Source organism: Schistocerca serialis, unplaced genomic scaffold (genome assembly GCF_023864345.2).
Source record: "Schistocerca serialis cubense isolate TAMUIC-IGC-003099 unplaced genomic scaffold, iqSchSeri2.2 HiC_scaffold_849, whole genome shotgun sequence".
NCBI classification, from domain to species: domain Eukaryota; kingdom Metazoa; phylum Arthropoda; class Insecta; order Orthoptera; family Acrididae; genus Schistocerca; species Schistocerca serialis.
In genome coordinates, this window is record NW_026048462.1 from 15709153 (window position 1) to 15781241 (window position 72089).

Here is a 72089-nt window from a genome sequence, read left to right on the forward strand (position 1 = left end):
AAGGGTTAATCTGGAAATAAGCAGTAAAAAGCTAAGCCTGGAATAACATTGTTGCGTTCTGTCCCTCTGCCAACCAGATAAATTGTCATAAACCTGCAGGCCAACTGCGTGAGGAGTTGTGGTGGACAGATTTAATGCAAATGTCACAGAGGGGATGGGGTGGCAGAGGGTGTAACATAGGAGGTACAGGTACAGGTACAGAGCTAGGCATGGGAAAGGGCATTGTAGGGGTGGCTAGTACTGAGGAAAGAATTGTGAAACTTAAGTTAAGGGGAACTCCAAAATTTTCAAATTAGTGAAGCTGGTATGGGAGTAGAGGGGGCGAGAGGAGTATGAGATGGGTCTCGAGAATGCAGTACACAAGTTGTGAAGCCACCAACAAGTCAGCCACCTTGTACTCAGTAGCATGTTGTTACCATGTAGTCAATAACACTCTTGGCAGGTGGGGGATTGAGAGTAACTGTGGCACCCAGATGGGTCAGGCTATTTCACACATCAGTCAGGTGGCAAAATTCATTACTACTTATCGTAGTGTGCCTATTTGTAATGTTTGCTTAACATTACAATGACAAATTTCTAAATGTCAATTTGGTACTTAAAAATTTGTCTTTTTTCTCTTTGACCACATTTCCCTCACAATCTACCACAGTACACATTTTCAATGCAACTGCACATTTGTAACCAATCTTTCGTAGTTATAATAACACCACCAATTTTCAGTATGAATTATGTATGACATAATTAACATCCAGTGTTAAGTTATAGTATAGAGTTTTTAAAAACTGTTTCACAAAAATTATTTAGCACACCACCAATGGAATATTAATGTCAAAGAAAAAGATGAAAAATAAAGTACCACATAATAAAATATTAAAGTCGTAACTTTAATGTGTAATTAAGCTACTGAAGAAAGCAAATATCTCACCTGCCAACAGCTCCTCCATCCTCAACTTCTGCGGCATCTGCAAAAATATTAAGAAGCTGAATAACTTTACATCAACAGAATTTGAGTGTAAATCAAACATCTTGATATGTGGCAGTGGTTGTCTTCTCACTGCACATGCTCATTTTAATGTCAAGAAGTTGCTAAATTAAAATAGTGATGGAGATTAGGAATCAGGTGCTGTGGCAAGTACATACATGTGGAATTTTATAAAAGTGAGACTGATGAAAACTGCATAATGAACCAAGTGAAGAACCACAAAATATTTTAATTTTAATTGCCTGTATTCATTACAGTTGCCATATACAGCCACTGTCACAGAGAAGGACAAAGGTGCCCATCAAAAGCAAGGCAACATTGGTGTTTGGAGGCTGGTGTAAGGACACTGCCAGTGACCGAAATAATGGTACAGCTTAGTTTGCTGGAATGAACACCCCTCATAAAAGGGGAAAGGAATAACAGACCATTATAAAATTACAGACTGTCACAGTTAGGAGATAGAGAAATTATGTCATGTACAATTCTGATTGTGTCTCCATTGGATTTCAAGTTACTGAGAACCAGCAGATCCCAAAGTGTTGAGCCACAGCAGTTCACGTAGCACACGTCGCAAATGACATGCCATGTAGTGTAGCAGAGTTGTGGCAGCTTACAACTATGTGACTCACTTTCTTTTGTATTAGTAGTGTGATGTTGATAGGAAGCCATAAAGGCCACATGAATACAGAGAATCCTGATCGAAACACTTTAAACCATCTGCAAGTACTGTAATGACTGCATACCTACAAAACTGGAGGACACTGGCCTCAACAATACATTATGATTTTATGAGCTTTGTCTATTTAGGGGCGTACTAACCTGTTCCAGAGTGTTGTTGTGTTAGAGTAATTCTTCATCAAAGTTCATATTTTGGATTCCAAAATGCTAATAGCTGCCCCAGAGGTAAGGAGGTTTAATGTGTCGAGGGTATGCCCACAGATACTTAACATGCGTGGCCAGCACATAAGTTTTCATTTCAATTGAGTCACACTACCCTGTTAGGGAGCTTCTTACAGATGCAAGCAGTTTGTTCAAGGTACATTGTTGGTTAAGGTTTGGATAGTTATTTTCTATGTATTTTGTGTTGATTAGCACATGCTCAGTTAGCCCCCAAACTACACTGAATAGCTCTTGTAGTACACACTGCTACAGCAGACTGCAATGTGATTGAAATATAGCACTGTAGGCATCCAAATCACTATTGATGGCATTCTCCTGTAAAAATGCATCAGTGGCAACTGGCATCAGTGTATCAGCCTCACTGGTTTGTACCTGTACACACAGAACTAGTGAGACTTGTGTGTTTCATAGTGAATGACTAGTGGAAGCCACTTCATACTGTGGACAGTGTTAAGGTGATATGCAGAAAAGTATATCTAATTTACATAGAAGATAGTGTAGGTGTCTTGAAGTGTACTATGTGACATTGGTAGCAATGATATATGGCATCATAAATCACAAATACTGTAACAGCCTAGCACATGTTCATAGTAACACTGCAGAGAGCAACAATGACAGCATGAAGAACCAGCATAAAGGTGTGGGAGTTTAAACAATTGGAAAATTTTATATCCAGCAACTAAAGGAACTATATGCCAATTTGGATACACAGCTTAACCAACAAAACTATCATCAACAAGTGTGGTACTCAGTACTGATGACTTAACATCAGGCATTCCTGTCAGGGACTGCTGTTACAACTTTTACAAGAAACTAATGTAACATTTACACAAAATCCAACTGCAATGTAAATTTGGATTCCTTGACATGCATAAGGCAAGTCCTACATCACTTGGAGGGGAAAGGAAATTTCAAAACTGAAGTCTTTAAAGTAATCTGTAAGAGCACAGTTTGACAGAACTACAGGCAATGCATCATTATCCCATTTTGGTATATTCGAACATTTAATTGGGAAGCTGTTAGAGCAGTTGCTGTGGACAATTTTGAAGCAACTTTGTATTTTGGCCATGCATATCTCTGTGGTCATGGCCAACAGGGATGGAAGCTGATATTATGTCAGCAGCAACACAATGTGACTAATGTGAACACATCCAATAAAGAGGAAACTGCAAATAAGAATTTTTTGTCGAGTAGTGACTTGAGTAAGAGCATAATTGGACTGGGGCAGCCCAACAACTAGGGTCCCAAAGGCAGTCAAAACAAAGGAAATACAAGAAATTAAAATGGAAACAAAAAGTGGAAAAATAGGTAAAAACATCTGACTAAACACGTCCACAAATGTCCATAGCTCATTGAGGGGCTACAGCAGTGGTCTGGAATTAGTCCTCTGAAAGTGAACTAAGTGGATTTTGGTCCACTCAGCTTGTGTCAGTTGCTAACAGGATGCGGCTTAACTTCCAGCACTGCAGTACCTCATGAGAAACAAGTACTTTTATTCACTCTGTGAATGCAGTACAGAATTCTCTGACCAGTCATTTGCACAGAAGTTGCTGGTGGTGACTGCACTGAAGTCATTCCATGTGGTACTGTGTTACAATCATTACTGTATGCCTCCTACCAGATTTAAACACATGATAATGAATTTAATAATGGTTACAGAGAGCCAAGGATGCTTGCATAAGGTAGACCAGAGTGGAGAACTGCATCAAACCCCATTCGGACTGACAACAACAACAACAACAACAACAACTGCAGTCCATAAACTGAGTGAGTATGAGCCTAACACCAAGTGGTGCTTACTTTACAAACTGATTTTCTGCTACATCAGTTCCATACTGACTTCCCTCCTACCTCCCTCCCACCCACCCTACCTCCCTCCTTTCACACTGCAGTTCTGCAAGTATGAAATGTCTGAGATGAGTGGCAGTATAGTTACTTCCCACTAACCAAATCTATCACTCTTACTGAAGGGTGCAGTGATGTAAGACAGATTGTGATTTAGTAAGCAAATTGAGTGCACGGTCTTGCTATTGTTAGGTAGCACTGATTGGGACAAATGACCGACAGTCGAGATCAGATGGCCTCTAACAAAGCTGTGTTTAGTCAGGCTGTGGAGGATGCATGGGGAAATTACATGATGCAGTGTCCACAGTTGCATTTTTCCTCCATTACATGAAGGAAGAACAATCCGTGGACAAAGTTCATTGCTGTAGCCCAGGATTCAGACAAGAAATAAACACGTTTTGTCCAACAGAAATTAAATGTCATATTGTTTCTTATTCTACATACAGCATGAGGAAACACATGTACTCCATCAAATAAATGCAGCATACAGACCAATTTCTATATATAAACACCATTTAGAAACTACAAATTATCCTACTGCCCTGTTTTCTTATTTGGTCATGAGAGACTTTCCAATTTGTAATTTGCCTGTGTGTGTGTGTGTGTGTGTGTGTGTGTGTGTGTGTGTGTGTGTGTGTGTGTGTGAGTGAGTGAGTGAGTGAGTGAGTGAGAGAGAGAGAGAGAAGATGTATTTTGCACATTTTTGGCCGAGTCTGATAGGTGGCAATAGAGTGGGAGAGAGATGAATTTGACATAACAAAAAATAGCCCTAAAAAGGGGCACTCTTGATTTATTCATTTCATGTATGTAGGCAGAGAGCAAGTAAAGAGAATGTAATACTCAAAATATTAAATTAAAATAAATTTATTTCAGGTACAAGGATAATGCCAACTAGAACTAGCTCAAATTTCCTTCTCTCATCTTTGATATTTTTCCGTCACCAAGAGATTTTGTGCTGGCTCTCACTGGCAGAACACTGCACAGCAGAACAAGGAAAAAGTAAAATGTTCTCAGTCCATAACATTTTATCCAGAATGCCCCACTATTTCTGACTTCAGTCATTCACCCTGGCAATGAATCTGTGAGGCATTGGACCCATTTGACAGAAGAGGCAACCACACCGAGGCTTCAAAAAAAAGCAGTCCAAAAGAGCATCAGCCATAAATGGTGTGTTTCACAGCCAGTTCTCTGTGTGTTCCTGCTACTTACACACACATAATTTCCATTGTGTTCATGTGAGCAGTCTCTCACAGCAAGTCCATTACATTAATGTCTATCTTGGACAGCTCCAGTTGAATGAACATACCTATACACAAGTGAATATTCTTCCTGTAGCATGAGATCCCATCCACAATATAGCATTCACACTAAATGCAGCACCACTTTCTTCAAAATGTGGGCATACGGCCCTCTACTGAGGAAGCATTCATGCTCTTCTCGGGGGAAACCAACGCCCCCTGCGGGGGAAACCAACGCCCCCTGCGGGGGAAACCAACGCCCCCTGCGGGGGAAACCAACGCCCCCTGCGGGGGAAACCAACGCCCCCTGCGGGGGAAACCAACGCCCCCTGCGGGGGAAACCAACGCCCCCTGCGGGGGAAACCAACGCCCCCTGCGGGGGAAACCAACGCCCCCTGCGGGGGAAACCAACGCCCCCTGCGGGGGAAACCAACGCCCCCTGCGGGGGAAACCAACGCCCCCTGCGGGGGAAACCAACGCCCCCTGCGGGGGAAACCAACGCCCCCTGCGGGGGAAACCAACGCCCCCTGCGGGGGAAACCAACGCCCCCTGCGGGGGAAACCAACGCCCCCAGGAAACTGACAATCGGCTAGTACTACCTGTTGTCACCACTTATTTGCCATTATGTCTGGACCCTCGCGGCTGCTAAAGTACTGTTTGGTCTTGGTAAGACAACTTATCTGTGAAAAGTACATTTTTACACATTGCATTAAGATGGAGCTCTGTGGCTGCCAGCCAGTGTAACACATTTCCTCACCGAGTTCCTGTTTTATAGTGGATCATTGTGCGTGCAGTACAGCTTTCCTTGGCCCTCAACTAACTGCATCATTGGAACTGGGAAGTTGGTCACTCACTACAACTGCTTCGTATCTAGGGGAGGGATTAGTTGGCTCTTACAGGCAAGCTATGTGTTATCCTGCTGTGTGCTCAGTATCTTAAGCCAGGCATTCTGCTGATAGTGCCTCCTTCAACAAAATTCTTTAAAATTCTGTTTACAGTAGGGGTAGACTTCTGACATTCCAAAGATTCATCAATCACACAGGTTGATATTTTATCCAAAGTTCCCAATACTCAGTCAACTTCCATTCCCATAGTCACCCTTGGGGTGAATTTGTATAGCTTTAAAAATGCACGTTACTACCCGTTAATATTTGTCATGTCATCACAGGATACATAGAAATTCACGACTCTGCCAGATATGTGACAAGAATGGATGGAAAGCCAAATCATCTGCATACTGCAGACGTTTGCTGAACCCTGCACAGCTTACACTGAGGACAGGCCACATATTTGAACAAAATGTCCTTAAACATTTTTGCCATTTATCAGCATGACAAGAGAGGAATCAGCATTTGACTAATATGCCATTTCTGATGACTAACACCTCTGACAATACCTCAGTTACAGTCATCCACTCACAAGCAGCACCACAGGAACATCACAGTCAAGCAAACATTAATGGTTTGAGTTGGAGCCAGGGCATGGGTAACAACAACCAAAGGTGTATTCATTTATTTCTTATGTCTGTTACTTGTAATTAGGGTCTCAGTGATGTTCTAAGACCTTCCATGACAACTTCCACTGATCTGTGCTGGCTGGGCTGTTTTGAGGGAAGAGACCAAACTGCGAGGTCATCGGTCTCATCAGTTTAGGGAAGGATGGGGAAGGAAGTCGGCCGTGCCGTTTCATAGGAACCATCTCGTCATTTGCCTGGAGCGATTTAGGGAAATTGCGCTGATCTGTGCCCGCAACTATTGCAGCTATGATGGTCTAACACAAGACTGCAACTCACCTCGCCATCATCTTCCTTATCTTCCCCTTCTCCCCATTCCCTTTTTCGAGCACGATATGCAGTACACTAGGACTCCCATATAAGACAAACATTGTGTGATGAAAACCTGAATAGTATTGTAAACCCCGTGAAGAAATTTGATCTCTTTATGCTGTAGAAATGTTTGTGGAAGTGCACTTCACAATGTTGATATTGTGCTGGACTATATACAAGCACTGTAATGGAAAGTGAAGTTATACTTTGGCACATGTGACAGATGAGATCTGATGGAATATGATCAAATGTTTTGTTGCAACACTTTGCTTACCTAGGCCTGCAACTGGATGATACTGTGAATCATTAGTTTTACTGTTTCTATTCTTCGCCATGAGGTCTGGTTTGTGTTCAAATAGCTATATCAAACTTGGCACCCATTCTACATCTACATCAGTAAAGGCACATAAGTGAGTACTTAACATGCCAGCATCCAAGTTCAAATGCATCTGGAAGCTTTTAATTGTTGGCATTCTTCTTTCTGGTAGTTCATAATAGATCTAATAGATTATAGTTAATATTCTCTGACAAGTAGCTGACCCAGTAATGTTGATAACTAATTTGATAATGCTGCCTGCCCATTCATTAGAGCTTTAATGGCTGTATGTAGGTGCAAAAGTACATCATTATTTGTTCACACTTTGTCAAAGTACTCTGGGAAATTTTAACCACTGCTTTAAACATTTAAGGATGGTAAGTATTAAGTGTGGTTGTAGTAGTGTGTAACATTTCTTATCATGAACTGTTAAAGGTATCATGTTTCATTCTGTCTTTTAAGAAGAGCTCTTCAAATGTTGCTTTTGTTGTTGGTTATTTTCTCTATCATAAAACATTATAACTTTCATGACTTTAGCTACAGGTAGTTTAATAAATGTATCTGAAACAGAGTGAAGCCCATACGCAACAAGAGCAGCTATTTCATTACTCAGACACTCAATTCCATTATTTGCATAAATGTCCAAAAAATCTGTCTCTCTTTCTAGTGAATTTGCAAAAATAATTAAACAATGGAAATGTGTAACTTTGAACTCTGCACCTTCAAGTTACCATGCAATGCTTCTCTCATTTCACCATGGAGAATGGATTTGGGAAGAGCAGGTAATTTTGAGGCCTTAACCTTCATTCCAAAACATGCAGAGATATATTTTCAAGCTGCAAAATGAAGAATATGAGTGGCAGTGGAATACAAAAAACTTGTTGGTAAAACTGGTCTTCCATTCTTAGTTGCTTGAATGGTAGACAGTGAGCACTTAGAATCTGAATGCCAATAAATATACTAAGGCTAAGAGTGTGCTTATGTCAGTGATTTGAACCTTCCGAGAGTCAGGTCCATAACCTATGCAGTTAAGTAAGCGATCACTAGCATATGGGGCATACATGAATACTGAGTATCAGACACCTCACATTTACCACACCAATGACACTCATCTCCCCAAGATCAATCCCTGGTCTGGTTTTTACGGCACTATTGCCAAATGGTCTGATCTTTCCTGGCTTTTGTCTAATAAGGCACAATTGTTTGTTTGCTGATGAGTGTACACTGACCCATAACTCAGCACATCAATGCCTCCAGCCATCACAATTCTTCAGAAATGAATTTAACAATACCATGGAAGGCACAGAGGCATGACAAACAAAAAAAAAAAAAAAAAAAAACTGTAAGAAAGTGAGCTCTCAGTGAACAAGGCCTCTGTTATATATAGATAACATACACTCACATACTCACGCAAATGCAACTCTCACACACGTGATCACACTCTCTGGCAGCTGAAGCCAGGCTGCGAGCAGTTGCACATGGTGAGACAGGCAATCATGTGGGGGTAAGGAGGAGGCTGGGACAGGGTGTGTGACGGTAACAGGGTAGGGGTGGGCAACAGTAGACTGCTGGAGATGACCTGCAGGAGACAGGACATAATAAGGTTAAAGGCAATAGCAAAGAGGGTCACACTCAAAACAGTACCCTGAGGCACACCAACTTCCTGGTAAAGGTGTCTGACAAGGCAGTACCAACATTCCTTGAAAAATCAATACTTTAAAAATACCTGAAGGACATGGGGCATGTGGCCTCAGAAGTGCCACATGTAGAGAGATCAAGAATACCCATCCTTCAGAAGGTGTTTCAGGCTTTCTGCAAATTTAAAAACACTGGCAGTGTCTGATATATCCACAGAAAACCATTCGCGACACACGTTGACAAAGTGATGAGATGGTCAGCTGCAGGACGGCCTGATCAAAATCCGCACAGTACAGTGGTTAGTGAATTGCCACACTCTAGTCGCTATACCAGCCAGGCATGAATTACATGTTTCATCAGTTTGCAAACACAGCTTGTGGGAGAAATGGGGCAGTAACTAGAAAGAAGGTATTTTTCCTTACTGGGCTTGGGTATGCGTATGGGAATGAGTGACTTTATGCTGGCATCTGGCAAACGGCGCCCTCTGCCCAGATGCAGTTGTACATAAGAAAGAGCAAGTGCTTGCCCACAAAAGAAAGGCTTAGCAACATCTGAATGCAAACATCGTCCAGCACTGTGTTGGAGGATCGATAGGAAGTGAGAGCAAGTTATCGCCCCCTCATACTAAAGGCAGCTTGTAGCACTCGCTAATCTGCCAAAATAAGGGTACTACCCAAGCCTCCTCCACTTGTTTCTGGTGGAGGAAGGCAGAATGATAGTGGGTGGAGCTTGAAATCTCCGCAGAATAGCAGCCCAATGGATCTTGGTCCTGCAGGGCCCATACAACAGATGAGGTAGTGGAACTGTTAGAAGAAGTAGTTAAGGAAATCTAGCTAGATTTTTGCTATCCTGAAGGGTGCAACGACACTGTGCATGCAACTGTTCATAATGAATGCAGTTTGCCATCATAGAATGATGGTTAAAAACATGGAGAACACATCTCTGCATGTGAGTTGAGTCACAACACAGCTCAGTCAATCAAGGCACTGGGACATGGCACAGTAAAGATGAAGGGCGAGAATGGAATATTGTGTGGTGGTAATGATGGCATTTGTAAGATATTCTACCTGGCCATCACAACTGGAGAAATTATGTTACTCAAAGGGTGCCAGGGAACAGTAAATCTCGAGTCATCCCTAGAAAGTTGCCATTTGGGTGTGCATATATGTGGGGTAGGAGTCAGAAAATGGATAGCAAATGGTAAATGGTTGCTCGAGTACGTACTAGAGACAGTGATGAGATGATGGGCAAATTGGGCAGTGCAGGAGATTTCCAGATATGGGTAGGAGTGCATGTAGTATAAAAGGAAGAGGGGTACTCCCACGATAAGGCAAATGAGGTTAAGGTGACTGAGAAGTTCAGCCTAGAGGGCACCTCTCTGTCAGGTTCTGGGAGATTTCCAAAGGGAATGGTGTGCATTACAGTCAACGAGCAGCAGAAAGGGGTGAGGGAGTTGGCCAGTAAGCTGGATGAAGAGTGTCCATGACACCGAATGACTGAGGGATGTAAACAGTACATATGGAAAAGATCAGGAGAGGAAGTAAAATGCGGACAGGAATAGCTTCAAGCTGGGTAGTCAGAGAGAAATGTTGACTTTGAACGTCCTTCCATATGAGCAGCATGACTCCCCTCTCCCTCCTACGATATGGAATGCCATCTTTGGAGAGAGGGGTCAAAGCAGACTGGGAAGAAATACAAAAGCTCAAATCAGTCTGGAAGATGTAATTTTGTTTCCTGCAGGCAGAGAACTAGCAGAGGCTGCGATTCCAAGAGCAGCCGCAAGTCATCTTTTTGGATTGAAGGCCACTAATATTCCATTGGAATAATGTCATGATTAGGAAAGAGGAGGAGGAAAGAGATGGAGAGGTGGCACCTCAGCGGCCATTCCTGTGTTACATTCTTGATTGCATTTACATAAACTTATGGCTCCTCTTTTTTGGTTTCTTAAACATTTTATTTTATCTGACACATGCCTGACCTTTAAGATTTGTGCCACATATTGGTCCTAAACAACAAGATGTATGAAAAAGAAACCACTTACTGGATAAAGGACTGTTTGCCATGGTAATGGGAGCTGGAAGTAAGTCAATGCAAGATCTGAAAGATCACAAGAATGATCATTCAATTCTGTTTAATGTACCAGAGACCTATATTAATGTTACTGAAAGCAAATCCGTAACAACAAAAGTAACTAAACAGTTACTTTGAAATCACACTGCACAATTTGTGATGCACGTGCTCAAGTACACTAAGGTAGTTTTATTGAATTACTAATCAACATCTGTCAAACATAACAAACACTATGACAAGTATACCTCTCAAAGTAGTTCACTTGGTAGTTATTTCACAAGCAGGAAAGTATTTTCAGAAGAGTTTAGGAAGTTTGACAGGCCATGAATGTATGAAGGAGAATGAGTCTGATATCATTCTAGAAAGGTACTTTGAAATGTGTTTGCAATTGCGAGTACCTGTCATTTGTGTGTGTGATATTTGCTCAAAAATGGAGAAATCTCAGTTCCCAACTGCAATCAGTAAGCATTTTAGACAACAGTAAGTGGTAAGTGTCTATTTTAAGGAATATTTATTGTCATGTTTAATGAGTATCTACTATGGTGTAACACATCGCTTTAGTAAAGGTGTACATTTCACAATGTCTATAGTACCGATGAACAATGGTCACCACCACAAAGTGATATATATATTTTTTTTTTTAATTCAAATGATGGCTTTAAACTTTTATACCCTTCTCTGTTGTACATAATGTGGTGTCACCTCCAGACACCACACTTGCTAGGTGGTAGCATTTAAATCGGCCGCGGTCCGGTAGTATACGTCGGGCCCACGTGTCTCCACTATCAGTGATTGCAGACCGAGCGCCACCACACGGCAGGTCTAGAGAGACTTCCTAGCACTCGCCCCAACTGTACAACCGTCTTTGTTGTGATGGTTCACTGACAAAATATGCTCTCATTTGCCGAGACGATAGTTTAGCATAGCCTTCAGCTACTTCATTTGCTATGACCTAGCAAGGCGCCCATATCAGTTACTATTGATATTGTGAATCATGTAACATCAAGACAGACGTTCATCATTAATGGATTAAAGTTAAGTGTTCCACCAGCTAAGTCAGTTTTTCTAAATTCTAATTTCCTTGTCCTGTTCCAGACCTCACGCCAGCCTGCGCGAGTTAAAACGCATGCATTTTGGCCTCCTCTAGTAACACCTGCCAACCACAACACACAAAATCTAGTGGAGATTCATGCAGCATATCTGCAGGGTAGGATAACGATAATTAGTTTATCGTTCTTCACAGTTCATGATGAATTCAGTGTTTTATTCTATGATGATGATGATGATACCTGGTTAGGGGGCACTCAATGGCGTGGTTATCAGCATCCACACGAATCCCCAAATTTTACATGGTCCAGCCATGCCACTTTCACAAATGATGATGGCAACACAAACAACCAGTCCATGGGTTTATTCCTTGCTGTCTCATTCTTGTTCAGCAATGTGCCTTCCCCCTAGAACTGTCAGCATCATGACAACTGCCAGTACATCAGGAGAACGAAGATGAAGTCGAGCTGTCAGTAAGATCCTGTACACTAACCAATGACACATGACTTGACATTAATAATTAAAGAGAGTTACTTGTTTTAAATTAAGAGCCAGTATATGAGTGGTCTTTGAGATATTTTTTGGTTCATTTAGCAGGTAATTTAGACTTGAGATAGCATTTCAGTTAACAGTGCTAAAGAAGTTGCAAAGTTTGTGATGTCAGGAAACAGACTGCCATGGGAGATGCAATGAGACTGAAATGGAGATGAATAGGATATTAATAAAGGAGTTTATTTGATTAAGCAAGTTGGTAGTGTGCAGAGTAGCTCAGAATAGGAGGAAGTATTTTAACGGTTCAAAGCCCTGAGCTGATGAAATATGTCCTCACCCTGGGAGGAGGACAGGAAGCAGTGTGGGGTTCATTACATGCCACAGAACCTAACTTTATATGCTACTGGTGAAAATCACACTTGCTCTGCCAGTCTCATACGTGCATCCACTACTTTCACTCACCTGAGCGATGGGACGCGTGCCTTCCTCCTCAGCAGGGCCTGATTGACAAAAAAAGAATTTGCGTGTTAATATAAAAAATACTTTATCTGCACAAGTAAAACAAACTAGTGATAAACTAAGTGTGTTTCAACACGACCTGATAAAGAACAGAATCAATTGTTTCTATCTTTTAGAAAAAGTACGGATCAGTGTATAATTGAGCATCTAATCTACTCAATTATAAACAACCATCAATATTACCGAGTTCCAGAAAGCCAGAACTTTATTCCGGTTGCACGCTTGCTATCTGAAGACTGGCAGGGACAAATAAATGTTTGTCATCATTTCACATAATTATTGATCAAATTTTAAAATCTGCTTAATAAAACATACAATCTTATGTTACACAGTTGACACAGTGTCACGTTTAACATTTAGGAACTGTGTGTAAGCTTGTTTATGCGCCTTCACTAATTGCATTCATGTACCGACATTATATTCATCCAGTATTTGGCAATGAGAGCACTTGGTGTTTTGCAGAAAACTTCACCAATAATTTTAAATTATGATGAATTTCTCTCACAGATACCCCACAGAAAGTAATAGCAAAAATGTTTATCACTTACCACATTTTTGCTGTTTGTGCAGTAATAATGCCACATCAAACACATTCAATGTAACACTCCTTTCTTTACTTACAGATGGGTACAAGTAGTGAGGAGAATGAGTGTCAGGTGAGGCAGATTATTTCTCAGGTGGATTTTTTGTAGAGGTGAGACAGAAAGAAAATCTGATGCGTATGGGAACAGGATGGATTAGGAGACATAATAGGAATGAGGTGGAAGTGGGTTGTGTAGCATCTGGCTGGTGCTTTACAATCATGCCTTATGCCACACAACAGAGGTATGTCAGTTGCTGGCATCTTAACAGGCTTGAAACTGAAACTCACCCTCAGTGCAGCGGATCTTGCCAATGACAGCCACTGCACGGTTTCCACCCTGGAGCCATGCGACACTGGACAACTTAACAGTATTTCTCCGCTACATAGCCTTTGTACGGGAATGTACAGTGGCTCACCAGCCAACCCAAGTTCCAGACTCGACATCAACTATCTACTTTGGAATGCATGACTATATTAATAAGAATGCGGCCCACAATATTGGCATTGCCAGTGCAACCTACTGCAGTGTTTGTCAGTTGTTACAGATAGAGTGCTCAACTGGAAGCTTCAAGAATAGTTTTCATGTTAGTGGCAATCTTTTCATGCATCAGGGCATTCTCTTCCTTGCCTTCATCAGAAAGTTGTTTCATTTGCTTCATGTTGGCATGTACCATCTGTGCCACAATGAAACACTCTTCCTCTTGCCCACTCAGGAACATCTCTCTTCTTGTGCTTTTATAATTAACTTTTTGTCTCTGGAAGCTTTTTACCAGTGTCTTGTGATCCATTAGGTAGCCTTCATCTCTTTGTTCAAGTGCTTCTGCATAGTGTTTGAATGGTTTTGCTCCGTGTTCAAATGCCTTGTGCCACTTCTTTCTTTCATCCTGGTATCTTTCTGCCTGCACCATTCCACATCATCATCCCTCCTTACTGATGTCTTGGCCCAATTTCTGTATTTTTCTTCCAGGTGTGTGCCTCATGGATGACACTGCCATCTCCTCCATGGGGATGACAGTTCATACTTTTGGCTGCTGTTACAGTCAAAACTTTTCCTCTGAGCACAGCAACATTGGAATCTAGGACATCATCAGTGCAACTTGCAGTGCTCAGCTTAGCTCATATTAGTGACAACCTTACAGCATCTCAGGAGTATTTTTATGTGCTTGCACTAGGAAGCTGTTTCACTTGCCCAACATTATCATGTGCCTTCTGTGTTCCAATGAAGTTCTAATGTTCATGGCTACCTGAGTACATCTCTCTCCTTGTGCATGGATCATCCACATTAGGTGGGACATATGACCACGAGTGTGGGTGGCAGATGGGGCAAGGCAGCTCCCTGCTGGACTCCCTGTAGAGAGGTGAGGCAGAAAGACGAACAGATTGGTCTGGGATCAAACTGTAGTGAAAGTCTTGATGGGAAATATTTTAAGAACAAAGGTACTGGCACCAGAGACAAATCTAGTGAACAGGAAGTGATACTGTATTATCAGCCATTCTCTCCAAAAGCATTGACACATTCATCCCACATGCTTCAGTTGTTTTCACTCTACTATACACTCCCAGCACCTTCATTTCAGAGGTGATCAGCTTTCATATGTTATAAAGTAGATCATAGAAACCTTATTTCTGCTGACTGTATTCTTCATAACCACCCTCCCCGTAATTCAAAAGACAGCTCCATAAATAATTGTAAACAATTAATTCCAAGAAACTATTGAGACATTCAAGACAAAATAAGGAAAAGAAAACAAATGTCTCCAGTACACTATCTCATGAGAAAGAAGAAAAACAGTACATCAAAAGAACAGTATCTGTACATTTGTGGTGGTAGATTTCCAACTACAGTCACGATTTTGATATGATTTTCATTAATAAAGACATGCATTAATTTTAGTTACAAGGCACAGACATCAGGTTTCTTCAAGAATGAGTTATCAGTGAAAATATATGTCAAATAGTATATACCTAGCAAATAATGTAACAAAGATAAATAATATCTACACTGTCTTTGCCATCCACAATTAAGCCAAAGATAGGAAGCTCCTTCTACAAAACATACTGTACACACTTCTGTACCAACAAAGAAAAAAACACATTCTAGCATCACCTGTCAGCTTCTGGGTTCTAATTGTACATAAACTGAACAACAGATCACAGTACACAATGAAATGGGACATTCCTATGGTTGTGCAGATTCTGAAACAAACATTTTGGCAGGACCTTTATGTCTGATTGACCACAGAAAGGTTAAGGGAGCCCCTGAAAATGTTAGTATCAAATTATTTATGGTAGTGCTGAACGCATCAGCTATGACCATTTGTAAACTAGATTCACACCCCAATATTTCCATTTAAGTTACTACCCTAATAGGTTGTACAAAAATGTTCAGTTTTGAAATACAAATCATCCTCAGTTTCTTCTACTCACATCATTCATTCATTCATTCATTGGAGTCCCACTGTTTGAATAAGCCTCTTCCCTGGCTTCTCCTGGCATTCTGGTCTCAAGCTACAGGCATTGCAGCTTGTAGTCCATGTAGCCTGATATCCACTCAATGCCTCTCACCAGACTGTCACCTCAATGTTCCCCCCACTCACCTCTCTAGGATAGGAGCATGTAATTGTCTTATGCTATCTGTCACTCACTCCATCACTACATTTGTCACTCATCTCCACTACCTCCCCACTACGTCTCCTACTCCTGCCTGTTCCCTGTCCATTTTTCTGTTTCCTTTTCCCTCCCTGTAATTCTCAACACATATTTCCACAGCTATATAGGTAAACTTTGTATTTCTGTAAGTCAGTAAATACTCGCCCCAAATCAAAGTCCTCAATATTCAAAAACATAAATATTGTGATTTCTGGATTCTAATTCAATTGTGTATGGTGGACTGACTAAGGGGTTGCAGAAATCACATAGATAAGAACTATAAACCCACTATCCAATCAAAATACCTGGGCACCCTTATGTAATGGGCAACTGAGCATTTTAATTCAATGAGAGGTGGAGCTACTATTATAGGAAGTGAAATGATAATTAAATGGACACACTAGCTGCAAACAGGCAGTGATGTACTTCATTGGAGAAATGTTGAAAATGTGTGCCCCGACCGGGACTCGAACCCGGGATCTCCTGCTTACATGGCAGACGCTCCATCCATTTAATCATCATTTCATTTCTAGCAAAGCTGCATGGTTATCCATGGCAATTGTTCTTTCGGCAACAGATACTGCCGTCATATATATTATAGGAAGTGGCAGGTAATACTGTTTTGTAAGCAGAATTCTTCAGTCAGGGATCTGAGTACACTGAACATGGACTTTTCTTTGCATTACACCTGAATAATTAACACAGGGATGCATTTCAGCCCTTCCAAACTTGCCCAAGTCAGCTGTCAGCGATGTGACAGTTAAGTGAAAATGTGCAGGAACAACCAATGCTACATGAAGTCCAGGCACACACAGTATACTGATGGACAAGTGCTTCTATCATTGTGGTAGCAAATAGTAAAAACCAGCTTGCAGTTAGCTGCTGCAGTCACTCTTCAGTTTTGAAGTGCAGCTAGGAGCCCGCTAAGTAAATGGCTGTGTACAGGGAGTTAGAAAAACTGGTTACAGTGGCTGAGCAGCTTCTGGAAACAACATTTCTGTTCAACATAAAGTCACACTGACTGTAGCATAAAAACCCATGACTGCTGTTGAGTGGATGAGTGGAAACGAGATTTGGAGTGACCAACAGTGCTATACTCCGTGGGTATCTGACGGAAGAATTTGGATAGAGTGACTACTCAGTGAACATTATCTGCTATTAACTCTACTGCCAACAATGCAGTGCAGAGCAGGCAGTGTAACAATATGCAATCTCTCCTCTTTAACTTGTTCTCCCCTTATTGTACTTCAGGATATGATAAATGCAGAAGGTTAAGTACATATTTGACAGTATTGTGTACTATACACAGCAGAGGAACAGTTCACAGACAACGACCGATTTGATCAGCTCAACACTTGTACCTCTCATGGATCAGCATTGTTAGGCAAAGGCTTATAACCAGTGGCATTCCTGAAGAAGGCTTGCCTGCCGATGTTCCAACCTGAAAGCAATGGATCGTCTTAGGGATTAGTTATAAATGGCATTTTCACTCCATACCCTGTGTCCAATATTTCTACCTTGTCTGGTATCAGCTATCAAGGAAGAATGGGCTGGCATCCACCCACAGATATTTCGAAATGTCAAAGTGTCCCCAGAAGAGTTCAAGTCCTCATAAAGGAGAACACAAAATCTTAATGTCCACCAATAGGTGTCCAGATACATTTGATTCTCTAGTGTACAGAGCAGGAATGTAAGCCTGCCACAGTGGGCTCTTACTCTTACTCACCAGGTGACTTCGCTGCACCTGCAGTACTGGGTCCAGCCTCTGGTGACCGTAGCTGCTGCTGTTCTGCACTGCCTACTATTGTACACACAGAGAGTAAAACATCTTTCAAGTACTTTATGTTCACTTTAGTGACATGCTCTTAAATTATGGCTGCAATTGAGGGCCTCAATAATGTTTCACTCCGAAGACATTCAATGTGTCTATAATGCTTGACTACATCCAGTAATGTCTTCTCATGTATGTGTAAATAATCCTGCAGAGCAGGAATTTAAGCCTGCCACAGTGGGCTCTTACTCTTACTCACCAGGTGACTTCACTGCACCTGCAGTACTGGGTCCAGCCTCTGGTGACCGTAGCCGCCACTGTTCTGCACTGGATACTATTGTACACACAGAGAGGAAAACATCTTTCAAGTACTTTATGTTCACTTTAGTGACATGCTCTTAAATTATGGCTGCAATTGAGGGTAAATTTGCGTATTTTATCATGGACAATGATGTACTGAGGCTATAACCAATCTCAGAAGCCATAGTTACAAAAAGAAATCCACATTCATGGCATATAGGAAAAAAAATTTAAAAAACTTTGGACTGTGTTCACTGGGCACCATGTTCACAGACTGTGCTTGTATGTACCACTCCAGATGAGAGATGCACATATCAATGACTTCTTATCAATGAATGCCATTTTGAAAGAAGTTTTGTGTACACATTATGAAAAGAGCAATAGAAAACAACATGTCAAACATAAACGTACAGATATTGTTCATTAGTGTTATTTCTATTTTGTGTGTGGTGACTTACACCAGGGGACAATATGCACCTTCAGCACTGTACAGCTATCGCAGCAGCTTTGGGTGCCAAACTACATGTGTGAAAATAAGTATTCTGTAGGGTCACCACACTGTCCTGTAAAGCAATAGGCTGCCAAAGGAGTTATTTCAACAACTGATGTATGTTGTGAGACACAGAAGAGGAACCTTCAAAATTATTGTGAGTGTCTCTTTTATACTGAATGAAGGTGATCTTTTAGTGTAGTTCATGAGTGTGATGATGAAGGGAATAAATAATTTGTTAAGTCAAAAGTGACATAGTAAGTTATTTATATAAATGTGATGCGTCAAAGGCATCAATTTTGAATTTTAAAGTAATTATAACAGAGTTTGAGAAGAAGTATAGAAGATAAGGTACAGAATATAATACATCATTGTATTAAATAGTTACACCACATGACACCTGACTACAGTGTTAGGAGACAAACAACATGAAAGGGAAGCTGTGTTGACAGAGGAGTGAGACAAGTGTCAGAGTCCTGCACAACTGAGTAAGCGAGCACAAAATGTGAGATCAGGAGACCACAGCCTAACTTGATAGGGTGCCCACACCACCTGTCATAGACATGCACAGAAGTTGTGACTGAGCCTTATACAATGTACAGATATAGTTTAAGTCCTTTTGGTCACACATATTATAAACTTGCCAGTCAGTACTATAGGCAAAATGTCAAAGGTGGTGGTGTATGCATTTATCTAAATTCCAAGCTTAAATTTAAGTTAAGATATGAGGCTAAACCATTAATCATAGAAAAGAAAGTAATTGTTGCAGCTATTTGCAGATCATCATCTGGAGATACTGAAGTCTCTCTTAAGAATTTGGAAGAAATGCTCGACATTTTTCTCAAATGAGAACTCTGCCATAATTCTTTGTGGTGACTTTAATATTAATCTATTGGTCCAGAGTTCAGTAAAATACAAGTTTTTAGACATACTAAAAGCTTCAACTTGTTTCCCCACGTATCAGCTCCCACTAGAACAACAGATTCCAGTGAAAGCCTAATAAATAACATCTTCTCAAATGTGGTCACACATGAAGTTGCAGTTACAAATGTGAATATAGGATTATCAGATCATAATGCACTAACCTTTAATCTCACTGCAACTCCCAAGGAGGGGAAAATAAAAAGGAGTACAAACGATTTTTCTCTACTGAAAATTGTAATCAGTTCAAAAATAATGTTAAAAATGCAGTTTGGCCAGAGGTTTTGGCACAAACAAACACAAATGATTCTTACAAAACATTTGCTTCCACTTTTATGGCATACTTTGAAATGTGCTTCCCAAAAAAGCTTTTGAGTTACAGATCATCTGGATCCAAAGGGACCTGGAGTACACCCGGAATTAAAACGTCAAGTGAAACCATGATATTACTAAGTTTAAAGTTAAAAACATGTCATGATCAGCAGTTTGTTGAGTATGTGAGAACATACAAACAGACTTACCGCAAAGTAATATCAAAAGCAAAATTATTAAGTAATGATAGATTAATAAGGCAGGCTAGTATCAAGTCCAGAATGATGAGGTAAAAAAAAAAAAGAAGAAAAAAAAATTTGAGTCAAACTAAAGAACAGGAAATCTATTTTAAAAATAATGAAAATATCCCCATGGAAAAAACGCCATGGCAAACAATGTAAACAATTATTTTGTTAATATTCCCCTTAGTTTAAGCAACAATTAACAGTGATGTCTCCAATGGTAAATACCAGCATGATGGCAATCCCATCAGATGAGCATCAAGTTCTAAAAGTCATTAAATGCTTGAAATCCAAATTGTCCTCTGGTTTGGATGATGCACCTGTATCAATAATTAAAAAATTGCTCCACGTGTTGTCGAACCTATAGTGCACATAGCAAACTTGTCCCTTAGTGAAGAGATATTTCCGGATAAACTAAAAATCTCTAAAGTGATACCTCTACACAAAAATGGTGACAGACATAAAATAGAAAATTACCAACCTATATCTCTCCTCCCATACTTCTCCAAAATACTTGAGGAATTTATGAAAATCAGGGTTACAAAATATCTAGAAAAACAAACTAATAAATAACAGTCAGCATGGCGCAGTACAGAAACAGCCATATTGCACAGAAATAGTAAGAAATTTTGAGTCAAACAGGTTGTTGGATTTAATCTAGATTTAGCCAAAGCCTTCAATACTGTGAACAATGTAATATTACTAGGGAAACTTGAAGCAATATGCATCAGGGGTACCGTTAAAAATTGGTTTGAATCCTATCTGCAAAACAGGTCACAAGTTGTTGAGCTGAGGTCATCCAAGAATCTTCACAATTTTAAACCCATATCTGAACCAAAACAAATTTAAATAGTTGTTTCTCAGGGCAGCATTCTGGGCCCATTGTTATTTCTAGTTTATATCAATGACATACAGGCTCCAGACAGCCCAGCGAAAATTCTACTATTTGCAGATGACACGAGTATCATAATTAGTGATAAAAAAGAATCACTGTGTACTACAGCAGAAAAAATGCTCTCATACATACAGTCTTGGTTTTATTCAAAAAGGGCTATCATGCTCCAATGTATTTACATCAGAGACGAAAATGGTAAAATAGGTCTAAGCAATAACCACACATGTAAATTACTAAGAAAGTACTTTGATCAGGTCTTGAACTGTAGATAACTGAATTGTTAGCTAGAATTTCCAGATATTTGATGAAAACATGCAAGCAGATCTACCACCTACAGCAAACAAACAAACAAACAAAAACCCTGAAAAACAACAAAGCCAGTGGAGAAGAAATAAAATCATCTCAACCATAACTGGTGTCAAGCAGAAATGACAACTAACCTTCAGATTATGTCTGAAGAAATATGGGAAACTGAAAAGATTCCCCGAAGACTGGAAAGTGGCTCCTATCCATCCTGTGCACAAAAAAGTCATAGGCATTATCTAAATAATTGCACAGGTATATATCTGTTGCCAGTGGGCTGTGTTATATTTTTAACAATATTACTAAACAAGGTAGAAGTAACACTTGACAGCCATTTGGGAGAATATCAGAGTGGATTTAGAAAGATCGAATCTGGCTCAGAACAGAATTTTAACTTTTAGTCCATACGAATTGTAAGACATAGTTTTAACATTTACAGGTTTTAGAAAAGCATTTGATTGACAGGTAAACAGTGGGTAAAGTGACTCGAGAACTTGGCATTACACTAAACTAGCAAACCTTATTCGTGAAACACCCACACACTGAAGCATAAATAAAGTTATGGTGTGAAACACCTGAGGCACTCAAAATAACAGGTGAAATGCAGGGTGACATGTTTCCACGCCACCTCAACTGCATCTTAGAGGAAATAGTAAGATAATTGAAACAAAAGGCAAAGAACACAAGCTGTCACAATGAGACTGGAGACTTCAGGAAAAAGAGATACTGAAATTCAGTGTCTAGTATTTGCAAATGATTATGCCATTCTTTATAAAAATATAACAAATTCAGAAATACAATTCAACCTCTTAGAAGGAATACCTAACAAAGCAGCTTTAAAAGTTTCTGTAGAAAAAATTTTATAGGGCAAACATAAAAAAATGACCCAGAAATCCTAGTAACAGGTAATGAACTGATAAAGAGGGTTTATAAATTTAAATATTTGGGAGGAAAGATTCAAGGCAATGGCTTCAAAAATATTTGCTGTAGACAAAATAGTATGTAAAATGGAGAAAGCATATGATATAAACATGAACATTTACAACAAGATGTGTGTGTCTAAAAATTTGAAAATACAGCACTACAGCACAGTAGTAAAACCAGAATGTCTCTATGCAAGTGAATGTTTAATGTTGAATAATGAGTTATACAAACTTCAAGTCCTAGAATTAAGAATCATTTGAAAAATACTCAGGCTGCTAGGAAATCCATGAGTATGAATATTAAGAAGTAATGAAGTATATTGCAGCATAGGAAAAACAATTGAAATGCTGCAGAAGAGCTGACTATTATTTTTTGGACATTTATACAGAGTGAACAGCAACAGGTTAACCAAACAGATTGTTAAGCATCTTTGGGACAAGATGTCAACAACAGGACAGATTCAAGTAGTTAGGAAAGATTTGGAAAGAAATACAAGAAAAAGACCCAGCAGAATGATAGGATTTCAAGAAGAAAGTGTTGCAAATGGAAGCATTCCAAGGCAGGAAGAAGAAGAGGAAGACAGGGTCAGAATGGTCTGAGGAAGAAAAAAGGATAGATAGTGAAGACGAAGGAAACCTGGAAGAAGAACAAAGGAGGAAGCATTGAAATTAGTATGTGGTCATTAGATACCCCAAACAGAAAAACAAAAAGAAGAAGAATGTCTGTGATGTCATTAATATAAAACATCAATATCAAGGGCCCCACACACTTCCTTGGAGCACATCTACAGTTACATCTACAATGTTCCATACAGTTCTATGCAGTGTCCTATGTACTGATATATCTTCAGCCTTGTCATGAAGCTCATTTCATTTGTACATATTTTTTATTTAAACCACCCACCATCAATGCATTATGATGTTGGTACATCATTAGAACATTAAATGTTGGGAGCAAAAACAGAGAGACGTCTTAAGTGAACACTGTGCACTGTGTTATTGTTACTTATGCAGCCGATACCAATAATGTAAGAGTGGGCACACAATGTATGCTTTAAGTCAGCCTTTCCCATCATTGTGTTTTGTGTTGTTGGGGGCATTACATGTGATCTAAGACAAGTTCATATGCCTAGGGATCAAAGGATACAGTTGTCTTTTCCACCATTTTTACGAAGTACATTACCTTGTTCTCACTTAATGTGGACACATTCTTTTAGGTAAATTGTCATTCTATGAATATTATGTTGACACAAAGCACTGCTACATTTTAATTTAAAATGGCTAAGACGGCAAAATGAGAACAGTGGAGTTTATGAATATGTGGTTTCAATGGTAACGTTTTCACCATGTATGGGGATAATGCCATGGGACAGAGCATGGCAAGGAAAGATATTCTAATTTAAAGGATGATTGTTTTGACATTATTGACCCTCCATTTTCAGAAAGACCTTCAGCATTTGATGAAGATCATCTCGATGCATTAATCCATGATGATGCACATCATTGCACTCAAGAACCAGAAAATGTGATGAAGTATGGCCATTCCGTCACTGTGCAGCATTTGAATACAAAGGAGAAAGTTCAACAATAAATCATACGGGTACCACATGCCAAACCATATAAATCAGTGGTTGGCCGTATGTACATTACCCTCTTGCTTGTTCTTGATTAGTGGGTGAATACCACTGACCATTTCTAAACTGTATTGTTACTGATGACTAGAAATTTTGTTTTTATGCTAATGTAAGAGAAAGAACGGAAAAGAATGCTTTAGTCCAAACAGAGCAGCAGTGCCACATAGACATTTGAGCATCCACACAAGATAATGTTATGGATATTGTGCAGAGGTCCGGTGTTAGAATATTGCTGCGGGGTGTGGGAGCCTTACCAGGTGGGATTGATGGAGGACATCAAAAGGGTGCAAAAAAGGGCAGCTCGTTTTGTATTATCACGTAATAGGGGAGAGAGTATAGCAGATATGATATGCGAGTTGGGATGGAAGTCATTAAAACAAAGACGTTTTTCATTGCGGCGAGATCTATTTATGAATTTTCAATCACCAACTTTCTCTTCTGAAAGCGAAAATATTTTGTTGAGACCAATCTACATAGGTAGGAATGATCATCAAAATAAAATAAGAGAAATCAGAGCTCCAATAGAAAGGTTTAGGTGTTCGTTTTTGCCATGCGCTGTTCAGTAGTGGAATGGTAGAGAGATAGTATGATTGTGGTTGGATGAACCCTTTGCCAAGCACTTAAATGTGAATTGCAAAGTAATCATGTAGATGTAGATGTAGGTGACCATGTGGTGTACTATGAGTTGCTTGCATGATGTGTAACTTTCCTGTTGGTATTTATTGTCAACAACAGACATCTTGCAGATATAGTCCCAGAAAAACATCCAGGAAGACTGTGTGAAGTGGTGCTATTCCACAGTAACAGTCACCAGCATTCTGCTAGACTGGCAACAAACACTATAGAACAACTGGGTTGAGAAGTCATTTTGCACCCACCATTTTTCATCTGATCTTGCACCCTCAGATTTCATCTTCTCTGCTCTCTGTTCAATGATCTTGACATACTTCCTTTGGGGTGAAAATACACTTTGAACATGGCTCTTTGCTACAAAACCACATGATTTCTACAGTTGTGGATCCAGAAAGTTATCCCAACAGACTGAAGTGAACAGCGAAACAAATTATGTTATTTATGATGATTTAAGTCTCCAGTATGTATAGTCTGAGTTTTTTAACTTGTAGGAAACACTACAGTGTTATGCATCAGCCTAAGACGTTCGATTGGCCATGAAAGAGTTAATCTGGAAATAAGCAGTAAAAGGCTAAGCCTGGAATAACATTGTTGCGTTCTGTCTCTCTGCCAACCAGATAAATTGTCATAAACCTGCAGGCCAACTGCGTGAGGAGTTGTGGTGGACAGATTTAATGCAAATGTCATAGAGGGGATGGGGTGGCAGAGGGTGAAACATAGGAGGTACAGGTACAGGTACAGGTACAGGTACAGGTACAGGTACAGGTACAGGTACAGGTACAGGTACAGGTACAGGTACAGGTACAGGTACAGGTACAGGTACAGAGCTAGGCATGGGAAAGGGCATTGTAGGGGTGGCTAGTACTGAGGGAAGAATTGTGAAACTTAAGTTAAGGGGAACTCCAAAATTTTCAAATTAGTGAAGCTGGTATGGGAGTAGAGGGGGCGAGAGGAGTATGAGATGGGTCTCGAGAATGCAGTACACAAGTTGTGAAGCCACCAACATGTCAGCCACCTTGTACTCAGTAGCATGTTGTCACCGGGTAGTCAATAACACTCTTGGCAGGCGGGGGATTGAGAGTAACTGTGGCACCCAGATGGGTCAGGCTATTTCACACATCAGTCAGGTGGCAAAATTCATTACTACTTATCGTAGTGTGCCTATTTGTAATGTTTGCTTAACATTACAATGACAAATTTCTAAATGTCAATTTGGTACATAAAAATTTGTCTTTTTTCTCTTTGACCACATTTCCCTCACAATCTACCACAGTACACATTTTCAATGCAGCTGCACATTTGTAACCAATCTTTCGTAGTTACAATAACACCACCAATTTTCAGTATGAATTATGTATGACATAATTAACATCCAGTGTTAAGTTATAGTATAGAGTTTTTAAAAACTGTTTCACAAAAATTATTTAGCACACCACCAATGGAATATTAATGTCAAAGAAAAAGATGAAAAATAAAGTACCACATAATAAAATATTAAAGTCGTAACTTTAATGTGTAATTAAGCTACTGAAGAAAGCAAATATCTCACCTGCCAACAGCTCCTCCATCCTCAACTTCTGCGGCATCTGCAAAAATATTAAGAAGCTGAATAACTTTACATCAACAGAATTTGAGTGTAAATCAAACATCTTGATATGTGGCAGTGGTTGTCTTCTCACTGCACTTGCTCATTTTAATGTCAAGAAGTTGCTAAATTAAAATAGTGATGGAGATTAGGAATCAGGTGCTGTGGCAAGTACATACATGTGGAATTTTATAAAAGTGAGATTGATGAAAACTGCATAATGATCCAAGTGAAGAACCACAAAATATTTTAATTTTAATTGTCTGAATTCATTACAGCTGCCATATACAACCACTGTCACAGAGAAGGACAAAGGTGCCCATCAAAAGCAAGGCAACATTGGTGTTTGGAGGCTGGTGTAAGGACACTGCCAGTGACCGAAATAATGGTACAGCTTAGTTTGCTGGAATGAACACCCCTCATAAAAGGGGAAAGGAATAACAGACCATTATAAAATTACAGACTGTCACAGTTAGGAGATAGAGAAATTATGTCATGTACAATTCTGATTGTGTCTCCATTGGATTTCAAGTTACTGAGAACCAGCAGATCCCAAAGTGTTGAGCCACAGCAGTTCACGTAGCACACGTCGCAAATGACATGCCATGTAGTGTAGCAGAGTTGTGGCAGCTTACAACTATGTGACTCACTTTCTTTTGTATTAGTAGTGTGATGTTGATAGGAAGCCATAAAGGCCACATGAATACAGAGAATCCTGATCGAAACACTTTAAACCATCTGCAAGTACTGTAATGACTGCATACCTACAAAACTGGAGGACACTGGCCTCAACAATACATTATGATTTTATGAGCTTTGTCTATTTAGGGGCGTACTAACCTGTTCCAGAGTGTTGTTGTGTTAGAGTAATTCTTCATCAAAGTTCATATTTTGGATTCCAAAATGCTAATAGCTGCCCCAGAGGTAAGGAGGTTTAATGTGTCGAGGGTATGCCCACAGATACTTAACATGCGTGGCCAGCACATAAGTTTTCATTTCAATTGAGTCACACTACCCTGTTAGGGAGCTTCTTACAGATGCAAGCAGTTTGTTCAAGGTACATTGTTGGTTAAGGTTTGGATAGTTATTTTCTATGTATTTTGTGTTGATTAGCACATGCTCAGTTAGCCCCCAAACTACACTGAATAGCTCTTGTTGTACACACTGCTACAGCAGACTGCAATGTGATTGAAATATAGCACTGTAGGCATCCAAATCGCTATTGATGGCATTCTCCTGTAAAAATGCATCAGTGGCAACTGGCATCAGTGTATCAGCCTCACTGATTTGTACCTGTACACACAGAACAAGTGAGACTTGTGTGTTTCATAGTGAATGACTAGTGGAAGCCACTTCATACTGTGGACAGTGTTAAGGTGATATGCAGAAAAGTATATCTAATTTACATAGAAGATAGTGTGGGTGTCTTGAAGTGTACTATGTGACATTGGTAGCAATGATATATGGCATCATAAATCACAAATACTGTAACAGCCTAGCACATGTTCATAGTAACACTGCAGAGAGCAACAATGACAGCATGAAGAACCAGCATAAAGGTGTGGGAGTTTAAACAATTGGAAAATTTTATATCCAGCAACTAAAGGAACTATATGCCAATTTGGATACACAGCTTAACCAACAAAAATATCATCAACAAGTGTGGTACTCAGTACTGATGACTTAACATCAGGCATTCCTGTCAGGGACTGCTTTTACAACTTTTACAAGAAACTAATGTAACATTTACACAAAATCCAACTGCAGTGTAAATTTGGATTCCTTGACATGCATAAGGCAAGTCCTACATCACTTGGAGGGGAAAGGAAATTTCAAAACTGAAGTCTTTAAAGTAATCTGTAAGAGCACAGTTTGACAGAACTACAGGCAATGCATCATTATCCCATTTTGGTATATTCGAACATTTAATTGGGAAGCTGTTAGAGCAGTTGCTATGGACAATTTTGAAGCAACTTTGTATTTTGGCCATGCATATCTCTGTGGTCATGGCCAACAGGGATGGAAGCTGATATTATGTCAGCAGCAACACAATGTGACTAATGTGAACACATCCAATAAAGAGGAAACTGCAAATAAGAATTTTTTGTCGAGTAGTGACTTGAGTAAGAGCATAATTGGACTGGGGCAGCCCAACAACTAGGGTCCCAAAGGCAGTCAAAACAAAGGAAATACAAGAAATTAAAATGGAAACAAAAAGTGGAAAAATAGGTAAAAACATCTGACTAAACACGTCCACAAATGTCCATAGCTCATTGAGGGGCTACAGCAGTGGTCTGGAATTAGTCCTCTGAAAGTGAACTAAGTGGATTTTGGTCCACTCAGCTTGTGTCAGTTGCTAACAGGATGCGGCTTAACTTCCAGCACTGCAGTACCTCATGAGAAACAAGTACTTTTATTCACTCTGTGAATGCAGTACAGAATTCTCTGACCAGTCATTTGCACAGAAGTTGCTGGTGGTGACTGCACTGAAGTCATTCCATGTGGTACTGTGTTACAATCATTACTGTATGCCTCCTACCAGATTTAAACACATGATAATGAATTTAATAATGGTTACAGAGAGCCAAGGATGCTTGCACAAGGTAGACCAGAGTGGTGAACTGCATCAAACCCCATTCGGACTGACAGTAACAACAACAAGAACAACTGCAGTCCATAAACTGGCTGAGTATGAGCCTAACACCAAGTGGTGCTTACTTTACAAACTGATTTTCTGCTACATCAGTTCCATACTGACTTCCCTCCTACCTCCCTCCCGCCCACCCTACCTCCCTCCTTTCGCACTGCAGTTCTGCAAGTATGAAATGTCTGAGATGAGTGGCAGTATAGTTACTTCCCACTCACCAAATCTATCACTCTTACTGAAAGGTGCAGTGATGTAAGACAGATTGTGATTTAGTAAGCAAATTGAGTGCACGGTCTTGCTATTGTTAGGTAGCACTGATTGGGACAAATGACCGACAGTCGAGATCAGATGGCCTCTAACAAAGCTGTGTTTAGTCAGGCTGTGGAGGATTCATGGGGAAATTACATGATGCAGTGTCCACAGTTGCATTTTTCCTCCATTACATGAAGGAAGAACAATCTGTGGACAAAGTTCATTGCTGTAGCCCAGGATTCAGACAAGAAATAAACACGTTTTGTCCAACAGAAATTAAATGTCATATTGTTTCTTATTCTACATACAGCATGAGGAAACACATGTACTCCATCAAATAAATGCAGCATACAGACCAATTTCTATATATAAACACCATTTAGAAACTACAAATTATCCTACTGCCCTGTTTTCTTATTTGGTCATGAGAGACTTTCCAATTTGTAATTTGCCTGTGTGTGTGTGTGTGTGTGTGTGTGTGTGTGTGTGTGTGTGTGTGTGTGTGTGTGAGTGAGTGAGTGAGTGAGTGAGTGAGTGAGAGAGAGACAGATGTATTTTTCACATTTTTGGCCCAGTCTGATGGGTGGCAATAGAGTGGGAGAGAGATGAATTTGACGTATCAAAAAATAGCCCTAAAAAGGGGCACTCTTGATTTATTCATTTCATGTATGTAGGCAGAGAGCAAGTAAAGAGAATGTAATACTCAAAATATTAAATTAAAATCAATTTATTTCAGGTACAAGGATAATGCCAACTAGAACTAGCTCAAATTTCCTTCTCTCATCTTTGATATTTTTCCGTTACCAAGAGATTTTGTGCTGGCTCTCACTGGCAGAACACTGCACAGCAGAACAAGGAAAGAAAGTAAAATGTTCTCAGTCCATAAGATTTTCTCCAGAATGCCCCATTATTTCTGACTTCAGTCATGCACCCTGGCACTGAATCTGTGAGGCATTGGACCCATTTGTCAGAAGAAACAACCCCACCGAGGCTTCAAAAAAAGCAGTCCAAAAGAGCATCAGCTATAAATGGTGTGTTTCACAGCCAGTTCTCTGTGTGTTCGTGCTACTTACACACACATAATTTCCATTGTGTTCAAGTGAGCAGTCTCTCACACCCAGTCCATTACATTAATGTCTATCTTGGACAGTTGCAGTTGAATGAGCAGACCTATACACTAGTGAATATTCCTCCTGTAGCATGAATTCCCCTCCACAATATAGCATTCACACTAAATGCAGCACCACTTTCTTCAAAATGTGGACATACAGCCTGCTACTGAGGAAGCATTCCCGCTCTTCTCACAGGAGACCGACGCCCCCGGCGGGGAGACCGACGCCCCCGGCGGGGAGACCGACGCCCCCGGCGGGGAGACCGACGCCCCCGGCGGGGAGACCGACGCCCCCGGCGGGGAGACCGACGCCCCCGGCGGGGAGACCGACGCCCCCGGCGGGGAGACCGACGCCCCCGCCGGGGAGACCGACGCCCCCGCCGGGGAGACCGACGCCCCCGCCGGGGAGACCGACGCCCCCGCCGGGGAGACCGACGCCCCCGCCGGGGAGACCGACGCCCCCGCCGGGGAGACCGACGCCCCCGGCGGGGAGACCGACGCCCCCGGCGGGGAGACCGACGCCCCCGGCGGGGAGACCGACGCCCCCGGCGGGGAGACCGACGCCCCCGGCGGGGAGACCGACGCCCCCGGCGGGGAGACCGACGCCCCCGGCGGGGAGACCGACGCCCCCGGCGGGGAGACCGACGCCCCCGGCGGGGAGACCGACGCCCCCGGCGGGGAGACCGACGCCCCCGGCGGGGAGACCGACGCCCCCGGCGGGGAGACCGACGCCCCCGGCGGGGAGACCGACGCCCCCGGCGGGGAGACCGACGCCCCCGGCGGGGAGACCGACGCCCCCGGCGGGGAGACCGACGCCCCCGGCGGGGAGACCGACGCCCCCGGCGGGGAGACCGACGCCCCCGGCGGGGAGACCGACGCCCCCGGCGGGGAGACCGACGCCCCCGGCGGGGAGACCGACGCCCCCGGCGGGGAGACCGACGCCCCCGGCGGGGAGACCGACGCCCCCGGCGGGGAGACCGACGCCCCCGGCGGGGAGACCGACGCCCCCGGCGGGGAGACCGACGCCCCCGGCGGGGAGACCGACGCCCCCGGCGGGGAGACCGACGCCCCCGGCGGGGAGACCGACGCCCCCGGCGGGGAGACCGACGCCCCCGGCGGGGAGACCGACGCCCCCGGCGGGGAGACCGACGCCCCCGGCGGGGAGACCGACGCCCCCGGCGGGGAGACCGACGCCCCCGGCGGGGAGACCGACGCCCCCGGCGGGGAGACCGACGCCCCCGGCGGGGAGACCGACGCCCCCGGCGGGGAGACCGACGCCCCCGGCGGGGAGACCGACGCCCCCGGCGGGGAGACCGACGCCCCCGGCGGGGAGACCGACGCCCCCGGCGGGGAGACCGACGCCCCCGGCGGGGAGACCGACGCCCCCGGCGGGGAGACCGACGCCCCCGGCGGGGAGACCGACGCCCCCGGCGGGGAGACCGACGCCCCCGGCGGGGAGACCGACGCCCCCGGCGGGGAGACCGACGCCCCCGGCGGGGAGACCGACGCCCCCGGCGGGGAGACCGACGCCCCCGGCGGGGAGACCGACGCCCCCGGCGGGGAGACCGACGCCCCCGGCGGGGAGACCGACGCCCCCGGCGGGGAGACCGACGCCCCCGGCGGGGAGACCGACGCCCCCGGCGGGGAGACCGACGCCCCCGGCGGGGAGACCGACGCCCCCGGCGGGGAGACCGACGCCCCCGGCGGGGAGACCGACGCCCCCGGCGGGGAGACCGACGCCCCCGGCGGGGAGACCGACGCCCCCGGCGGGGAGACCGACGCCCCCGGCGGGGAGACCGACGCCCCCGGCGGGGAGACCGACGCCCCCGGCGGGGAGACCGACGCCCCCGGCGGGGAGACCGACGCCCCCGGCGGGGAGACCGACGCCCCCGGCGGGGAGACCGACGCCCCCGGCGGGGAGACCGACGCCCCCGGCGGGGAGACCGACGCCCCCGGCGGGGAGACCGACGCCCCCGGCGGGGAGACCGACGCCCCCGGCGGGGAGACCGACGCCCCCGGCGGGGAGACCGACGCCCCCGGCGGGGAGACCGACGCCCCCGGCGGGGAGACCGACGCCCCCGGCGGGGAGACCGACGCCCCCGGCGGGGAGACCGACGCCCCCGGCGGGGAGACCGACGCCCCCGGCGGGGAGACCGACGCCCCCGGCGGGGAGACCGACGCCCCCGGCGGGGAGACCGACGCCCCCGGCGGGGAGACCGACGCCCCCGGCGGGGAGACCGACGCCCCCGGCGGGGAGACCGACGCCCCCGGCGGGGAGACCGACGCCCCCGGCGGGGAGACCGACGCCCCCGGCGGGGAGACCGACGCCCCCGGCGGGGAGACCGACGCCCCCGGCGGGGAGACCGACGCCCCCGGCGGGGAGACCGACGCCCCCGGCGGGGAGACCGACGCCCCCGGCGGGGAGACCGACGCCCCCGGCGGGGAGACCGACGCCCCCGGCGGGGAGACCGACGCCCCCGGCGGGGAGACCGACGCCCCCGGCGGGGAGACCGACGCCCCCGGCGGGGAGACCGACGCCCCCGGCGGGGAGACCGACGCCCCCGGCGGGGAGACCGACGCCCCCGGCGGGGAGACCGACGCCCCCGGCGGGGAGACCGACGCCCCCGGCGGGGAGACCGACGCCCCCGGCGGGGAGACCGACGCCCCCGGCGGGGAGACCGACGCCCCCGGCGGGGAGACCGACGCCCCCGGCGGGGAGACCGACGCCCCCGGCGGGGAGACCGACGCCCCCGGCGGGGAGACCGACGCCCCCGGCGGGGAGACCGACAATCGGCTAGTACTACCTGTTGTCACCACTTATTCGCCATTATGTCTGGACCCTCGCGGCTGCTAAACTACTGTTTGGTCTTGGTAAGACAACTTATCTGTGAAAAAATACATTTTTCCTCATTGCATTCAGATGTAGCTCTGTGGCTGCCAGCCAGTGTAACATTTCCTCACTGAGTTCCTGTTTTATAGTGGATCATTGTGCATGCAGTACAGCTTTCCTTGGCCCTCAACTAACTGCATCATTGGAACTGGGAAGTTGGTCACTCACTACAACTGCTTCGTATCTAGGGGAGGGATTAGTTGGCTCTTGCAGGCAAGCTATGTGTTATCCTGCTGTGTGCTCAGTATCTTGAGCCAGGCATTCTGCTGATAGTGCCTCCTTCAACAAAATTCTTTAAAATTCTGTTTACAGTAGGGGTAGACTTCTGACATTCCAAAGATTCATCAATCACACAGGTTGATATTTTATTCAAAGTTCCCAATACTCAGGCAACTTCCACTCCCATAGTCACCCTTGGGGTGAATTTGTATAGCTTTAAAAATGCACGTTACTACCCCTTAATATTTGTCATGTCAACACAGGATACATAGAAATTCACGACTCTGCCAGATATGTGACAAGCATGGATGGAAAGCCAAATCATCTGCATACTGCATATGTTTGCTTATCCTTGCACAGCTTACACAGAGGACAGGCCACATATTTAAACAAAATGTCCTTAAACATTTTTGCCATTTATCAGCATGACAAGAGAGAAATCAGCATTGAACTAATATGCCATTTCTGATGACTAACACCTCTGACAATACCTCAGTTACAGTCATCCACTCACAAGCAGCACCACAGGAATATCACAGTCAAGCAAACATTAATGGTTTGAGTTGAAGCCAGGGCATGGGTAACGACAACCAAAGGTGTATTCATTTATTTCTTATGTCTGTTACTTGTAATTAGGGTCTCAGTGATGTTCTAAGGCCTTGCATGACATCTTCCACTGATCTGTGCCCGCAACTATTGTTGCTATGATGGTCTAACACAAGACTGCAACTCACCTCGCCATCATCTTCCTTATCTTCCCCTTCTCCCTGTTCCCTTTTTTCAAGCACAATATGCAGTACACTAGGACTCCCATACAAGACAAACATTGTGTGGTGAAAACCTGAATAGTATTGTAAACCCCATGAAGAAATTTGATCTCTTTTTGCTGTAGAAATGTTTGTGGAAGCGCACATCACAATGTTGATATTGCGCTGGACTATACACAAGCACTGTAATGGAAAGTGAAGTTATAGTTTGGCACATGTGACAGATGAGATCTGATGGAATATGATCAAATGTTTTGTTGCAACACTTGGCTTACCTAGGCCTGCAACTATATGATACTGTGAATCATTAGTTTTACTGTTTCTATTCTTTGCCATGAGGTCTGGTTTGTGTTCAAATAGCTATATCAAACTTGGCACCCATTCTACATCTACATCTACATCAGTAAAGGCACATAAGTGAGTACTTAACATGCCAGCATCCAAGTTCAAATGCATCTGGAAGCTTTTAATTGTTGGCATTCTTCTTTCTAGTAGTTCATAATAGATCTAATAGATTATAGTTAATATTCTATGACAAGTAGCTGACCCAGTAATGTTGATAACTAATTTGATAATGCTGCCTGCCCATTCATTAGAGCTTTAATGGCTGTACATAGGTGCAAAAGTACATCATTATTTGTTCACACTTTGTCAAAGTACTCTGGGAAATTTTAACCACTGCTTTAAACATTTAAGGATGGTAAGTATTAAGTGTGGTTGTAGTAGTGTGTAACATTTCTTATCATGAACTGTTAAAGGTATCATGTTTCATTCTGTCTTTTAAGAAGAGCTCTTCAAATGTTGCTTTTGTTGTTGGTTATTTTCTCTATCATAAAACATTATAACTTTCATGACTTTAGCTACAGGTAGTTTAATAAATGTATCTGAAACAGAGTGAAGCCCATACGCAACAAGAGCAGCTATTTCATTACTCAGACACACAATTCCATTATTTGCATAAATGTCCAAAAAATCTGTCTCTCTTTCTAGTGAATTTGCAAAAACAATTAAACAATGGAAATGTGTAACTTTGAACTCTGCACCTTCAAGTTACCATGCAATGCTTCTCTCATTTCACCATGGAGAATGGATTTGGGAAGAGCAGGTAATTTTGAGGCCTTAACCTTCATTCCAAAACATGCAGAGATATATTTTCAAGCTGCAAAATGAAGAATATGAGTGGCAGTGGAATACAAAAAAAACTTGTTGGTAAAACTGGTCTTCCATTCTTAGTTGCTTGAATGGTAGACAGTGAGCACTTAGAATCTGAATGCCAATAAATATACTAAGGCTAAGAGTGTGCTTATGTCAGTGATTTGAACCTTCCGAGAGTGAGGTCCATAACCTATGCAGTTAAGTAAGCGAACACTAGCATGAATACTGAGTTAGTATCAGACACCTCACATTTACCACACCAATGACACTCATCTCCCCGAGATCAATCCCTGGTCTGGTTTTTACGGCACTATTGCCAAATGGTCTGATCTTTCCAGGCTTTTGTCTAATAAGGCACAATTGTTTGTTTGCTGATGAGTGTACACTGACCCCTAACTCAGCACATCAATGCCTCCAGCCATCACAATTCTTCAGAAATGAATTTAACAATACCATGGAAGGCACAGAGGCATGACAAAAAAAAAAAAAAAAAAAAAACAAAAAAAAAAAAAAAAAAAAATCTGTAAGAAAGTGAGCTCTCAGTGAACAAGGCCTCTGTTATATATAGATAACATACACTCACATACTCACGCAAATGCAACTCTCACACACGTGATCACACTCTCTGGCAGCTGAAGCCAGGCTGCGAGCAGTTGCACATGATGAGACAGGCAATCATGTGGGGGTAAGGAGGAGGCTGGGACAGGGTGTGGGACGGTAACAGGGTAGGGGTGGGCAACAGTAGACTGCTGGAGATGACCTGCAGGAGACAGGACATAATAAGGTTAAAGGCAATAGCAAAGAGGGTCACACTCAAAACAGTACCCTGAGGCACACCAACTTCCTGGTAAAGGTGTCTGACAAGGCAGTACCAACATTCCTTGAAAAATCAATACTTTAAAAATACCTGAAGGACATGGGGCATGTGGCCTCAGAAGTGCCACATGTAGAGAGATCAAGAATACCCATCCTTCAGAAGGTGTTTCAGGCTTTCTGCAAATTTAAAAACACTGGCAGTGTCTGATATATCCACAGAAAACCATTCGCGACACACGTTGACAAAGTGATGAGATGGTCAGCTGCAGGACGGCCTGATCAAAATCCGCACAGTACAGTGGTTAGTGAATTGCCACACTCTAGTCGCTATACCAGCCAGGCATGAATTACATGTTTCATCAGTTTGCAAACACAGCTTGTGGGAGAAATGGGGCAGTAACTAGAAGGAAGGTATTTTTCCTTACTGGGCTTGGGGATGGGTATGGGAATGACAGTGTCTATATGCTGGCATCTGGCAAACGGCGCCCTCTGCCCAGATGCAGTTGTACATAAGAAAGAGCAAGTGCTTGCCCACAAAAGAAAGGCTTAGCAACATCTGAATGCAAACATCGTCCAGCACTGTGTTGGAGGATCGATAGGAAGTGAGAGCAAGTTCTCGCTCACTCATACTAAAGGCAGCTTGTAGCACTCGCTAATCTGCCAAAATAAAGGTACTACCCAAGCCTCCTCCACTTGTTTCTGGTGGAGGAAGGCAGAATGATAGTGGGTGGAGCTTGAAATCTCCGCAGAATAGCAGCCCAATGGATCTTGGTCCTGCAGGGCCCATACAACAGATGAGGTAGTGGAACTGTTAGAAGAAGTAGTTAAGGAAATCTAGCTAGATTTTTGCTATCCTGAAGGGTGCAACGACACTGTGCATGCAACTGTTCATAATGAATGCAGTTTGCCATCATAGAATGATGGTTAAAAACATGGAGAACACATCTCTGCATGTGAGTTGAGTCACAACACAGCTCAGTCAATCAAGGCACTGGGACATGGCACAGTAAAGATGAAGGGCGAGAATGGAATATTGTGTGGTGGTAATGATGGCATTTGTAAGATATTCTACCTGGCCATCACAACTGGAGAAATTATGTTACTCAAAGGGTGCCAGGGAACAGTAAATCTCGAGTCATCCCTAGAAAGTTGCCATTTGGGTGTGCATATATGTGGGGTAGGAGTCAGAAAATGGATAGCAAATGGTAAATGTTTGCTCGAGTAGGTACTAGAGACAGTGATGAGATGATGGGCAAATTGGGCAGTGCAGGAGATTTCCAGATATGGGTAGGAGTGCATGTAGTATAAAAGGAAGAGGGGTACTCCCACGATAAGGCAAATGAGGTTAAGGTGACTGAGAAGTTCAGCCTAGAGGGCACCTCTCTGTCAGGTTCTGGGAGATTTCCAAAGGGAATGGTGTGCATTACAGTCAACGAGCAGCAGAAAGGGGTGAGGGAGTTGGCCAGTAAGCTGGATGAAGAGTGTCCATGACACCGAATGACTGAGGGATGTAAACAGTACATATGGAAAAGATCAGGAGAGGAAGTAAAATGCGGACAGGAATAGCTTCAAGCTGGGTAGTCAGGGAGAAAGGTTGACTTTGAACGTCCTTCCAAATGAGCAGCATGACTCCCCTCTCTCCTCCTACAATATGGAATGCCATCTTTGGAGAGAGGGAGTCAAAGCAGACTGGGAAGAAATACAAAAGCTCAAATCAGTCTGGAGGATGCAATTTTGTTTCCTACAGGCAGAGAACTAGCAGAGGCTGCGATAACAAGAGCAGCCGCAAGTCATCTTTTTGGATTGAAGGCCACTAATATTCCATTGGAATAATGTCATGATTAGGAAAGAGGAGGAGGAAAGAGGTGGAGAGGTGGCACCTCAGCGGCCATTCCTGTGTTACATTCTTGACTGCATTTACATTAACTTATGGCTCCTCTTTTTTGGTTTCTTAAACATTTTATTTTATCTGACACATGCCTGACCTTTAAGATTTGTGCCACATATTGGTCCTAAACAACAAGATGTATGAAAAAGAAACCACTTACTGGATAAATGACTGTTTGCCATGGTCATGGGAGCTGGCAAGTAAGTCAATGCAAGATCTGAAAGATCACAAGAATGATCATTCAATTCTGTTTAATATACCAGAGACCTATATTAATGTTACTGAAAGCAAATCCCTAACGACAAAAGTAACTAACCAGTTACTTTGAAATCACACTGCACAATTTGTGATGCACGTGCTTAAGTACACTAAGGTAGTTTTATTGAATTACTAATCAACACGTGTCAAACATAACAAACACTATGGCAAGTATACCTCTCAAAGTAGTTTACTTGGTAGTTATTTCACAAGCAGGAAAGTATTTTCAGAAGAGTTTAGGAAGTTTGACAGGCCATGAATGTATGAAGGAGAATGAGTCTGATATCATTCTAGAAAGGTACTTTGAAATGTGTTTGCAATTGCGAGTACCTGTCATTTGTGTGTGTGATATTTGCTCAAAAATGGAGAAATCTCAGTTCCCAACTGCAATCAGTAAGCATTTTAGACAACAGAAAGTGGTAAGTGTCGATTTTAAGGAATATTTATTGTCATGTTTAATGAGGATCAACTATGGTGTAACACATCGCTTTAGTAAAGGTGTACATCCCACAATGTCTATAGTACCGATGAACAATGGTCACCACCACAAAGTGATATATATATTTTTTTTTTTAATTCAAATGATGGCTTTAAACTTTTATACCCTTCTCTGTTGTGCATAATGTGGTGTCACCGACAGACACCACACTTGCTAGGTGGTAGCCTTTAAATCGTCCGCGGTCCGGTAGTATACGTCGGACCCGCGTGTCGCCACTATCAGTGATTGCAGACCGAGCGCCACCACACGCAGGTCTAGAGAGACTTCCTAGCACTCGCCCCAGCTGTACAACCGTCTTTGTAGTGGTGGTTCACTGACAAAATACGCTCTCATTTGCCGAGACGATAGTTTAGCATAGCCTTCAGCTACCTCATTTGCTACGACCTAGCAAGGGGCCCATATCAGTTACTATTGATATTGTGAATCATGTACCATCAAGACAGATGTTCATCATTAATAGATTAAAGTTACGTATTCCACCAGTTAAGTCAGTTTTTCTAAATTCTAATTTCCTCGTCCTGTTCCAGACCTCACGCCAGCCGGCGTGAGTTAAAATGCATGCATTTTGGCCTCCTCTAGTAACACCTGCCAACCACAACACACAAAATCTAGTGGAGATTGATGCAGCATATCTGCAGGGTGGGATAACGATAATTAGTTTATCGTTCTTCACCGTTCATGATGAATTCAGTGTTTTATTCTATGATGATGATGATGATACCTGGTTAGGGGGCACTCAATGGCGTGGTTATCAGCATCCACACGAATCCCCAAATTTTACATGGTCCAGCCATGCCGCTTTCACAAATGATGATGGCAACACAAACAACCAGTCCATGGGTTTATTCCTTGCTGTCTCATTCTTGTTCAGCAATGTGCCTTCCCCCTAGAACTGTCAGCATCATGACAACTGCCATTACATCAGGAGAACGAAGATGAAGTCGAGCTGTCAGTAAGATTCTGTACACTAACCAATGACGTGACTTGACATTAATAATTAAAGAGAGTTACTTGTTTTAAATTAAGAGCCAGTATATGAGTGGTCTTTGAGATATTTTTTGGTTCATTTAGCAGGTAATTTAGACTTGAGATAGCATTTCAGTTAACAGTGCTAAAGAAGTTGCAAAGTTTGTGATGTCAGGAAACAGACTGCCATGGGAGATGCAATGAGACTGAAATGGAGATGAGTAGGATATTAATAAAGGAGTTTATTTGATTAAGCAAGTTGGTAGTGTGCAGAGTAGCTCAGAATAGGAGGAAGTATTTTAACGGTTCAAAGCCCTGAGCTGATGAAATATGTCCTCACCCTGGGAGGAGGACAGGAAGCAGTGTGGGGTTCATTACATGCCACAGAACCAAACTTTATATGCTACTGGTGAAAATCACACTTGCTCTGCCAGTCTCATACGTGCATCCACTACTTTCACTCACCTGAGCGATGGGACGTGTGCCTTCCTCCTCAGCAGGGCCTGATTGACAAAAAAAGAATTTGCGTGTTAATATAAAAAATACTTTATCTGCACAAGTAAAACAAACTAGTGATAAACTAAGTGTGTTTCAACACGACCTGATAAAGAACAGAATCAATTGTTTCTATCTTTTAGAAAAAGTACGGATCAGTGTATAATTGAGCATCTAATCTACTCAATTATAAACAACGATCAATATTACCGAGTTCCAGAAAGCCAGAACTTTTTTCCGGTTGCACGCTTGCTATCTGAAGACTGGCAGGGACAAATAAATGTTTATTGTCATCATTTCACATAATTATTGATCAAATTTTAAAATCTGCTTAATAAAACATACAATCTTACGTTACACAGTTTACACAGTGTCACGTTTAACATTTAGGAACTGTGTGTAAGCTTGTTTATGCACCTTCACTAATTGCATTCATGTACCGACATTATATTTATCCAGTATTTGGCAATGAGAGCACTTGGTGTTTTGCAGGATACTTCACCAATAATTTTAAATTATGATGAATTTCTCTCACAGATACCCCACAGAAAGTAATAGCAAAAATGTTTATCACTTACCACATTTTTGCTGTTTGTGCAGTAATAATGCCACATCAAACACATTCAATGTAACACTCGTTTCTTTACTTACAGATGTGTACAAGTAGTGAGGAGAATGAGTGTCAGGTGAGGCAGATTATTTCTCAGGTGGATTTGTTGTAGAGGTGAGACAGAAAGAAAATCTGATGTGTATGGGAACAGGATGGATTAGGAGACATAATAGGAATGAGGTGGAAGTGGGTTGTGTAGCATCTGGCTGGTGCTTTACAATCATGCCTTATGCCACACAACAGAGGTATGTCAGTTGCTGGCATCTTAACAGTCTTGAAACTGAAACTCACCCTCAGTGCAGCGGATCTTGCAAATGACAGCCACTGCACGGTTTCCACCCTGGAGCCATGCGACACTGGACAACTTAACAGTATTTCTCCGCTACATAGCCTTTGTAGGGGAATGTACAGTGGCTCACCAGCCAACCCAAGTTCCAGACTCGACATCAACTATCTACTTTGGAATGCATGACTATATTAATAAGAATGCAGCCAACAATATTGGCATTGCCAGTGCAACCTACAGCAATGTTTGTCAGTTGTTACAGACAGAGTGCTCAACAGGAAGCTTCAAGAATAGTTTTCATATTAGTGGCAATCTTTTCATGCATCAGGGCATTCTCTTCCTTGCCTTCATCAGAAAGTTGTTTCATTTGCTTCATGTTGGCATGTACCATCTGTGCCGCAATGAAACACTCTTCGTCTTGCCCACTCAGGAACATCTCTCTTCTTGTGCTTTTATAATTAACTTTTTGTCTCTGGAGGCTTTTTACCAGTGTCTTGTGATCCATTAGGTAGCCTTCATCTCTGTGTTCAAGTGCTTCTGCATAGTGTTTGAATGGTTTTGCTCCGTGTTCAAATGCCTTGTGCCACTTCTTTCTTTCATCCGGGTATCTTTCTGCCTGCACCATTCCACATCATCATCCCTCCTTACTGATGTCTTGGCCCAATTTCTGTATTTTTCTTCCAGGTGTGTGCCTCATGGATGGCACTGCCATCTCCTCCATGGCGATGACAGTTCATACTTTTGGCTGCTGTTACAGTCAAAACTTTTCCTCTGAGCACAGCAACATTGGAATCTAGGACATCATCAGTGCAGCTTGCAGTGCTCAGCTTAGCTCATATTAGTGACAACCTTACAGCATATCAGGAGTGTTTTTATGTTGCTTGCACTAGGAAGCTGTTTCACGTGCCCAGCATTATCATGTGCCTTCTGTGTTGCAATGATGTTCTAATGTTCATGGCTACCTGAGCACATCTCTCTCCTTGTGCATGGATCATCCACATTAGGTGGGACATATGACCACGAGTGTGGGTGGCAGATGGGGCAAGGCAGCTCCCTGCTGGACTCCCTGTGGAGAGGTGAGGCAGAAAGACGAACAGATTGGTCTGGGATCAAACTGTAGTGAAAGTCTTGATGGGAAATACACAGTCGTGTGAAGTTAGCACCCCTTTTTCGAGAAATATACATTTTTTTCAGAGTTCTTGATAGATATGGCATAGTTCTAGAGTTCTTTGTACAAAATTTCAATAGTTCTGCAGAATTTAGCGAAGAAAACAACAATATTCGAAAAAATTTTCGTATCGAAAACGTTCTTTGGAAATTTCCGCAAAATGTAAATAAGTACAAGAGTTCTGAGCACAGTTCTGAACAGAGCTCCAAGAGTTCTTTCGAAAATCCAAGTAACGTTTTTTTGTGCAGCTAATAGTTTACGAGATAATTGCATTTTAATGAGAAAATCTTTTCACTTACTGTGAAGTTGGCACCCTTTTTTTCAGAAAGATATATTTTTTTTAGAGTTCTTGATAGATATGGCATAGTTCTAGAGTTCTTTGTAAAAATTTCAATACTTCTGCAGAATTTAGCGAAGAAAACAACAATACTCGAAAAAATTTTCGTATCGAAAACGTTCGTTGGCAATTTCCGCAAAATGTAAATAAGTACAACAGTTCTGAGCACAGTTCTGAACAGAACTCCAAGAGTTCTATCGAAAACCCTATTAACATTTTTTTGTGCAGCTAAAAGTTTACGAAATAATTGCAATTTAAGGAGAAAATCTTTTCATTTACTTGAAGTTGGCACCCTTTTCTTCAGAAATGTATATTTCTTTCACAGTTCTTGACAGGTATGCCATAGTTCTAGAGTTCTTTGTACAAAATTTCAATAGTTCTGCAGAATTTAGGGAAGAAAACAACAATACTCGAAAAAATTTTTCTATCGAAATCATTTTTTGTCAATTTTCGCAAAAATTAAACTGGTACAACAGTTCTGAGGACAGTTCTGAACAGAACCCCAAGAGCTCTATCGAAAATCCTAATAACATTTTTCTATGGCGATAATAGTTTGTGATAAATTGATTTAATGTGGGACACACTTTCTCTACAGAAAATATAAATATATTCGTACAACAGTTCTGATGACAGTTCTGGACACCACGTGAAGAGTTCTATCGAAATTCCTAGTAGAATTTTTTAGTGCAGGTAATAGTTTAAGAGGTAATCGCAACTTAATTAAGAACCCCATAAGAGCTCCTACTGTGAAGCTGGCACCCTTTTTTTCAGAAATATATATTTTTTTCAGAGTTCTTGATAGATAAGTCATAGTTATAGAGTTCTCGGTACAAAATTTCAATAGTTATGCAGAATTTAGCGAAGAAAACAACATTGTATAACAAAGCTGATTCAGGAACCCTTTCCTTTTGATACAATTCTTCCTGTTGCCACAATAAATCACTTGTGCATAGATTCCAACTGTACTGATCATTACAAAAATACAACCATTGACCAGCGGCGCACATTTCTTGCAGCGTTGTACAAAGCATTCGGCTTATCCGCTGTGAAAATATCACACTTAACGCTATTTTAAAATTTACGGTGGATGGCTTCCGTTTATCTACAATGTCAGCATCTATCGAATTATCTTCATGCAAACGTGATGCCTGGATCACTCACTTCCCCTTTTAGGTACGGAGGAAACTAGAGTTCAGTCTTGTGGAAGTCAAAAAAGGAAATGTGGGCAGCCCTTCTTTTACTGATAGCAAACTCTAGAGAAATCTCCACACTTGTTTTTCTTCATCATGCCAACAAAAGAAAAACTCTCCCTTCATAGCTCTATTATCATTCCAGTAGTAGTAAACCAGTTGTCCGCTTTCACATTTCGACCTGACTGATATGTAGGTTAACAGAACAACATCAAATTGTTTATTGCTCAGTTGGTAAATCCTTCTGGTTGCAACACAGCGTATATTTCCAAATTGTACAGGTACAATACTTAACAATCCACACTTAAGAATCCATACTCGTTTGTTTTGATTGATACATATTGGCGAAAACTGTACCTTCCACAGAATCCTTCCAGCTTCTTGCCTACTGTAACATTTTCTCCAAGGGTGTAAGATTTGTGGTAGTTGCGTACAAACACAGTAAATATTTCCCGAATAGCTGTTAGCTTGTCTAATTGTCTCCTTTCATCACGAATAGCTAGACTGTAAAATCTAAGGCTCTCCAGAATAAATTTGAAACGTTTTATGTTCGTTTGCGAGGTGAAATTTTTCAATGCCATCACCATCAGTTCCACACAGATCTTCCAGGCTTTATCTGTTACTTTTGTTAACAACAATTAAAAACAAGAGACTGATGAAGGCTTTCAATTCAATATCATCTATTGATTTTACCCCTCTCTCACGCTGAAATGAGGCTTTGATGCTCTCAAAATTCTGATTGGAATACAAAACTACAATAGACAAATATCGTCATCTATGAGGTAATTACAGCATCACAAATGCTGCTTTGGCTGCACCTATTGGTACAGGTAAATTTCGAATAATATTATGCTCTTCGAACAATATGCTTCGAATTTCTTCAACATTATCTAGTACTTCCCACTTAAAATAATAAAATTCCTATAAAATAACGCAACCAGGCGCAGTGTATTAATCTGATATTTGACGTTCAGACAGCGGACACTGACTATTAAACAGTTCAAACAGAATTTAAGTGCAGTTTACATTCTGGATTAGCTTTGTACTACTTACTACGTTGATAAACAAATAAACTAATCGCTGAAATGAAATACGAAAGGGCACAGTGGATAAAAACGAGCAATCGGCTCATATCTCATCAAGAGAGCATTAGCGTCGATACTGAATCATACATACAACAATGAAAGGCACACATGAAGTGTATATTTTTAGAATCAGGAAGAACCAGATGAATTTTATCACGTAAAACAGTAATTTTTTTGAACTCTCATGACATTCAGGACCCACTAACAGCTAAAAATATGCCCAGGACCCTCATGGATGAAAGTTATATTGCAACATCACCAGCCGCTAGGATACATAAAACATGTGCTGTGTGTAACGAATAAATTTGAAATTGATGTCGTTAATATTGTTGCAAACATTTGTTCTAGTTAGAAAGGAAGTGTGGAAGTTTGATGAGTTACACTACAGCGAGAGTTAAAAGCCTTTACAATGTATAGAAATGTAAGTATATTTACTGAATATATCGTACAAACGAACTAAGTAGTATGTTTAAATCCTAATTCAATACGTGACTAATAGAGGTGTTATAATGTTGAGGGGATACAGTATTAAAGTTAATAAGAAGTTCGAAATTTGTAAATAAGAACCTCGTTTATTTGGTCCTCAATAATCCGGATTTCCGGTTTATCCGGATTCATATTTTGTGTCCCTTGGTATTTTTCTCTTTTTTTTCTTATAACACGAAGATGTGTAGTCGGTGAGGTACATAGGCTGCTTATCACCAGGCCGGTAATTTAGTCTAGTACTGAGTGATAAGGAACTCGGAGTGTGTGAATGACATTGTTTCTCAAGTATGGTACATTAATATAACGGTGTATTGATGCCCATCAAGTAAGTTGCATAGTAACCACGCCAACAGCACTCCACCACAGCTCATTGTACCTCTGGTGCGATTCTCGACAGGTGTGACACCATCTGGTTAGTGGCGCGTGTGAATGTATCTGCTCTCTCAGCCATCTGTTTGTTTTGCACTGACGAGCCTTCTCTCCTTGAATCATCTAACCGTGCACATCCCACGCTTCCACCTACAGTTACTACAGTCAGTCTTAAGAAGGTGTACTGGCATTTGTATAGTGCTGGACATTTAGACTTTTTGTATTTAGTAGAATATACATCCGGTTTTCGATTTTCGGTTTTCCAAAATAAAAAGTGAGAATTTACGATCGTACTCATAGCTGTACTTCCAGCAGTACTTCATCTCCTGCGTTCCCAATTTCGTAGAAGTTGTCCTACGAAAATTGCAGAAGAAGCACTCCTGGACGAAAGGATATTGTGACGATATTCTTTGGTCACAGCCTCGGGTTAGAGACCCGGTCCGGCACACGGTTTTTATCTGCCAGTAAGTTTCACATCGGCGCACACCCACTGCAGAGTGAACACACAATCTATTTCATAATCTACTGGCACAATAAAAATGTTATGAGGATTTTTAAAAGAACTCTTTCGGTGCTATCCAGAACTGGTAGCAAAAGGGTTGTGCCAATTTATTATAATGTAGACCAAGTGGGTCTCTCGAAAATGCTATTATCTCATTAACTGTTATGCCCACAAAAAATGTTATTACAGTTGTCGGTAGAACTCCTAGGGTCGTATTAAGAAATGCCGTCAGATCTTTTGTACGAATTTATTACTTTTACATGACAAAAGTGAGTCCCACATTAATTATCTCATATAATGTCATCGTCACAAATAATGTTATTATAGTTTTTGGTAGAACTCTGTGGGTGATATTCAGAACTGTCATCAGAACTATTCTACGAATTTTGCTATATTAGATAAAGTGAGTATCAGATTAAAACAATTATTGTATAAACTATTATCGCCACAAAAATGTTCTTATTTTCATTGCAACTCTTCCGGTGCTATCCAGAACTGCCAACAGAACTGTTATACAAATTTATTTTTTCCAAACTGACAAATAATTTTTTACCATACCAAAATTTTGCCGTGTTATTGTTTTCTTCCCGAAATTCTGTAGAACTATTCGTGTTTTGAGCAGGGAAATCTAGAACTATTGCATATATATCAAGAACTGTGAAAAAAATTTATATTTATCGTAAAAGGGGTTCAAACTTCACGGGAAATGCTCATAAGCATTCCTTAATAATGGCAGTTACTACGTAAACAGTTACCTGCACAGAATATGTTACTAGTTTTCTCGATAGAACTCTTACAATGGCATCCAGAGCTGGCATCAGAGCATACGAACAGACATAATTTTTTTTTTTTTTGAGTAAGAGTGCCCCACAATTAATCAATTACCATACAAACTATTACAACCACAAAAAATGTTATTATGATTATAGATAGAAGTCTTGACGTGTTAACCAGAACTGTTCATCAAAACTGTTGAACGAATTTACTTTTTCTGTGGAGAAAGTGGGTCTAACATCAAAGCAGTTACCGTATAAACTATCATCGCCACAAAAAGATGTTATTAGGATTTTCGATAGAGCTCTTGGTGTTCTGTTCAGAACTGTTGTACGAATTTACTTTTTGCGAAAATTGACAAAGAATGTATTCGATACGAAAAATTTTTCGAGTATTGTTGTTTTTTTCGCTACATTATGCAGGACTATTCAAATTTTGTACAAATAACTCTAGAACTATGACATTTCTATCAAGAACTCTGAAAATATATATATATTTCTGAAGAAAAGGATTCCAACTTCACAGTAAGTGAAGAGGTTCCCTAATTAAATTGCAATTATATCGTAACGTGTTAGCTGCACAAAAAATTGTAATTAGGATATTCTATAGAACTATTGGGGTTCTGTTCAGAACTGCCCTCAGAACTGTTGTCCGAATTTACTTTTTGCGAAAATTAATAACGAATGTTTGCTATACGAAATTTTTTTCGAGTATTGTTGTTTTCTTCGTTAAATTCTGCAGAACTATTGAAATTTTGTACAAAGAACTCTAGAACTATGCCATATCTATCAAGAACTCTGAAAAAAATATATATTTCTAAAAAAAAGGGTGCCAACTTCACAGTAAGTGAAAAGATTTTCTCATTAAAATGCAATTATCTCGTAAACTATTAGCTGCACAAAAAAATGTTACTTGGCTTTTCGATAGAACTCTTAGAGTTCTGTTCAGAACTGTGCTCAGAACTGTTGTACTTATTTACAATTTGCGAAAATTGACGAAGAATGTTTTCGATACGAAAATTTTTTCGAATATTGTTTTCGTCGCTAAATTCTGCAGAACTATTGAAATTTTGTACAAAGAACTCTAGAACTATGGCATATCTATCAAGAAATCTGAAAAAAGTATACATTTCTGAAAAAAAAGGGTGCAGCTTCACAGTAGGAGCTCTTATGGAATTCTTAATTAAGTTGCAATTACCTCTTAAACTATTACCTGCACAAAAAAATTTCACTAGGATTGTCGATAGAACTCTTCACGTGGTGTCCAGAACTGTCATCAGAACTGTTGTACGAATATATTTATATTTTCCGTAAAGAAAGTGTGTCCCATATTAAATCAATTTATCTCAAACCATTATCGCCATAGAAAAATGTTGTTGGGACTTTCGATAGAGCTCTTGGGGTTCTGTTCACAACTGTCCTCAGAACTGTTGTACAAGTTTAATTTTTACGAAAATTGACAAAAAATGTTTTCGATACGAAAATTTTTTCGAATTTTGTTGTTTTCTTCGCTAATTCTGCAGAACTATTGAAATTTTGTACAAAGAACTCTAGAACTATGCCATATATATCAAGAACTCTGAAAAAAATATATCTTTCTGAAAAAAAGGGTGCCAACTTCACAGTAAGTAAAAAGATTTTCTCATTAAAATGCAATTATCTCGTAAACTATTAGCTGCACAAAAAAATGTTACTTGGATTTTCGAAAGAACTCTTGGAGCTCTATTCAGAACTGTGCTCAGAACTCTTGTACTTATTTACATTTTGCGGAAATTGCCAAAGAACGTTTTCGATACGAAAATTTTTTCGAATATTGTTGTTTTCTTCGCTAAATTCTGCAGAACTATTGAAATTTTGTACAGAGAACTCTAGAACTATGCCATATCTATCAAGAACTCTGAAAAAAATGTATATTTCTCGAAAAAGGGGTGCTAACTTCACACGACTGAAATACACTCCTGGAAATGGAAAAAAGAACACATTGACACCGATGTGTCAGACCCACCATACTTGCTCCGGACACTGCGAGAGGGCTGTACAAGCAATGATCACACGCACGGCACAGCGGACACTCCAGGAAACGCGGTGTTGGCCGTCGAATGTCGCTAGCTGCGCAGCATTTGTGCACCGCCGCCGTCAGTGTCAGCCAGTTTGCCGTGGCATACGGAGCTCCATCGCAGTCTTTAACACTGGTAGCATGCCGCGACAGTGTGGACGTGAGCCGTATGTGCAGTTGACGGACTTTGAACGAGGGCGTATAGTGGGCATGCGGGAGGCCGGGTGGACGTACCGCCGAATTGCTCAACACGTGGGGCATGAGATCTCCACAGTACATTGATGTTGTCGCCAGTGGTCGGCGGAAGATGCACGTGCCCGTCGACCTGGGACCGGACCGCAGCGACGCACGGATGCGCGCCAAGACCGTAGGATCCTATGCAGTGCCGTAGGGGACCGCACCGCCACTTCCCAGCAAATTAGGGACACTGTTGCTCCTGGGATATCAGAGAGGACCATTCGCAACCGTCTCCATGAAGCTGGGCTACGGTCCCGCACACCGTTAAGCCGTCTTCCGCTCATGCCCCAACATCGTGCAGCCCGCCTCCAGTGGTGTCGCGGCAGGCATGAATGGAGGGACGAATGGAGACGTGTCGTCTTCAGCGATGAGAGTCGCTTCTGCCTTGGTGCCAATGATGGTCGTATGCGTGCTTGGCGCCGTGCAGGTGAGCGCTACAATCAGGACTGCATACGACCGAGGCACACAGGGCCAACACCCGGCATCATGGTGTGGGGAGCAATCTCCTACACTGGCCGTACACGACTGTTGATCGTCGAGGGGACACTGAATAGTGCACGGTACATTCAAACCGTCATCGAACCCATCGTTCTACCATTCCTAGACCGGCAAGGGAATTTGCTGTTCCAACAGGACAATGCACGTCCGCATGTATCCCGTGCCACCCAACGTGCTCTAGAAGGTGTAAGTCAACTACCCTGGCCAGCAAGATCTCCGTATCTGTCCCCCATTGAGCATGTTTGGGACTGGATGAAGCGTCGTCTCACGCGGTCTGCACGTCCAGCACGAACGCGGGTCCAACAGAGGCGCCAGGTGGAAATGGCATGGCAAGCCGTTCCACAGGACTACATCCAGCATCTCTACAAACGTCTCCATGGGAGAGTAGCAGCCTGCATTGCTGCGAAAGGTGGATATACACTGTACTAGTGCCGACATTGTGCATGCTCTTTTGCCAGTGTCTATGTGCCTGTGGTTCTGTCAGTGTGATCATGTGATGTATCTGACACCAGGAATGTGTCAATAAAGTTTCCCCTTCCTGGGTTAATGAATTCACGGTGTTCTTATTTCAATTTCCAGGAGTGTATTTTATGAACAAAGGTACTGGCACCAGAGACAAATCTAGTGAACAGGAAGTGATACTGTATTATCAGCCATTCTCTCCAAAAGCATTGACACATTCATCCCACATGCTTCAGTTGTTTTCACTCTACTATACACTCCCAGCACCTTCATTTCAGAGGTGATCAGCTTTCATATGTTATAAAGTAGATCATAGAAACCTTATTTCTGCTGACTGTATTCTTCATAACCACCCTCCCCGTAATTCAAAAGACAGCTCCATAAATAATTGTAAACAATTAATTCCAAGAAACTATTGAGACATTCAAGACAAAATAAGGAAAAGAAAACAAATGTCTCCAGTACACTATCTCATGAGAAAGAAGAAAAACAGTACATCAAAAGAACAGTATCTGTGCATTTGTGGTGGTAGATTTCCAACTACAGTCACGATTTTGATATGATTTTCATTAATAAAGACATGCATTAATTTTAGTTACAAGGCACAGACATCAGGTTTCTTCAAGAATGAGTTATCAGTGAAAATATATGTCAAATAGTATATACCTAGCAAATAATGTAACAAAGATAAATAATATCTACACTGTCTTTGCCATCCACAACTAAGCCAAAGATAGGAAGCTCCTTCTACAAAACATACTGTACACACTTCTGTACCAACAAAGAAAAAAACACATTCTAGCATCACCTGTCAGCTTCTGGGTTCTAATTGTACATAAACTGAACAACAGATCACAGTACACAATGAAATGGGACATTCCTATGGTTGTGCAGATTCTGAAACAGACATTTTGGCAGGACCTTTATGTCTGATTGACCACAGAAAGGTTAAGGGAGCCCCTGAAAATGTTAGTATCAAATAACTTATGGTAGTGCTGAACGCATCAGCTATGACCATTTGTAAACTAGATTCACACCCCAATATTTCCATTTAAGTTACTACCCTAATAGGTTGTACAAAAATGTTCAGTTTTGAAATACAAATCATCCTCAGTTTCTTCTACTCACATCATTCATTCATTCATTCATTGGAGTCCCACTGTTTGATTAAGCCTCTTCCCTGGCTTCTCCTGGTATTCTGGTCTCAAGCTACAGGCATTGCAGCTTGTAGTCCATGTAGCCTGATATCCACTCAATGCCTCTCACCAGACTGTCACCTCAATGTTCCCCCCACTCACCTCTCTAGGATAGGAGCATGTAATTGTCTTATCCTATCTGTCACTCACTCCATCACTACATTTGTCACTCATCTCCACTACCTCCCCACTACGTCTCCTACTCCTGCCTGTTCCCTGTCCATTTTTCTGTTTCCTTTTCCCTCCCTGTAATTCTCAGCACACATATTTCCACAGCTGTATAGGTAAACTTTGTATTTCTGTAAGTCAGTAACTACTCGCCCCAAATCAAAGTCCTCAATATTCAAAAACATAAATATAATAAAATATATTGTGATTTCTGGATTCTAATTCAATTGTGTATGGTGGACTGACTAAGGGGTTGCAGAAATCACATACATAAGAACTATAAACCCGCTATCCAATCAAAATACCTGGGCACCCTAATGTAACAGGCAACTGAGCATTTTAATTCAATGAGAGGTGGTGCTACTATTATAGGAAGTGAAATGATAATTAAATTGACACCCTAGCTGCAAACAGGCGGTGATGTACTTCATTGGGGAAATGTTGAAAATGTGTGACCCGACCGGGACTCGAACCCGGGATCTTCCGCTCACATGGCAGATGCTCCATCCATTTAATTATCATTTCATTTCTAGCAAAGCTGCATGGTCATCCAGGGTAATTGTTCTTACAGGAACAGATACTGCCATCATGTATATTATAAGAAGTGGCAGGTAATACTGTTTTGTAAGCAGAATTCATCAGTCAGGGATCTGAGTACACTGAACATGGACTTTTCTTTGCATTACACCGGAATAATTAACACAGGGATGCATTTCAGCCCTTCCAAACTTGCCCAAGTCAGCTGTCAGCGATGTGACAGTTAAGTGAAAATGTTAAGGAACAACCAATGCTACATGAAGTCCAGGCACACACAGTATGCTGATGGACAAGTGCTTCTATCATTGTGGTAGGAAATAGTAAAAACCAGCTTGCAGTTAGCTGCTGCAGTTACTCTTCAGTTTTGAAGTGCAGCTAGGAGCCCGCTAAGGAAATGGCTGTGTACAGGGAGTTAGAAAAACTGGTTACAATGGCTGAGCAGCTTCTGGAAACAACATATTTCTGTTCAACATAAAGTCACACTGACTGTAGCATAAAAACCTATGACTGCTGGTGAGTGGATGAGTGGAAACGAGATTTGGAGTGACAAACACTGCTATACTCAGTGGGTGTCTGACGGAAGAATTTGGATGTGGTGACTACTAAGTGAACATTATCTGCCATTACCTCTACTGCCAACAATGCAGTGCAGAGCAGGCAGTGTAACAATATGCAATTTCTCCTCTTTAACTTGTTCTCCCCTTATTGTACTTCAGGATATGATAGATGCAGAAGGGTAAGTACATATTTGACAGTATTGTGTACTATACACAGGAGAGGAACAGTTCACAGACAACGACCGATTTGATCAGCTCAACACTTGTACCTCTCATGGATCAGCATTGTTAGGCAAAGGCTTATAACCAGTGGCATTCCTGAAGAAGGCTTGCCTGCCGATGTTCCAACCTGAAAGCAATGGATCGTCTTAGGGATTAGTTATAAATGGCATTTTCACTCCATACCCTGTGTCCAATATTTCTACCTTGTCTGGTATCAGCTATCAAGGAAGAATGGGCTGGCATCCACCCACAGAGATTTCGAAATGTGAAAGTGTCCCCAGAAGAGTTCATGTCCTCAAAGGAGAACACAAAATCTTAATGTCCACTAATAGGTGTCCAGATACATTTGATTCTCTAGTGTACAGAGCAGGAATGTAAGCCTGCCACAGTGGGCTCTTACTCTTACTCACCAGGTGACTTCGCTGCACCTGCAGTACTGGGTCCAGCCTCTGGTGACCGTAGCCGCCGCTGTTCTGCACTGGATACTATTGTACACACAGAGAGGAAAACATCTTTCAAGTACTTTATGTTCACTTTAGTGACATGCTCTTAAATTATGGCTGCAATTGAGGGCCTCAATAATGTTTCACTCCGAAGACATTCAATGTGTCTATAATGCTTGACTACATCCAGTAATGTCTTCTCATGTATGTGTAAATAATCCTGCAGAGCAGGAATTTAAGCCTGCCACAGTGGGCTCTTACTCTTACTCACCAGGTGACTTCACTGCACCTGCAGTACTGGGTCCAGCCTCTGGTGACCGTAGCCGCCACTGTTCTGCACTGGATACTATTGTACACACAGAGAGGAAAACATCTTTCAAGTACTTTATGTTCACTTTAGTGACATGCTCTTAAATTATGGCTGCAATTGAGGGTAAATTTGCGTATTTTATCGTGGACAATGATGTACTGAGGCTATAACCAATCTCAGAAGCCATAGTTACAAAAAGAAATCCACATTCATGGCATATAGGAAAAAAATTTAAAAAACTTTGGACTGTGTTCACTGGGCACCATGTTCACAGACTGTGCTTGTATGTACCACTCCAGATGAGAGATGCACATATCAATGACTTCTTATCAATGAATGCCATTTTGAAAGAAGTGTTGTGGACACATTATGAAAAGAGCAATAGAAAACAACATGTCAAACATAAACGTACAGATATTGTTCATTAGTGTTATTTCTATTTTGTGTGTGGTGACTTACATCAGGGGACAATATGCACCTTCAGCACTGTACAGCTATCGCAGCAGCTTTGGGTGCCAAACTACATGTGTGAAAATAAGTATTCTGTGGGGACACCACACGGTCCTATAAAGCAATAGGCTGCCAAAGGAGTTATTTCAACAACTGATGTGTGTTGTGAGACACACAAGAGGAACCTTCAAAATTATTGTGAGTGTCTCTTTTATACTGAATGAAGGTGATCTTTTAGTGTAGTTCACGAGTGTGATGATGAAGGGGATAAATAATTTGTTAAGTCAAAAGTGACATAGTAAGTTATTTATAAAAATGTGATGCATCAAAGGCATCAATTTTGAATTTTAAAGTAAACAGAGTTTGAGAAGAAGTATAGAAGATAAGGTACAGAATATAATACGTCATTGTATTAAATAGTTACACTACATGACAATTGACTACAGTGTTAGGAGACAAACAACATGAAAGGGAAGCTGTGTTGACAAAGGAGTGAGACAAGTGTCAGAGTCCTGCACAACTGAGTAAGCGAGCACAAAATGTGAGATCAGGAGACCACAGCCTAACTTGATAGGCTGCCCACACCACCTGTCATAGACATGCACAGAAGTTGTGACTGAGCCTTATACAATGTACAGATATAGTTTAAGTCCTTTTGGTCACACATATTATAAACTTGCCAGTCAGTACTATAGGCAAAATGTCAAAGGTGGTGGTGTATGCATTTATCTAAATCCCAAGCTTAAATTTAAGTTAAGATATGAGGCTAAACCATTAATCATAGAAAAGAAAGTAATTGTTGCAGCAATTTGCAGATCACCATCTGGAGATACTGAAGTCTCTCTTAAGAATTTGGAAGAAATGCTCGACATTTTTCTCAAATGAGAACTCTGCCATAATTCTTTGTGGTGACTTTAATATTAATCTATTGGTCCAGAGTTCAGTAAAATACAAGTTTTTAGACTACTAAAAGCTTCAACTTGTTTCCCCACGTATCAGCTCCCACTAGAACAACAGATTCCAGTGAAAGCCTAATAAATAACATCTTCTCAAATATGGTCACACATGAAGTTGCAGTTACTAATGTGAATATAGGATTATCAGATCATAATTCACTAACCTTTAATCTCACTGCAACTCCAAAGGAGGGGAAAATAAAAAGGAGTACAAACGATTTTTCTCTACTGAAAATTGTAATCAGTTCAAAAATAATGTTAAAGGTGCAGTTTGGCCAGAGGTCTTGGCACAAACAAACACAAATGATGCTTACAATACATTTGCTTCCACTTTATGGCATACTTTGAAATGTGCTTCCCAAAAAAGCTTTTGAGTTACAGATCATCTGGATCCAAAGGGACCTGGAGTACACCCGGAATTAAAACGTCAAGTGAAACCACGAAATTACTAAGTTTAAAGTTAAAAACATGTCATGATCAGCAGTTTGTTGAGTATGTGAGAACATACAAACAGACTTACCGCAAAGTAATATCAAAAGCAAAATTATTAAGTAATGATAGATTAATAAGGCAGGCTAGTAGTCCAGAATGATGTGGTAAAAAAGAAAAAAGAAAAAAATTTGAGTCAAACTAAAGAACAGGAAATCCATCTTAAAAATAATGAAAATATTCCCATAGAAAAAATGCCATGGCAAATAATGTAAACAATTATTTTGTTAATATTCCCCTTACTTTAAGCAACAATTAACAGTGATGTCTCCAATGGTAAATACCAGCATGATGGCAATCCCATCAGATGAGCATTAAGTTCTAAAAGTCATTAAATGCTTGAAATCCAAATTGTCCGCTGGTTTGGATGATTTACCTGTATCAATAATTAAGAAAATTGCTCCATGTGTTGTCAAACCTATAGTGCACATAGCAAACTTGTCCCTTAGTGAAGAGATATTTCCGGATAAACTAAAAGTCTCTGAAGTGATACCTCTATACAAAAATGGTGACAGACATAAAATAAAAATTACCAACCTATATCTCTCCTCCCATACTTCTTCAAAATACTTGAGGAATTTATGAAAACCAGGGTTACAAAATATCTAGAAAAACAAACTAATAAATAACAGTCAACATGGCACAGTACAGAAACAGCCATATTGCACAGAAATAGTAAGAAATTTTGAGTCAAATAAACAGGTTGTTGGAATTAATCTAGATTTAGCCAAAGCCTTCAATACTGTGAACAATGTAATATTACTAGGGAAACTTGAAGCAATATGCATCAGGGGTACCGTTAAAAATTGGTTTGAATCCTATCTGCAAAACAGGTCACAAGTTGTTGAGCTGAGGTCATCCAAGAATCTTCACAATTTTAAACCCATATCTGAACCAAAACAAATTTAAATAGTTGTTTCTCAGGGCAGCATTCTGGGCCCATTGTTATTTCTAGTTTATATCAATGATATGCAGGCTCCAGACAGTTCAGCCAAAATTCTACTATTTGCAGATGACACGAGTATCATAATTAGTGATAAAAAAGAATCACTGTGTACTACAGCAGAAAAAATGCTCATACATACAGTCATGGTTATATTAAAATAAGATGACATTAAATAGAAAGAAAACGAACTTTATACAGTAAGGGAGAAAGTGACAAGGGGAAAATATGTGCCTTACGCTGGATAGCAAAGAAATAGAAAAAATGTGCACCACGAAGTTTCTGGGAATGCGAATTGACGAAGATTTTAACTGGAATGAATACAGTTTTTATATTACTCAGGAACTTAGCTCAGGATGTTTTGCCTTAAGAATAATATCCAAGGTATGTAGCAAGGAATATATTAGAGCGGTGTACTTTAGTTATTTCCGATCAGTTGCTAGCTGTGGCACAAGCTTTTGGGGAGAAAACCAGGTCAAGACTAAATGACATTTTTATTATGCGAAAAAGAGCTATTCGTATCATGGCACACAGCCCACCACAAACTCACTGTAGACCCTTATTCAGACAACTGAAGATACTGACAATACCATTGATATATATCTTTAAATGCCTGGAAATGGTCAGTAAAAATAACTGCGATCTCCAAATCCACTCAAGCTACCATGATCACAATACAAGGCATTGTTAAGACTTCCACATTCCCTATGTAGCAAAAACTAGAAGTCAGAAACATGTTAGGCAATTAAAGAATTGAAAGGTAAAAATAATTTCAAGCATTAAGTAAAAAAAATACTTGATGGAAAAATGCTACTAGAGTAAGCAAAGACCTGTCTCAGACTGTGGATTGAAACCAGTACTTACTTTTTAAAAAATTTAAACTAATTTAATTGTGTTTTCAACTTCATAATTATGGTACTTATGAAAAATCTGTTAAGTATCTGTAATACGTTTTGTGTACAAGGCGTAGTTCATGGTCTGTAATTGTTTATCATGAGCACGTACTTTTGTTTTTGTGTAATAAGTTCTTGTACACTACTTATGTACTATGTGTATGTAATTTGTTTGGCTGTTTGTATATGTTCGTCCATTTATTTTGTGTATGTGTTGTTATGAGTTACGTGTAATCAAATGACAAATCCTATATCACGTGTGTGATCTATTGGATGCTAAATAAATAAATAAATTAATTAATTAATTAATAAATAGACATCCAAAGGAACAGACACCACACTTTTATAAATATTTATGCCTGATGTAATATTGGCCTTTCAGTCCAAATGCACCGCAATGTCAGATATCCCACAGAAATATAGTAGACCCGCAAGCAAAGAAGGCTAATATACAGGGTACACTACTGTGGAGATTTGGGTTATGAAGGAAACAGACTGATACCCAGAGTGCAAAAGAAATTTTCATCTGTCACTATTCAGTTGTTTCAATGTGCTATTGCAGTAGAAGTCAAATTTCTTTCATCAGGCCTCAATAATGTTTCACTCCGAAGACATTCAATATGTCTATAATGCTTGGCTACATCCAGTAATGTCTTCTCATGTATGTGTAAATAATCCTGCAACATGAGACAGCCAATGCAGTGAGCAGTAAGACTGGAATCAATGCATACACATTGAGGAAGTAAATAGGGGGGATCTAATCAGTGAAATATAGAGTACAATTTGAAAGTTAGCGATGGAAACATCACGTCTAATAGGTACGTATTCCACATATACAGCTTTGCTTTATTTTGTTTCCAGTCAGGAACCACTCATTTAAAGCAACACATTTGTGATAAAACCCACACTGACACAGCTCCTTCAGAGATAGTGGAAGTAATAAACAACAGTATATCACAGAAGTGTGTTGCAATGTGTGCCAAAGACATGAGTCCTCAAAGCTGTTTCTGATGAAGGTTGCAAAGAACTAGGCCAATGATTAACACATTTAGGTGCACAGTATATAGAATTCTGTAGTTCAGATGCCATACTGCATGCCATCTCTTGTGAACTTTGTTTTCTTTACACCTAAATTTCTGGATTTAGGAGCACACGAGTAAATGCTATGAAAATCAAAGGAGAGTAATGCTGTTTAGAACGTTTCACTGGACATGTTTCATAATTTTCTTACTGTCTCCAACCAGGATACCAGAACAATAAAACTTTTTGGAAAACTGCAAAAGGATTTTTTGTTTTGTTCTGATCTCTATGTTGTTTGTTATAATTGAAAATTGAAGTAATCACTGAATAAAACAGGATTCTCAGTCTTTTACATTTATTAACCTTCAAAATAAGCAAGGTGTTCCACCAAAATAGCAGGGTTCTCAGTGTTCCATAACCGCCATAAACCACTCTGAACTAGAATGATCACACCATTCCCCTCCCCACCCTTTCCCATGTGCTGAAATCACAATAATTTGTTTCAAGACAAAATTATCATAAACACTAAAAATCAGATAATGTGACTCATTTGTGGAACATCTGCAGTGCTTACCATAATCAGGGTCCCTGGCGAGCACACGAAGTATAATTGATTTCTTAAGCTGCTTTACTCGCATTTCCTTCTCATCTATCTCATTAATTTCAGAACAGCATGCTTCACAGAGCATTCCTTTTCTGTCAATTTCTACGTTCCTCATATGTATAATTTCAGCCAGCCTCTGGCTGAAGCTAATTCTGCTGGTGTTGGTGAGGGCAGTCATGGGAGTCCCTGTAATTCCCACCACTTCACGGCATAAAAAGCAGCTGCTTGCACTGGCTGGTAGATGTTCTTGGAACTGGAAGTAAAAACATACACAAACCTGTGTTAAGTATTTGTCAATATTCATTTGTGTTACATTGGACTACAGTACTGCATACCCTAAAAGGAGTGCCTGTAACTACTATAACCAGTTATATTTGTGACAGTCTTTTTGTTGTGCCTACCTCCAACTCAGCATCTCTGTTTAATGGTGAGTAGCAACTTTCCTTTCCAGGTCAACTTGGGGACAAACTACTTAATTTTAGGTGTATGTGTAATGCTGTGCTCTAATATGAAAAGTCACAGTGAACTACTTATCCAATTCTTTGACATGAGCTCTTCTATCCTACAGTGTTTTAACTACTCCATTGAAACTCCACATTTTGGAAGACACACCACAGTCCACCTCTAAGTTTACACTGGAGCAGTAGGTGACTATTTCATTCTTCTTGCAACAAAATTCAACCATATCAGGCTCATCACGTAAATATACATTTCACATGGCAATCTAGCACATAGTCAGTCAGCTTGAGCATCAATATGAACTGCATAAAAGAACATGTTTGACCTGCTGCTGGAAGGTATGTTGCTGCTCACAGTGTTCATCCTCACACAATAGCCACACTGAAGACAACCTTGGAAGAAAGTGGCACTGTCTCCCACTTTGGAGGTCAGTAAGACAACCCTGCAGTCGTCATATAGGCTAAATCAGTAAATATAAATGAAATATTGAAATCATCTTTAAAAATTCAGTCAATGCCAATGACAAATTGGGACAGGCAGTAGAAAGTTTTCATGATCTCAGATGAGAATCAGAATGCAGAAGAGAGACAGGAGGCCAAATGGAGGAGTAAAACAACAAACTGGTAGTGTGAGAGAGCTAACAAGAAAACAAGATCTAAATCCTGTCAAAGACACTGATTTTATATGATGGTACTTACTGTCTTTCAATGTCCTGCCTCTTCACTAAGTTTGAAAAGGAATTTCAATTTCTTGAGTCTTAGTTAGAGAAACATGACACCATTGAATGAATATATCCAAGCTTAACAACTTATATGAACTAAACACATTTTTGCAGTAAGAATTAATGTTTTGTGGATTTACTAATGTGCTAGTAATTCAAATCATCTGATATTATTCATTAAAAAGACAATATTCAGAATTAAAATCAGTTATATTGCTGCAAGTCCAATTGTGATGAAGAAGTAAGATGGATCAGCATAGATCTGCTTGGTTTTCCTGAAAGTCTGTAAGAGGGGTGGCCCGGAGGCAGATGGCTTACAATCTAATGCCATGCAACTGTCACTTACAGTGCAATTCTGATTTATAATAAACTTAGTCTTCAGTGCATGTGTCAAGAGTAACTGTTATGCAGAGAATTCAAGGCTGTTCAGCAATACTGTCGTTGTTAAAAGGCAAAGGACTGGTAATTAAATATTTATTGCAAAATATATTCCAATTTGCTCAATTTTACCACTACAATGTAATAGAACAAATATCTTATTGCAGTTTATGAACTATTTTACTTTTAAATTATCTATGTATGTCCTTTAGCCAAGTACATTATTCACATATTTTTTCCTTTACTCTTCCCCTAAAAAATGGTTATAGTAAAAGGATTTGAAGCCATAAGTTATGGCCACAAAGTGGCAAGAAGGTTCTGAAAATACAGATCAAAAGGTGCCAATGGAATTACTTTATTTGATTTACATCAGCTACATTAACTATTTTTGTCCCATGTCCAGGGTTCTGTTATATTAGATTACACAAATCACTTCAGTTTTCACACCAAGTCATGGACACTGAGTTCAATAGTTCCTTATACATGAAGAAACACTGCTTCACTTTTAAAGAACCCAATTGTGCATTTCCTGTCAGCACTCATAAAGGGAGCCCAGTCAAAGCTGCAAAAGGTTTCCACATCTGAAATCTTCATTAAATTCAATTTGAATGTGTTTTTAGAAACCCCATCAAGTATGTTCTTAACACTTTGATTGTTTTATTTGTTTTATTCTAGGGCATAAGAACAACTAAGGTCATATGTACCCATGTCAGAGCATCTGAAAACTAAGACAAAAAAGAAGTTAAAAGTAAGTGCACGTTAAGTCGAATCTACAGAAGAGAGACAGTTAAAACTGAAAAATTCCTTGTGGAGAAAGTTGCATAAAATTTTCCATAGAGACAACAGAGGTCCTGAACTAAATATTAAATGTCATTTGCTGTATTGCTACGATAGATTAAAGGTAAGACAGGATCAACCGCCTGTGGAGCTTTCGCTAAAATGGGTAATAACTCAGGCAGCAAACATAAATGAGAAGATAAGTGGTTGAAAAAAGGGAATTCTGTCAGGAAATGCCAAACTGTCAAAGGCTGATGACAAGCAGATGGACTTTGCTGGAGCTTGTTCCCATTAAGGGGGGACCAGTGGTGATGCCCAAGGGTACCACCTGCGGACTGATGGCAACACAGAGATCATCAGACGGTATGGAAGAACTAACAGGCTGAGGTAGTCTGTTGCCTTGGCAGCAACAAGAGAAGCTGCGTTTCTGATCAGACCGACATGACCAGGTACCAACATAAACATCACAGTAGCTCCAGAAAGAGTGAGCAAGTGGAAGCTTTCTTGAACAAGTTGCACTAAGGGATGGACCTTGTGCAGCACAGGGGACCTGAAGGGATATGAGAGAACTGGAGCAGATAACAATTGAAAAGCCTGTGTTGCCAAATGTAATGCGTGGCTTGATACAGAACAAAGAGCTCTGCTGTAAATACTTAGCTGTGTTTTGGAAGCTGGTACCGAAATTTGTCAATGCAAATGACAAAGGCACACGTGATACCACAATCAGTCTTACTGCCATCAGTGTACACAAATGTACTATTGCTACGTTCTGTGCGAAGGTTGAGAAACTTATGCAATAGATCAAATCTGGATTAGTGTTCTTATGAAGTCTGGAGTGAACACAGGCTGCCGCAAGAAGCCGAGGTTGGTAAAGTGTCAGGTAGCATGTATTTAAGCAGCTGGAGCAGCAGCCAAAAGGGAAGTAACAGAAGAAGGATGCACCTAACACTGGTGGTGAAAAGAATCATCAAAAAAGAGGGGAGAGGATGGGTAGCCAGGCATGGCAGACAAACATCATGTGCACCTGTTGAGGAGAACATCACACCAGTATGACTGTGGTAATTCAGCAGCTTCTGCATTCATACTCTCAATTGGGCTAGCGTAAAATGCTTCAGTAGCCAAACAGATGCCATGATGATGCAAGATGGATGCATAAAAAGAACACCAATAGCCTAGTTTTGAATGGACAAGGGATCTGTTGGACTGGAGGAGGAAGGTCCAATCCACTCCCCAGGAAGTGCTGTTGATGGGACATTGAGGGACAGGGTATAGCAGGCAGCCAAGTAAGATGTGGGAGGACCAAGAAAATTTCCTATCAAGCATGAGCCCCAGGAATTTCACAGTTTCAGCAGACAGAAGAGCAACAGGCTCAAGATGTAAAGACAGTGGAAGAAACCCATTGCACTGCCAGAAATTCCTACAAACCGTTTTGTCAGTGGAAAAGCAAAAGCCTTTGTCAATGCTCCGTGAGTAAAGACAATCACTGAAGACGCTGCTCAATGAGACCAGTCTGTGGGAGAATGCAATAGATCGAAAAATCATCAATGAAAAGGGAGCCCGATATGCCCTGCGAGATACAGGCCATAACAGTATCAAAGGTGACAGCAAGGAGGACAACACTCAGGACGGATCCCTGAGGCACAACATTTTCCTGGATAAATGGGGTTGACAAGCAAAACCCTTATGTACCTTGAAAGTTGTCTTTTAAAAATTCCTGAAGGGAATGGTGCAGGCAGCCTCAGAAGCCCCATGTGTAGAGAGTACGGAGTATACCAGTCCTCAAGCAAGTATTTTACATTTTCTCCGGGTCAAAAAATGCACGTACAGTGTTATTTCCGCAGAAATGACACGGGTTGACAAGGTTATGAGATGGTCAACTGTAGGATGGTGTGTTGGAAATTCACATTGTGCAGTGGTTAGTAGATTGCGAGACTCTAGCCGCCACACCAGGCACCCAGCTCTGACTGGACATCACGTTGTATAACCCCACTATATATCAAATTATGTTCGCAATCGACAAACTATGTGGCTGTGCGTTCCTTGGTGTTTTCCATGTTAGCAGGTCATCCTTACCCTATCCCACACTACTTACCAGCAAAAATGTGAGATTACTGTCACAAAGACAAATTGAAATGCTGGTTTGTCCATTCTTGAACCATTCCCTAATCTTTCTGTTCTCGCACTGTAGCTCACTAAGCAAATTCTGGTCAGCACACTGAGCTTGTTGCTATCTAGGCCTTAACTCTCCTCCATTTTGGTTTCTCAGTTTTCAAGCAATGCTCACCACCAGCATTACATTAAATTCTGCTGAGTAGACAGTTAACTATTCAACATCCTTTCCAAAGAAACTACAATGAAATGTTATACGATAGTGTCAAGACTGTAGTGAAGTAATTTTTTCAAAGTAATTTGACAAAGATGTGTGTAAATGATTTTTTACAGCGTAATACAGTTATGAAGAGCTTCCCAGAGGGCACAGTCAGTCATCAGAGCATACTGATGACAGCCAACCTCTCACTACTGACATGGGAACTATTGCAAGTTCATACACCTACAGTCAACTACAAACCTACTTAAAACATGGTGACACACCCCTCCAAGTGGCCATCGATAGTATTCACCCATAACAACACATATTTGACTGCTAGCATCAGTGTACTGGCCTCACTGCATTGTAACTGTACGCACAGTACAAACGAGGCCGCTGCTGTATTTGGTAGTGTATCAACAGATGGAAGTCATTTAAACCGTAACTCAAGAGGTGACTTTTCTGTAACGTATGCCACGAGCTCCACAGCTCATGGTCTCACTGTAGCGTTCTCGCTTCTTGCTGTATTTGGTAGTGTATCAACAGATGGAAGTCATTTAACCCATAACTCAAGAGGAGACTTTTCTGTAACGTATGCCACGAGCTCCACAGCTCATGGTCTCGCTGTAGCATTCTCGCTTCCTAAGCATTGGGTCCCAGGTTTGATTCCCGGCGGGGTCAGGGATTTTTCACCTGCCCCAAGATGTTTGGGTGTTGTTGTGTCCCCATCATCATCATCATCATCATCATCATCATCATCATCATCATCATCATGTCCCCATTACAGTTGGAGGAAGGCAATGGCAAACCACCTCCATTAGGACCCTGGCTAGTATGGCGGTGCAGGTCTCCTGCATTGTTCCCATATGCTCTGTCATGAAGCATGGGAAATTTTTTCCATTTCATACCACAAGTAGAGGTCTCTGGGAGCCCGATGTTTAAACTGGGATCAAGGCAAAAATGATTTGAAATTTTTAATTTATTCTACATAACATTTATTTTTACAATTAAATAAGTGTTGTCTAAATGCTTCTAGTTTATTTTACTGCACTAAACAAAGCCTGCAGCATTTGACTATTCATCACACAAAAGCATATAATTTTGTGTGGTTCATTTAAATAGTACACATAAACAGACTGTTAGAGTACTGAGTGTTACATCCCGTAAAATTATACAATCTCCGTAGGAAATAAATTTACAAATAAAACTAATGTCCAGGGTTTAAAATTGCACATAAAAAGTCCACCTGATAGGGACAAAAAACCTTTTTCAAACTGAAATTAATTGCTAGGAACAATTTTTTCTTATCACCACTCCACTAACACGTTCTTCCATAGACCAACTAACAACTACTACCACACAGGCCATCATGTGCTCTTCAGTGGATAGCTGGGAGAAGTCCTGGGCTGCAAATTGATAAATCAATGGCCGAGTAACTACCATGAGCCACAATGAAATGTGTGGTGGACCCAGTATGTAAGAGGAGGAGGTCGAATTGCAACAGTAAAGTTTTGACATCTCTGATCTTGCCAGTGAGCGTAGTACCAAGCCACAAGGGGTTATGGGCATTAAAATCTCCCAGAAGTAGGAGAAGTTTAGAGAGTTGATCAATCAGTGCAACTAATACATTCAGGGGTACTGCACCATCTGGAGGAAGGTGCACATTGCAGACAATTATTTCCCACATCATCCTTATTCTGACAGCCAGAGCTTCAGCTACAGACCAAGTTTAGGACATAAATGCCAATTCCACCTGACACTCTATTGTAGTCACTATGGTTCATGTAATATCCCTTATATCTGTGGAAGGCAGGAATCCGCATTTCTGGGAACCATGTTTCCTGGAGAGCAATGCAGGTAGCAGGTGTAAAGTGCAACAGTTGCCGTAGCTCTGCCACCACTGGAGGATGACATCGTGAGACTGGGAAGGCATGGAACATTTAATGAGGCAGTTTACTCCTCAGAGTCATGCGCTGCCTCTGATTTATTTGCCTGAGCAGTCTATATCCATTGTGTCTGAGGTTCTGGCGAGATCTAGGTCCTCAGCAGACACCAAAACCTCCACCCCATCCTCAGCCACAGAGCTTGTAGGTAGCAGTGGTTTGGGTGCCACCACAGTTTCCTTGGTCTTGGGAGTTTTCATTTTGGATTTCTCTCACTGCTCCTTGGGTTTCCCTGGCTGGGAGGACTTCACTGGCTCAGTCTCCGGGACTGGGTATGAGCATGAAGCCCTACAGCCAGCTGCTTTTGGGCTCTTCAGACACTGGCGGGTGTCATCTTTCCCACTAGAAGAAACCTGGGAATGGAGTGTCCCAGGGGACCCTTCCTAGTGAGAGAACCTGAAGAGGACTTACGCTCCTCCAGCTTAGAAATGGGGACGGATGTCCCTGATGGTTGAGGGGGTGTTGCTCCTGAAGTAGGTGGTGCAGGAGCAACAGGGACAGAAATGCCCCCCACTGTCAAGGGGGCAGGTGTACTCTTCTGGTTCCGAGAGGTGACCTGGGTTGGCGGAGCTGATGGTGCCAAAACTGTTGTAGCGGCAGCATAAGACGATGTCATACGCACAGGCAGCAGATGTTCAAATTTTCTCTTAGTCTCAGTGTAGGTCAGTTGGTCCAGGGTCTTGTACTCCATGATTTTCCTTTCTTTCTGGAGAATCCTGCAGTCAGGGGAGCAAGGCAAATGGTGCTGTCCACAGCTGACACAGATGGGAGGCGGGGCACATGGAATATTGGGATGTGATGGGCGTCCCCAATCTTGGCATGTTATGCTGGAAGTACAGCAGGAAGACACATGACCAAACTTACAGCACTTAAGGCACCGCATTGGGTGAGGGATATAGGGCTTTACATCACACCGGTACACCATCACCTTGACCTTCTCGGGCAACATATCACCCTCAAAGGCCAAGTTGAAGGAACTGGTGGCAACCTGATTATCCTTCCAACCCCAGTGGACACACTGGATGAAATATACACCTCGCTGCTCTAAATTGGCGTGCAGCTCATCGTTGGACTGCAAAAGAAGGTATCTGTGATACCCTGGACCATATTTAAGCTCTTATGGGGCGTGATGGCTACAGAAACATTCCCCTCCATGTCAGAAGTGAGTAACTCCCGTGACGTGGCAGAGGACTCTGTTTTGATCAAGACTGACACAGATCTCATTTAAGCCCTCCACCTCCCTGAACTTGTCCTCTAAATGCTCAACAAAAAACTGAGGCTTCATCGTCATGAAAGTTTCCTCATCAGCTCTTGAACATACAAGGTACCGGGGTGAATAAGATCCGCTGCCATCTTTAGCCTGATGTTCCTCCCATGGTGTGGCCAGGGAGAGGAATGATTTGGGGTCATATTTCTGTGCATTTAATCGAGTTCGTCATCGCTTAGAGACTGCTGGTGTTTCACCACCAGCAAGAGATGATGGACTACACTTCATCACGTGTGATCTGCCCTGATGCCACCCACTCCAACCAGGGGCCCTCCCCATGGGCACCGCCTAGCTGCAGCAAAGGCCACCTGTCAGGATGGCCATTATCGGGAGTCCTGGTGCCCCAGGGGGCTGGGCGTCTACCCCTTGGCATACATGGGGAGTTAACGGCGCAGGCATCATCAGCAGAGCAATCCCTGTGTGGTCAGGGGACTACAACAAACAGGGTACATGGTGGCCCCACCACTACGGACTGGCTACCATGCTGGCTATCAGGTGCAAAGAAGTCCATGTTCATTGTCGATGCAGAAATTGATGCTGCATAGTGAATTGTGGAAAATGCACGCAGGAAGGTGTCCTCTCCCATGAGATGGAGAATGGGCAGGACTGCAATGCGATGACAAGAAAGTGTGCTAAAGATGTCAATGCATGATGGACACGATACGCCTTGTAAGGTGCCCTTCCCCAATTGGTTCGCTCTTTGAAAAAATTTTGTAGAATGGAGGTCAAACCTTGTTTAGATTGAAGTCAACTGGTAGATATTTCTGCTTAATGGAAGTCTCTCTAACAAAGAAACCACTTTCTACAAAGCTTGGGTATCCGATTAATGAGGGAATTAGTATATTTCATCAAAATATACAAGGTATTAGAGATGAAGTTAGTGAACTGCTTATAGATGTTGACTCTGAAATTATTGGTATATCTGAACACTTCTTAAATAAGGGGATAATTCAGAGGCTTCCTTTACCAGGATACAGGTTGGTTGGCAGCTTTTCTAGGAGCTCTTTGCGGTGTGGGGGAGTAGCCATGTATGTAAAAAACGGTATCTCATTTGAGTCAATTGATGTTTCAAAGTACTGCACTGAAAAGGTGTTTGAATGTTGTGCAGGTGTGGTTAAATTTAGTGGAGCTAAACTTCTTGCTACTGTTATTTATAGATCCCCAGACTCCGATTTCACAACATTTTTGCTAAAGCTAGAGGAGGTTCTTGGTTCACTTTATAGGAAATACAAGAAGTTAGTTATATGTGGTGACTTCAATATTAATTGTATAAGTGATGGTGCAAGGAAAAGGATGCAGGTAGACCTCCTTAATTCATATAATCTTATGCAAACCATATTCTTTCCAATGAGAGTGCAGGGGAACAGTAGAACAACCATAGACAATATTTTTGTTCATTCGTCATTATAAGAAGGGCATTCTGTTAGCAAAAAGGTGAATGGCCTTTCAGATCATGATGCACAAATTTTAAGTCTAAAAGATTTTTGTGCTGCAACGCATGTTAAATATAGTTACCAACTTTTTAGGAAAGCTGATCCAGTTGCTGTACAGACTTTTGTAAACCTTATCAAGGAACAAGAGTGGCAAGATGTTTATAGTGCTGATACAGTAGACGATAAATATAATGCTTTCATCAAGACTTTTCTCGTGCTCTTTGAAAGTTGCTTTCCATTAGAATGTTCAAAACAGGGTACTAGCACAAACAGGCAGCCTGGGTGGCTGACTAATGGGATAAGAATATCTTGTAGAACAAAGTGGCAATTATATCAAAACGTTGGAAACAGTCAAAATCTAAATGCAGCAGCCCATTACAAACAGTATTGTAAGGTGCTTAAAAAAGTTATTTGGAAGGCAAAAAGTATGTGGTATGCAGATAGAATAGCTAAGTCTCAGGATAACATTAAAACCACATGGTCAGTCGTAAAGGAAGTGGCTGGTCTGCAGAGACAGGTCGAGAATATAGAATCAGTGCGTAGTGGGGATGTCCGTGTTACTGATAAGTCGCATATATGTACAGTTCTTAATAATCACTTTCTGAATATAGCAGGTGAACTAAATAGAAACCTAGTCCCAACAGGGAATCATATAGCGCTCTTAGAAAAAAGTGTTCCGAGACTGTTACCTGAAATGCTCCTCCATGATACTGACAAGAGGGAGATTGAGTTAATAATTAAATCACTAAAGACCAAGAACTCTCATGGATATGACGGGGTATCTAGCAGAATACTGAAGTATTGTTCCATGTATGTTAGCTCAGTACTTAGCCATATCTGTAACTTTTCCTTTAGGAGTGGTCGGTTTCCTGACCGATTAAAGTACTCGGTAGTGAAGCCACTTTATAAAAAGGGAGAAAGGGATAATGTTGACAATTATAGACCTATTTCTATGCCATCGGTGTTTGCTAAAGTTATCGAGAGGGTTGTATATACAAGGTTACTGCAGCATTTAAATTTACATAATTTGCTGTCAAATGTACAGTTTGGTTTTAGAAATGGCTTAACAACTGAAAATGCTATAGCCTCTTTTCTCTGTGAGGTTTTGGACGGATTAAATAAAAGGTTGCGAACGTTAGGTGTTTTCTTTGATTTAACGAAGGCTTTTGACTGTTGACCACAAAATATTACTGCAGAAGTTGGAACATTATGGAGTAAGGGGAGTAGCTTACAATTGGTTCACCTCCTACTTTAAGAACAGAAAGCAGAAGGTAATCCTCCGCAATATTGAGAGTGGTAATGATGTTCAGTCCCAATGGGGCACTGTTAAATGGGGTGTTCCCCAAGGATCGGTGCTGGGGCCACTGCTGTTTCTTATTTATATAAATGATATGCCTTCTAGTATTACAGGTGATTCAAAAATATTTCTATTTGCTGATGACACCACCTTGGTAGTGAAGGATCTTGTGTGTAATATTGAAACATTATCAAATAATGTAGTTCATGATATAAGTTCGTGGCTTGTGGAAAATAATTTGATGCTAAATCACAGTAAGACTCAGTTTTTACAGTTTCTAACTCACAATTCAACAAGAACTGACATTTTAGTCAGACAGAATGGGCATGTTATAAGCGAGACGGAACAGTTCTAGTTCCTAGGCATACGGATAGATAGTAAGCTGTTGTGGAAAGCCCATGTTCAGGATCTTGTTCAGAAACTAAATGCTGCTTTACTTACCATTAGAACAGTATCTGAAATAAGTGACATTTCAACACGAAAAGTAGTATACTTCGCATATTTTCATACGCTTATGTCATATGGTATTATTTTGTGGGGCAATTCTTCTGATTCAAAAAGGGTATTTTTGGTTCAAAAATGAGCTGTTTGAGCTATGTATGGTGTAAGTTCGAAAACCTCTTGTCGACCCCTATTCAATAGTCTGGGAATTTTGACACTGCCCTCACAGTATGTATTTTCTTTAATGTCGTTTGTTGTTAGCAATATTAGCTTATTCCCAAGAGTTAGCAGCTTTCACTCAGTTAATACTAGGCAGAAATCAAATCTGCATGTGGAATGCACTTCCTAGACTCTTGTGCAGAAAGGAGTGCAGTATTCTGCTGCATCCATTTTCAATAAGCTACCACAAGAACTCAAAAATCTTAGCAGTGGCCCAAACGCTTTTAAGTCTAAACTGACGAGTTTCCTCATGGCTCACTACTCCTATTCTGTCGAGGAGCTCCTGGAATAGCTAAAAAATTAAGCAAATTCCAGTGCTACAGTCTTGATTTTCTTTATTTAAACTAACGACTTGTCGCCTGAATATATTTCTTATATTTCATTTTATCTGTTTCTACAATTGTGTTATAATTTCATGTATTGACTCGTTCCATGACCATGGAGACTTCTCCTAAATGTGGTCCAATGGAACAATAAATAAATAAACCCTACAGGGGACCATCACATAGAGGCTGAAATGTGTGAAACTCCTTTTAGTCACCTCGTATGACAGGCAGGAATATCTCGGGCCTATTCTAGCCCCCAGACCCACAGAGGGGCTGGTCTGTTCTGATACTCCGTAAGCTCGAATTTCCCCTCCCCCCCCCCCCCCCCCCTTTTCATTAAACGGCAATGCAGAAAGCTATGAAATGCCCTACTGAAGTCAAGGAACATAACATCAGCATGAGCGCCATTGTCCACTGCGCTGTGATCTCGTGGAGACACAGAGCCAGCTGAGTTTTGCACGATCTGTGTGGAATCCATGTTGATTTTCTTCCAAGAAGTCAATTTTTTAGCGTAAAACATGTTCCATAATTCTACAACAGATTGACATCAATGATATAGGTCTATAATTATGTGGATCTGTCTTACAGCCTTTCTTATTAAACGGGAATGAGCTGCACTTTTTTCCAGTTGCTAGGTACCTTTCATTGTTCAAACGATCTATGATGAATTACTGCTAGGAAGGGAGTAAGTGCTTTTGCATAATCTTTACAGAATCTCACAGGTGTCTCATCTGGTCCTGCAGCCTTTCCACTACTAAGCAATTGTAGCCACTTTTCAATACCGCTATCAATTACCTCAATATCTCCCATTTCATTTCAACGTTCGCACAATGATTGAAAGGAGGGACAGTGTTATGATCTTCCATGGTGAAACAACTTTGGAAGACTGAATTCAGTATTTTGGCCTTCTCATTGTTATCTTGCGTTTTGGTGCCAGTGTGGTCACTGAGAGAATAGTAGATGATTTTGACCCACTTACTGATTTTACATACCAAAATCTCTCATGGTTTTTACTCGGGTTGGTTGACAACATCTTACTTTTGAAATCATTGAACACTTCTCTCATTGCTCTCCTTACGCTCATTTTTGCTTCATTCAGCTTTTGTTTGTCAGCTAGGATTTTACTTCTCTTGAATCTGAGATGAAGTGCTGTTTGTTTACATAGCACTTTTCTAACATGGCTATTAAACAATGGTGGATCTTTCCGATCCCTCAAAACCTTACTCAGAACATACTTGTCTAGGGCATATTGAATGATGCCTTTGAATTTTTTTCCATTTGTTCTCCAGCTCTTCATCCTCATCACTGAATATTTGTTGCACACTGCTGAGTATCTTGAAATTTGTATCCTGTCTGCCTTGCCAAAGAAATATATCTTCCTACCTTTCTTGACATTTCTTGTACGACCTGTCGTCATAGATGCTGTCTCAGCCTTGTCGAAGTGGGCAGAGGAGTTGACAGATTTTCAGAGCACTCTCTTGTCCTTGAGTACGAAGCTGCTCCTAAAGGCGAAAGAATCAGCAATGATCAATGTCATGAGGATGCAGAAGACAATGGAAACCTCTGTATTAAATACATGTAGTGTGAATTCACAGAA

General features: G+C 41.6%; 1 protein-coding gene across 1 annotated transcript; it reads left to right on the top strand.

The window, feature by feature from the left end:
* The first annotated feature begins 5155 nt into the window (after nt 1–5155).
* LOC126452320 (pro-resilin-like) lies at nt 5156–50298 on the top strand. Its single transcript, XM_050091063.1, has 4 exons — nt 5156–5531; nt 28496–28617; nt 30320–32916; nt 50253–50298. Exons 1-4 carry the CDS (start codon nt 5156–5158, stop codon nt 50296–50298), a joined length of 3141 nt encoding a protein of 1046 aa, XP_049947020.1.
* The last annotated feature ends 21791 nt before the right edge of the window (nt 50299–72089 follow it).

Bases quoted from the DNA above. Each gene is read 5' to 3' on its own strand.
- LOC126452320 (XM_050091063.1), top strand. From the start codon at position 5,156: ATGCTCTTCTCGGGGGAAACCAACGCCCCCTGCGGGGGAAACCAACGC. The intron at 5,532-28,495 runs GCCCCCAGGAAA...CTTAACTTCCAG, and splicing joins CCCCTGCGGGGGAAACCAAC to CACTGCAGTACCTCATGAGA. The intron at 28,618-30,319 runs GTACTGTGTTAC...CTCTTCTCACAG, and splicing joins CACTGAAGTCATTCCATGTG to GAGACCGACGCCCCCGGCGG.